General features: G+C 39.2%; 2 protein-coding genes across 2 annotated transcripts; one reads left to right on the forward strand and one right to left on the reverse strand.

Annotated features, from left to right (window-relative positions):
• Window positions 1-1372: 1372 nt before the first annotated feature.
• Window positions 1373-27737, reverse strand: LOC130470017 (uncharacterized). The gene is made up of 3 exons (XM_056839570.1): window positions 27455-27737; window positions 1624-2359; window positions 1373-1442 (listed from the first exon to the last, which is right to left on the reverse strand). Exons 1-3 carry the CDS (start codon window positions 27735-27737, stop codon window positions 1373-1375), a joined length of 1089 nt encoding a protein of 362 aa, XP_056695548.1.
• Window positions 27738-54973: 27236 nt separating this feature from the next.
• On the forward strand, window positions 54974-55360 carry LOC130470018 (velvet complex subunit 2-like). Its single transcript, XM_056839571.1, has one exon. The coding sequence runs from the start codon at window positions 54974-54976 to the stop codon at window positions 55358-55360; it is 387 nt and encodes a 128-aa protein (XP_056695549.1).
• The last annotated feature ends 16729 nt before the right edge of the window (window positions 55361-72089 follow it).

Consider the following 72089-nt stretch of genomic DNA (forward strand, 5'->3'; position numbering starts at 1 on the left):
TGAGACAGAGAAGAAAGAGATGTCCGCTAAGTTCGTGGCCGAACTGGAAGCGAAGGACAAACTTCTCAAGGAGGCGGATTCCAAGCTCAAGGAGAAGGAAGCCAAACTGAAGGAGGAGGAGGCAAAACTTGCTCGGTTCGTGGCGAACCGAGAGCTGGTCCAGAATGAGGCTAACAAAGTTCCTACGCTTCAGGTTCGGATTCGAGAGAAAGATGATCGTATTCGGAAGCTGGAGCAAGAGAGGGCTGAACTCTATACTGCTAACCAATGCAAGGAGAAGTACTGGAATGGTATCATGGGTGCTCGGCGGATGTTCGCTAAGCACATGCCTCATTTCCCTTGGAATGAGAAGGTTCCAGTTTGGATGAAGGCCAAGGATCATCTGGAGGAGTGCCAGGCCGACCGTGAAGAAGCCGAAGCTGAGCGCCAGAGAGCTCTTGAGGAAGCTCGGGCTCGAAAGGTGGCTTCCGAGGGTGACACAACTGTTGGTGGCTCCTCTAAAGCTGCTCTTCAGGGGACTGGAAGCTCCCAAGAGTTAGGGATTCGGAAAGTCGTCTTCTTTAGAGTCGGTTGGCTCCAGTTGAGGGCAACCGAACTTGCGCTTCATATTTCTCGCTCCTTTTTGGCTTCAGTTCTACGATGTACCTCCTAATTTTAGCTTTCTTTTTGCTTTCTCGTACTTCGGTAGGATGATATCATCTGTTGATGGCTGCCGATTTTTAGCTGTGTTTCATTTTGATTTCAATTTTTGAGGGTCCTCGGGTTTGTGCCGAGCTGACTGGTGTACTTTTATTTTTCCCCCGAATATTGAATGAAAAATGATCTTGTTTGCTATTCGACTGCTTTGTTTCATCTTTAGTACTTCGTGTCCGTAGATTTGCTAGGGGACTTGCTTCTTTATGAGTTCTTCAGATCCATGGATTTGCTAAGAAGCTCACTTTGGTTGAGTTCTTTAAATCCGTAGATCTGCTAAGAGGCTCGTTTTACCTTCGAGTTCTTCAAATCCGTAGATCTGCTAAGAGACTCATTTTGTTTTTGAGTTCTTTAAATTCGTAGATCTGCTAAGAGACTCATTTTATTTCCGAGTTCTTCAAATCCGTAGATTTGCTAAGAGATTCGTTTTATTTCCGGGCTCTTCAGATCCGTCGATCAGCTAAGAGGCTCGAATTGTTCTTCCGATTTCTCGTGGTTCGGAAACCTGGGCAAGAAATCGCTAGTCTGACTCTTAGTTATGACTTTGGCGATCCATGGATCTGAGCCGAAGTCTTTATAACTCGATTCGAGTGACTATTTGTTGCGAACAAGGCTCTTAGAGGTATCGCAAATCCGGGGATTCTGGACGATGCCTCGGGGCGTGGGTCATTTGATTTAGTCATTTCTTGTATTTTATCAAGGAATGGTTAAAATCAACTGTTTTATTCTCGGATTGATTAGATCCGAGGCTGCATGCATATAAAAAGGACAATGAATTTAAAAGATAGAGATAGGTTTAATGAAACACATGGTGCCAAAGGCTTTCCTTTTCTCATTAAACGACTTACTTGGATTACAGAGAAAGATCATACAAAATATTTCTTGAGAACATCGGCATTCCAATGGTTCTTCAAGATTGTTCCATCTAACTGTTTAAGCATAAAAGTGCCTGCCCTTTTTTCAGAATGGATGATGTATGGTCCTTCCCAGGTGGCTGAGAGTTTCCCATGGATCCTTCCTTTCTGAGTTGCGGCGGCGTTTCTGAGCACAAGGTGACCCACCTTCAGGGGTCTGGCATTGACTCTTCGGTTGTAATGTTTGCTGACTCTCTGTAAGTAAGCAGCGTTGAAAGTTCTGGCGTCGTTCCGAGCTTCATCTAGTAGATCGAGAGCTTCGGACAGAAGTTGGTCGTTGCTTTCTCCGTGGACTCCATCATACTTGTTGTATGCCTGGATCCTCAAACTTTCTGGTCCGATTTCTACAGGGATGACAACCTCGGAACCGTACACCAGATGGAAGGGTGTTTGCCCAGTGGCTTCCTTCTCAGTGGTCCGAAGGGACCATAATGTTCCAGGAAGCTCCTCTAGCCATTTGCTCTTCTCGTCCTCAACTCTCTTCTTGAGTGCATTGAGGATGAGTTTGTTTGCGGCTTCGGCTTGTCCGTTGCTTTGAGGGTGGAAAAGTGCTGAGTAAGCTAAGTGGATGCCGAATTGCTTGCACCACTTTTGCAACGGGGTGTTATCAAACTGTTTTCCATGGTCGAAGACCATCAGCCTTGGTATGTCGAACCTTGTGATGATGTTTTCCCAGATGAATTTACGGACTTGTGGTTCAATGATGGAAGAAACTGCTTCGGCTTCAATCCACTTGCTGAAATAGTCGACTCCTACAATCAGCCACTTCTTCTAGTTCACAGCCGAGGGGAAGGGACCAATGATGTCCAATCTCCATTGTGTAAATGGTAAGGGATAGAGCGTTGATTGTAAGGTCTGAGCTGGTTGGTGGATAGCCGGTGCGAATTTCTGGCATTTCTCACATTTCCTCGTCATCTGTTTTGCTTCGGAAACCATGGTGGGCCACCAATATCCGGCCCGAAGAGCCTTGTGTGCCAATGCCCTGCCTCCGATGTGATTTCCACATATTCCGAGGTGGATTTCCCTTAGGATATAGTCAGCGTCAGTTGGACCGACACATTTCAGCAATGGACCGACACATTCGATTATAATTTTCTACGAGCTTTAAATTTTAATTAAACTTGTATGTTTCCGGTTAGACTAGAAATACATTTTTATGTTTAAAATTAGTAAAGCATATAAGTTATTGGTTTAAGTGGGAGCATTTTTAGTCATAAACTCTTGATTAGGTCTACAATCCTTTAAGGTTAAAACAACTTGATTAGAATTAATAAGGACTGAATAATTGGTAGATTATTGGTGCCCTTGATTAATTACTACAAATATTAATGTGATGCATAACAATGTGTTTTACTAACCAGCTATGTGGGCCATTCATGATAATGAATGGGTGAATGGTATATATTGTATATGTACTGTTTTGCAGGTTAATGAAGTGACTAGTATGGCCCAAATAGGATAGAAAATATGGTATGCGTACCATTAATTTGAATGTAATATTGGTCTAAAGTACCAAATTTTATTGCTTTTAAATATGGTCTGCGTACCATCAAATAGTTGTAATTAGTTTAATTATAGCTGATCCTATTTGAAGAAAATGGCGCCTCCCATGGTGAAATTCAAGACGGAGTTTCCAATCCATTTTCAAGACGGACTTTGAAGTTGAAGCTTCAAGATGAAGTCGGGCCATACTAGATCACATTTATCTTATGCATGTTTTAAGTTATTTATTGCTCTTAAATATGTCTTAATTATGCATGAGATTGTGGCTTGATTATGTTGCATGATTAAGGATTTTAGTTCACTTAAAATCTAACCAACATAGTAAGAGCCTTAAGTTCCAAACTTAAAAATTGAGTTAAAAGGTGCCATGCCAAAATAACACTTACTTGGATAACCTTTACATCAATCTTAGTAATAGTTTTCCGCCATAGCGAGGTGTTACTTATTGATTCTAAAGGGGTAAGGTACACAAATAATTGTGGGTACACGTTAGTTTTGGTGAAACTCAACGATATAAGTAAGGAGTCCTTTTATGTCGTGGCAAAATCGATAGGTTTACCTAATAAGTTCTTAGACGTACCTATCAACCAAGAGTAGTTTCTAGACTATTAGCAAAAGGCTTTTGCTTACCTAAATGATTTTAGAATTGAGTCTAAATACATAATGTGCTTAATTCTTCAATGATTTTTAGGATCTTGGAATCATTTTATTCACACCTGCCGGAACACATAACTTGAATAAAATGCTTAATGAACATTAAATTATGCATGTATGCTAGAATTTAAGTTTATTGAAAGAAACTATGAATGATTATTTATTTGTTTATTCTTTTTCTATTGTAGTTTTACTATGGCAAACAACAATCAAAACATCATCATGGGTTCTGAGCTTATGGTCAAGCTGAACCTAACGAATTTTCTTGAATGGGAAGCTAAGCTTGTTGAAATAGTCAGATTCAATGGACTTGAGTATGTACTGTTACATCCCATGCCAAGCTACTATGCCAGAGACATGACCCCTGAAAGATTTGCCGCCTGGGATGCGGATCTCAAAAAGGTTATGAGTCTCATGCTGAACAATATCCCTGATTAATGGGCTAGAAGGTTTGTAGCTTACGAACCTTTTACGCTCATCAAGAATCTGAGGGATATCTGTCGTGGAAGCACGGAGGACAGAGACCTAAACGTCCATGAGTTGATTGAATCAATGTCTGGTCTAAAGGTTAGTTCTCCTAACAGGTGTTATAGGATGGAGGTCCAAGAAACACATGTTCAGCTCCTTCGCACTAAACAAAGGGTAGGCGTCCCACTGAGGTTCAATGTGGAGCTTATTCTTTCATATTTTGATCGCCTAAGTCTGCTAGGAACACCAATAAGCGAAAGGATGGCAGTCTCTATCTTGCTCAATTCACTGAACAGTGGGTTTGGTCGCTTCAAGCAACTATACCTAAGTGAGCCAAGAGAAGAAACAGTTGCAGAATTTGTTCACCTTGTGTGAGGGGGTCGAAAAAGCACGAGGCTAATGCGTGACCTTGTCCCTCGTGGGCGTGACGTTGTCAGATCAAGTGTAATTGGATTTCCTGTGAGTTTACACCCAATCGACTAGTAATATAGGAGTCGCCATTCAGTTTTTAACGACAATGAGAAAAACTGATAAAACCCGGTTATCGTGACATAAAGGGAGTGCAATTATGTTCGACCACGACGGCCATAGGTTCCCTTGTGATCCCTGGTGTGGGGATCGCTCAACGTACACCCGCAGGGCAGAGATTGAGAGTTCGGGGGACTGTAACTACCGAGAGGAGTGCTCATCGATAACTCCAGAGGCAGGTTATCCTTACTAGCTCAGCATAAATAATTGAAGGAACATGCGTTAAACTATTAAACTATTCTAAATTGATTTAGCAATATGCAACACATAACACTAAATCGATCGTGATTATCTTATTTAGATTGATTTAAGATACCTAGCATGATAATTCAATTGTCCAAGGTATTATCTTATTAGGCATGATAGATCAATCAAGTTAATAGTTTGACAATTTTATAAAAGGGTGATGAAAGTGATTAAATCATATGAGGGACACATTACAACGCACCCTTGAGAGGTACGTTACGGTTCTCAGAAAACTAACCACTTGGCTTTGCTATTTCTCCTTTTATTTAACGAATCTCGATTTTCCAAGCAATATTCCAGTATTTAGGCTTAATTCATCAGCTACAAGGGGCAGGATGCGTTCTGTTCGACTTTTGGGTCGATTGCGACAGAACGCCGGATCAATTTCGCAGCGTGAGGCTAGGCTTAAGGCTAGAGTCAATACTTAGGTTATGGAATTGTGTGTCCTCTTCACGTCGGTTTTGAGGTTGTATTTATAGGAAAAGGGTGTGTGGAAAGATAGATTTTAAGATACAAATCCAAAAAGAATCCGAAAATAAAACGGCCCCAGGCATTTTCAGCGCCTAGGGCTGGGCGCCAAAGATTTCAGCGCCCAGGGCTGGGCGTTGAAAATGTGATCTGGGCCGAGTACTTTGTCAGATGTGAACTCTTAGAACACGGAGCTTTCGAGACTTATCCGAGTCTTTTAGTGCGTATTAACTTATGACGGAATGCGTCTGGGCCCGTTACGAACTATAGGTCGTTAGGAATTTAATTAATACGTAACTCTTATTTTCGAATTATACTAGGAATGCAAATTCTATCTCTTTTAGGATTTATATTGGAGTGCAACACCTAATTCTGACAGGTTTCTATCTTTTATGACTTTGCCACTTTTAACAACTACCTTTTACGGCAGTTACCATTCTTAGCAGGTTTCTATAAATAGCAGTTTTGGCTGAAATGAAAAGGGTGATTGAGATTCGTTATTTTATAGGAGATGCGTTGCCAAGTGGAGATTTGTGTTCTCATCATCGAACCTTCCCTTTCGGGAATGGGGACAAAGTAGGTGTCTATAGTTAGCCCCCACTTTGACTGAGTCTCGAGAGGAGACGATGGTCAAAGTACTAGACGTAGTGCGTCATACAAGCCATGGTGTATGTGACCTGTTTTGCGAGGATCTCACGAGCCCCCGAGTGATAACATTTGACTTAAGGGTCATCACTTGAAGTGTTAACACATTCCTCACGTGTCATTGGAATTTGTTAACTGATAGTATAGAAACTCCCTCACTTTGTCTTTGGAAGTATCTAAGATGTTTTCGAAATCAAAGCTGTAAAGTGTAACTAGGCCTGGCCAAGCCCAATCACGAGGTAAAATGTTTAAAGATTCTCATTTTCAGGGTTAGCTAAACGAGAAAACCCCCTTGTTTTTATAGGACGTAAAACGAAGGAAAATCCAGCACATCGTTCTTTTTTGGAAAAACGGAAAACCGACCCTTTGATTTTTGGAAAAGGGAAACCATCTTTTGATTTTTGGAAAAAGATAAACCATCTTTTGATTTTTGGAAAAAGATAAACCATCCTTTGATTTTTGGAAAAAGATAAACCATCCTTTGATTTTTGGAAAAAGATAAACCATCTTTTGATTTTTGGAAAAAGATAAACCATCCTTTGATTTTTGGAAAAGGGTAAACTGGAAAAAGTTATCGATGCAGCGACTAAGGACCTGCGCGGTTAGTGGCGCAGACCCCGCCCGCTAAAGGTGGGCGAGCCTGTCTACTGAGGGTGGACGCCCCGTCCGATAGAACTGGACAAATCTGTTTTGATGTTTTTGAAAATAAGGACCTACGTGGTTTGTGACGTAGACCCCGCCGGCTGAAGATGGCGAGCCTGTTTTTATTTTTTTTGAAGATTTTATTTTCATGTCATTTTCGAAAACTGAGGACCTGCGCGGTTAGTGACGCAGACCCCGCCCGCTGAAGGTGAGCGAACCTGAATTCGTCTTTTCGATTTGGGACTCACGGGGTACGTGCCCCGATCTTGCCCGATTGAGGTGGGCAAGTCCCTATTTCATTTGTTCTTGTGATTTCTTTTGAGAATTTCTTTTTATTCATTTTTGTAAGAGCGAATTCTTTCGAGGGATGCTCGGATTTAGTTGCAACCTGAATGTGGGTCGACAACGTGCTTAGACGGACCCTTGTCTCGTGGTCATCATCTTTCATGGTTTTGAGCTAGTCTTTACGGCTCAATTCTGCCACTACCTGGGTCCTTGATTAGGGGACTATGTATAAGTATCAATGACGACTTTTGTCTTGAGGTCGTAATCCGGTTCTATCTTTTGAGTTTATCCAAACACGAGACTTCGTACAGCGTAGTCTGGGAATATTGCTTTAACTTTGCATACTCTCTTTTGAAACATATATTTTTTCGAGCCCCCAAGCACTCGTTCTTGACGGTCATTTCTTGTCAAAGAGGTTCCTTTTTGTAATGTCCTTGATCGTGTTTGGGATCGTGCTCGTAAGTGCGAGCGATCTTTGTAGTGATGTGCTACTCTTGACAAAGCCGTGAGGTGCGACTTTCAGTAAAGAAATCGGCAATTTTCGAGTCGAATGGAAACGACAAGGCCCTATAGAAGTCAGAGTTTTTTTTTTTGGGCCTGGGCTCATCTTCGGCGCCCAGGCCTGGGCGTTAGAAATAATTCACGCCCAGGTTGGGCGTTGAAAATGTTGCTTGGGCTGGTCTTTTGATGACACAATTGGCCTCTTGTTCGTTCGTTTATTTCACTTGGAAATTCTACGTATTCTCTTCTCTTTTTGTTTTTCTCTATTTTTGGAACGTAGAATTTAGAGATCACAATGAGTTGAGTGATCGTGATGATTTCTCGAGAAACCGTAGCCGATTGGTGGACTACGGTGTTTGTCGTTTTGGGGCGATTATTTAAAGGAACTGTTGTTCTTAAGGCGTACAGTTATTGCAATAGTTGGGCGAGTCTATAAGGCCCGAGGAACATACCTTGAGGCGTAAGACTTTAATCGCTCTTGTTGTTATTTTGAACGTATATTTTTTTTTCTTTTGAACGCGTTCGTGAATGTTCGATACTTAGGATGATGATACGTATGTGCGAACGAGCGTTCATAGAATGGCCGTTGCGTGCGGTCCATTAATCAGTTCGCTTGAATCAATTATTTTTATTGAGCAATGACTGATGTTGAATAGTTTGCTTAGAAGCTTGATAGGGTTCAGACCCATTCATGAAGTGGGCTCAAGCATCGTGCCCTTTTGATTGTTCAAACATTTGCTTTGAGACTTTTTTTTTATTTTGCTATGGTCGTTTCGTAGCTTGGGGCCCCCAAGCATGCATGTTGGGATGCTTTCTTTTGGCTTACGATTTTTGTAGGTCCTTTCGAGAATGATGCATTGGGGTTCCGCTCGTGTAGGTGCGAGCTATCCCTTCCGCGGTAGGTAATTTTTTGCTACCTTTAATCCTTAATGTAGAAGTCGTGTGGCTTGCATTTTGAATTTGGACGATAAGTAGTCTTTGCCTCTTTTACACATGATCTTGGTCGTGCCCGCATTAGTGCAATATGCCTTACTCTTTTTTTTAGACTTGTACCGTGGGATGGTTGAACTTATGGTGCGACGTAGGCTTGCGTGGCCCAACAGCGTGTCTTAGAACATTCCTCCAGGTGTTGGGATATCATTATTATTTTTTGCATTGGAGTACTTCATCACCCCTCGTTCAGGTGCTCGAACAAGTGTAGCACCTTCTGCGTGGGTGTGCACGACTTATTACTTCGTTCGATGCGAGGATTCATAGAAGTTTTTTTTTAATCCTTGATTTTTCTTTCGCTTTTGCTTTGGAACGACGTAGACTGTGTAACGGGCGCTTGTAGGGCGAGTGTTATGTGCAGTAGTTTGATCGGAGTTTTGGTGACTCGCGATTTTCAGTTACCCTTGTTAGTGGGGTGACTTTATATATTCTAAGTAGTGCTTAGAATTTGGGAGGGGTTGTAGCCATTCTAAGGTTCGTTTTACACGATTAAACCTTAGGATTGTGCCCCTATGACGTGTGTATAGCATTAGCGTCGAGAATTTGCGATAAAATCGTCATTTCGAGCATTTTTAGAGTGTTTTTCTCAAGCCCCCAATTGTAGCTACGGGATTGGCTTGGTGCTATAATGCTTGGCATACGTTTTTATGCATTCATGGTGACATGGATCATGAATAGTTTGAACCAGACTCGTTTAGCGCGAGGTACGTTCGAGTAGTGATTTGCTACTTCTCTTGTAAATGTCGTATTGTGCGACATTGCCATGGTCAAGGTAGTCACATGTTGAAGTGTGCCTTGACCAAAAGCTAGGTGCCTTTCTTTACCCATAATCATATTTAGAAATCTTTTTGACTCACTTGCAACATCGAGATAAATGCATACTTAGCTTAAACCAACGACACTTTAGTATGTTCGAAGAAGTCTTTGAAAATTATTTGAAATCCGAGGTGTCCTAAGTAAGTTGACTTATAGAAAGGTTCGTACAGGATTACATGAGTGAATCAAAATACTGTTACGATTTTCGGAATGCTGTCTAAGGATTTGCTGGAAGCGAGGGTGCAGGCGTCAAGATATTACTTGTGCCCGTGTGGCACATGCTTTAGGCTTTTAGGGCCATCTTTTCCAGAATTGCGGGAATATAAACCCTTTTCAAATTGACTTAAATTTACTTGGTGTATGTCTGTACAAAAGGTCAAGGTATACTTAGTTCTTTCCCTAGCTCTTTCATTTCAATTTTTAGCCCCCAGTTGCTATTATGTCTTCTCATTAATGATGCTTTCAGATTTCGATTTTAGATGCCCGTGTCATATGTCTGAGTAGGGTGAGCCTTGGTTAAGTGCCAAGTCCTATTGACAATGTCTGATTTTTTTTTCCAAAGGGGATTCGCAAGCATTTGAATTACCATGAACGGGTGCCCTGAGTTCGAAGGAACGATGGGGTGATACCGTAGAACAATCCTCTTTATTGCTAGCTTACTGCCTTTACTACTTGTTGGCGATTATGACTGTGTCTAGTGGTGAAAGAAGGTCTTTAAGTGAGTTAGTTCTCTTTAAGGAGGGTCAAGTCGAGTATTTTAGAGGTCATGGACGCTCGCGCTAGCCCCCATTCAATTGAGGCAAAGCGATCTTTTGAGTATTGGCTAAGTGCCTAGGAGTGTGAGTTCTCCTTCTGGCAAGGGTACGTGCCCTTATTATTTTCGATGTGTGCTCATTTTGGCATCTTGATGACTTGGATTCTTCTTTTGACTTAAATTTTTCTTTCGACTTGGATTGCAAGTAATTAAATTTCAATAAGGGACTCTATTTTTTATTCTTGTTATTCTATAGGCTTTAACATTTTTGTAAATTGGTTGGACCGAATCATGGATCGCCTACATATCCGCCTTAAATAGATTTAATTTGGAATCAGGTCTTGCGTAGTTCTTAGCCAGAAAATGGTTTCTTAGAATGCCGATTTTAAACAAGTACGTTCGAGGGGAATCGTAATGTTTGAAATAGGATGAAATAAGTGAAGTTCATTATTATTTTAATCTGCTGCTTTGCCGTAAGCCAAAAATTTGTTTTATTTTTTAAGTACATGTATTAGCACAAATCTTTTCATGTATTTTTTTTTGGTACGTATATCTGAATACGTGCTGTACCCCCCCAAGTGTTTCGTTATTTTTCCGTGTATGTGCGGATAAAATGACGAGCACTTCTGGACAAAATTTGGCAAGCAGAGAGATTCAGCACCCAGGCTGGGGCGTTAAAGATTCCGGCGCCCAGCTCTGGGCGTTGAAAGTGATTCCTTCTTTTCGTTTTGTGTCAAATATTTGCGAATCTTTTTTGTGCGCTAAATGCTCTTTTTATTTTTTAGACGAACTTTAAAGGTGCTTTCAAAGTTTCTTTTTTATTATTTATTTATTTCTTTATTTTTTTTTACGTTAAGCGTAGAATGTACTTTTCATTTGTCTTTTTTTTTATTCGTGACTTAAGACGGCTTGAAAGATGGGTTGAATAAGATAGGATAATTTGTATAGGTATTAGTCAAGCATGAGGATTGGAAAGGGTAGAAGATCGTAGAACTTTATGTAGTTTTGTGGTATGATTTGGATTGGTTGACTCAATTCTTTTCCTTCGTTTACTTGGGTAAATTTCGCACTTTGGGAGGTACGGGCTAAGTATTTCATGGCTCGCTCTTTTCTCTCTCCCTTTTCTCTTTCTCTTTTTTTCTCTTTTTTGCTTGGGATTTCTCCCCCTTTTATTTGGGCTAAAAGGTAGATGGTTGTGGTCTTTGAGTCACGAGGCGAGACTGAGTGAGCCTCGTTTGGTAGGCCTATAGTGGACCTTTAATTTTAGTAGGCCTAGGGTGGACCTTTAAATTGTCTTACTTTGCAAGCGTTTTTAGTCGTTTCTTAAAATGTGCAAATAACGTAGATTCAAAATGTTGTTTTTACTTTATTGAAATTTAACGAAAGAATTACATCGAAAATAATTTTTTGCTTCTTTTCAGATTCCAGTTTCCGGGATTTAATTGGAAGTTATGATTTAGACTCGAACTTTCATTAATTTTTCTGATTGTAACCCGTGTATGAATACAAGGAGGTGGCCTAGACTCAAAATAATGACGTGGCGTAAGCCTATGATACTTGACCAAGCGACTTTCAGACTTAGGCTAATTGGACCATAACTTTTGTTGGTTGACACTTTAGATTTTAACCCTTGGGTGTTCATTTGTCATGCGCCATTTTGCTTAATGTTGGCAAGGTAGTTAGTTGGGGAGATCGAATTTTCATTTTTGCAAGACTAGAATCATTAGTGCGGCTTCCCTCTTAGTGTGTATTGCTTTACCCCGATGGTAGCCTTATGGCATGCCGATTTGGGTATTTTCATGGTTCGTCATGTTGCATTAATGGAAAATCTTTTAGTCCGTACTTAGGAGTATTTCAAGGAGCGAGTGGCTCGAGAGGACTATGATAGTCGTGACCCAATGTGATCATAAGCCTTGAGGCCATTAATTCTTTTTTTGCCAATGGTATGGACACCTTAGGCTCACTTTGGGGGTTGTGCGACTATGGGGGAATGATTTTCAGAATGTGACTGTTTCCATTTTGCAAATACTTGAATTACATAATATATTCTTTTTATTGGTGAGAGAGAATATTGAGGCCGTAGATTCTTAGCAAGGGATGACAATTACATATGGGTGCTTATTGATTTCTTTTAAATGTTAGGAAGGGAGACTCAATATGGTTTAACCTTTTAACTTGCAGAACGACACCAAGCATCAGGACCGATTCTATGTATAAGACAACTAAGACTTAGGATTTAGATTGTACTTTGGCATAGCCTAGTCTAGACTCGGATTTTTTTTTTTTAATCGAACATTATTTTTCCTTGAAAACTTTATTTGAACATCTTTTTTTGAATACTTTGCCCATGTGACATTCAAGGTCATTTAATTAGCATGCTCGGTTTTGGTGCCGAACATTGTCGCCATAGGAGGCCTAATGACGACACAAGGAGTTGTCGTTCTTAGAATCGAGTGCCTTTTTTTCATACGTCCTCGTAGCAAATTTGTTACGAATTTTTTTATTGCTACGTATACTTTATGCGCGGGTACCGAGGCTGCTGTGCCTGACCAACAGGCCAGGCAGCAACTTCAGCGCCCAGCAGGGGCGTTGAAAATTATTGGCGCCCAGCCAGGGGCGCTGAAAATGCGTCCCTGACTGGTATTCGTATTTTGTTCGTCTATCCTTTTTTCGTATATACGACTTAATTTTGCGTGCTCGCCTAATAACGTCCTTTACGCGTTGTGCAGCGTTGTGGGATCCGTTACAGGCTGTCCTGGGCGTCGCTTATTTTTGTGGCAATCGCCCGGGGCTGTGGAACACGTATTTTGGTATAACTCTTTGGCTTATTGGTGTTTATGAATGTTTGGGAAATTTTTAGGGTCGTTGGTTTTCCGGTATTATTTGTCACACACAATCTCAACACAATCACATAATTCGCTACACAAACTAGCATTATAACATGAAGCAAAAAATAATATGTCACGTAGTTTATGATAGGCTTCTATGGGTAATATTTGCGCCGGCTTGGTACCGCTTCTATCGTAGATCCAACACATGCCCCGGTCGAGGTTGTGCATTCAACAGACGAATTTCGTCCCAAGAGGACAATCACGATGTAAGCCAAGGGGGCATGCACCAATGAGAGGGACCTAGTGGGCGAGCGATTGGGTTTGGGACGGGTGTACTACTAGCGAAAGTGCCGAGTGGAAAACATCTGAAGCGTATGCACCCCCCGAGTGGCGATGGGTATCCTTAGTCCCAACTCCCGAGATGAAACACACCAAGGGAGCCAAGATTCGTTATGCGGTTCTGTCCGTTCACATTAACATGTTGATTTTCAGGTCGTCCCAACTTGATAAGGAAATAAACGCGGAGTAGGGTCGTTTCACCCTTCGGCTATTTTGATTACCTACGAGCACGAGTATTTCATTAACGTTCCCCAGCGGGAGTCGCCACTGTGAGGGGGTTGAAAAAGCACGAGGCTAATGTGTGACCTCGTCCCTCGTGGGCGTGACGTTGTCAGATCAAGTGTAATTGGATTTCCTGTGAGTTTACATCCAATCGACTAGTAATATAGGAGTCGCCATTCAGTTTTTAACGACACTGAGAAAAACTGACAAAACCCGGTTATCGTGACATAAAGGGAGTGCAATTATGTTCGACCACGACGGCCATAGGTTCCCTTGTGATCCCTGGTAGGTTATCCTTACTAGCTCAGCATAAATAATTGAAGGAACATGCGTTAAACTATTAAACTATTCTGAATTTATTTTAGCAATATGCAACATAACACTAAATCGATCGTGATTATCTTATTTAGATTGATTTAAGGTACCTAGCATGATAATTCAATTGTCCAAGGTATTATCTTATTAGGCGTGATAGATCAATCAAGTTAATAGTTTGACAATTTTATAAAAGGGTGATGAAAGCGATTAAATCATATGAGGGACACATTACAACGCACCCTTGAGAGGTGCGTTACGGTTCTCAGAAAACTAACCACTTGGCTTTGCTATTTCTCCTTTTATTTAACGAATATCGGGTTTCCAAGCAATGTTCCAGTATTTAGGCTTAATTCATCAGCTACAAGGGGCAGGATGCGTTCTGTTCGACTTTTGGGTCGATTGCGACAGAACGCCGGATCAATTTCGCAGCGTGAGGCTAGGCTTAAGGCTAGAGTCAATACTCAGGTTATGGAATTGTGTGTCCTCTTCACGTCGGTTTGGAGGTTGTATTTATAGGATAAGGGTGTGTTGAAAGATAGATTTTAAGATACGAATCCAAAAAGAATCAGGAAATAAAACGGCCCCAGGCATTTTCAGCGCCCAAGGCTGGGCGCCAAAGATTTCAGCGCCTAGGGCTGGGCGTTGAAAATGTGATCTGGGCCAAGTTCTTTGTCAGATGTGGACTCTTAGAACATGGAGCTTTCGAGACTTATCCGAGTCTTTTAGTCCGTATTAACTTATGACGGAATGCGTGTGGGCCCGTTACGAACTCTAGGTTCGTTAGGAATTTAATTAATACGTAACTCTTATTTTCGAATTATACTAGGAATGCAAATTCTATCTCTTTTAGGATTTATGTTGGAGTGAAACACCTAATTCTGACAGGTTTCTATCTTTTATGACTTTGCCACTTTTAACAACTACCTTTTACGGCAGTTACCATTCCTAGCAGGTTTCTAAAAATAGCAGTTTTGGCTGAAATAAAAAGGGTGATTGAGATTTGTTATTTTATAGGAGATGCGTTGCCAAGTGGAGATTTGTGTTCTCATCATCGAACCTTCCCTTTCGGGAATGGGGACAAAAGTAGGTGTCTACACCTTGTCAGAAAGGCTGAGATAATACTCGACTGTGAAGCCAAAGATTTACTCAAGGCTAAAGGGAGACCCTTCAAGAAAGGTGGAAAGTCCAAGGGCAATGCTAAAACAAAGCAGGACAAGTCCACATCAAGCTGTCTTTATTGTGATCGAATAGGCAATTACAAGAGAGAATGTCCAAAGCTTAAGGAAGATTAGAAGAACGGAACAGTCGTTCCATCTTCAGGTATTTTCGTTATAGACTGTATACTTGCTAATTCAACTTCTTGGGTATTAGATACAGGTTGTGGCTCACACTTATGTTCCAATTCACAGGGATTAAGAAGAAGTAGAAGGTTAAGCAAGGGAGAAGTCGACCTACGAGTGGGAAATGGAGCAAGGATTGCCGCATTAGCTGTAGGAACTTATTATTTGTCGTTTTTCTCTGGTCTAGTTTTGGAACTGTAAGATTGTTTCCATGTTCCAAGTCTTACTAAAAACATTATTTCTGTTTCTTGGTTAGATGCTAAGGGATTTTCCTTTTTAATAAAAGACAATAGTTGTTCGTTTTATTTTAAAGAGATGTTTTATGGATCTGCTAGATTAGTCAATGGACTTTATTTACTAGATCACGACAAACAAGTTTATAACATAAATACCTAAAAGGCCAAAAAGGATGATTCAGATCTCACCTATATGTGGCATTGTCGATTAGGCCATATTAACTTGAAACGCATAGAAAGACTTCAAAAGGAAGGAATTCTAGAACCATTTGACTTAGAGGATTATGGTAAGTGCGAATCATGTTTACTTGGCAAAATGAAAAAGCAACCTTTCTCTAAAGTTGGAGAAAGAGCAACTGAACTATTGGCTTTAATCCATACAGATGTATATGGACCAATGTGTACAAATGCTAGAGGTGGTTTCAGCTACTTTATCACTTTCACTTTTGACTTCAGTAGATATGGTTATGTCTACCTAATGAAGCATAAGTCTGAATCCTTTGACAAATTCAAGGAATTTCATAGTGAAGTAGAGAATCAATTAGGCAAGAAGATTAAGGCACTGCGGTCTGACAGAGGCGGTGAATATCTGAGCTATGAATTTGATGACCATCTGAAAGAATGTGGAATTCTATCAGAATTGACTCCTCCTGGAACACCACAATGGAACGGTGTGTCAGAACGGAGGAATAGAACCTTTCTAGACATGGTTAGATCAATGATGGGTCAGGCCGAACTTCCAATAGAATTTTGGGGACATGCACTAAACATAGCTGCACTCACTATAAATAGAGCTCCGTCTAAAGCTGTTGAAAAGACTCCATATGAGTTATGGTTTGGAAAGCCTCCAAAAGTGTCTTTTCTTAAGATTTGGGGTTGTGAAGTATACGTCAAACGATTAATTTCAGACAAACTTCAACCAAAATATGACAAATGTATCCCTGTGGGCTATCCAAAGGAAACAAAGGGGTATTACTTCTACAATACATCTGAGAACAAGGTGTTTGTTGCTCGAGATGGTATCTTTTGGAAAGAGATCACATTTCTAAAAGGACAAGTGGGAGAAAAGTAGACCTCGAAGAAATTCGAGTCGAAGAACAAACTCTAGAGAATGCTCAAGATGACATTCAGGTTGAAACTCCGAGATCTTTAGAAGAATCTGGTGAGAATCAAGGACCATCTAGAAATGTAACCCCGCGTAGATCGCAGAGATATAAATCTCAACCGGAAAGATACTTAGGTATTTTGACGAACGAGAGCTATGAAATCTATTACTTGAAAGTGATGAACCTGCGACTTACAAACAAGCTATGACGAGCCCTAGCTCCAAGCAATGGCAAGAAGCCATGCAATCTAAATTAGACTCCATGTCTGAAAACCAAGTTTGGGATTTGGTCGATTTGCCAGATGGCTACCAAGCCATAGGAAGCAAATGGGTTTTCAAACTGAAAAAGGACAAGGATGGGAAACTTGAAGTTTTCAAAGCTAGATTGGTTGCAAAAGGTTACAGGCAAGTCCACGGTGTGGATTACGATGAAATCTTTTCACCAGTTGCAATGCTAAAGTCTATTCGGATAATGTTAGCAATCGCTGCTGTAATACCTCGTATTTTTATAATATTTATAAGTATATTTTATTATATTTATAAAGCATTTTACGATTAATTAGCATTTAAATAATATTTAAATGTATCTTATTTAAATGTATTTTAATTAATTAGAATCTTTATTATTTTAATTAATTACGAAACGAATTTAATTCTTGAGTCGGGAAATTAAATGGGTTGCAAATGATTTTTAAAGGCTTCGGGTTTTAAATGAAAAGTCCAATTTGTTTTATTAAACGAGCCCAATCAAAAGAATTTAATTCCAAACTCTTGGCTAGCCCAATCATTTAATTGCTAAGCCCAATCCTATTTTCCTAAGCCTAGCCCATTAAAAATAAGGAGCCTATAAATAGGACTCCTCATCATTAAATGAGCCCCTAAAATTCATAAACCCTATTTTTCTTTGCTTGCCCCTTACTCCAACTCCCTCTTCTCTCTCTCGTCTGCCCGCACGCACGCCCGCACAGCCTCGTGCTCGTGCCTTCGTGCTGCCGTGCCATCGCCCCTGCTCCTCGAGTGCTGCGTGCCTTGTGCCGTGTGCTCGCCCGTCGCCCACACACACACTCTCGCCCTCCCTTTCTCTCGCAGCCCGCCCAGCCAGAACACATCGATGCTGGTGCCGTGCTGCTGTGTTGTTGTTGCTTCGTGTGCACCGCACACCCCTGCTCTCGTCTCTCTCTTGTGCGCCCTCGCGCCAGCCCCTGTCGCCAGCCCTCGCGCCCTCGCGCCAGCCCCTGCACGCAGCCCTGCTCGTCGCCCCTCAATCCCGCGCGCGCACACACGCGGACGTGTGTGTGTGTGTGTTGTTCGTGTTCGTAATTCAATTCTTTTCGCCCAATCACCCTAATTCGTGATTGTTCCGTGCTATAGGCCGAATTGGTATAATTCTCTTCTTCCTTACCTATTCTATTTCAATTCCGTATTTTAAATTATAATATTATTATTGTTTTGAGTAATTAAAATGCTGGGAATCGGTTATGAATACCGTGCTTTGAGGATTTACGTGTTGTGATTCATTAGGGTTGTTTTAATTATTAAAGGATGAATTTTCAGATTTGTTTATTTAATAAAGAATTGATTTTTATGATGTTAAATTAGTTTTAATGGGATACTCAAGTTAGGGTTTTAATCTAGACCTAATGAGTCAATTGATTAGCATAATTAGGTGATGATTTTAATTATGATAATCAATTATATTTTCAGATTTGAATAAAGGCTTAAAGTGTTGATTTTTATTGATTTTAAAGGCGAAAAAAGTATGTTTTCGTACTAGGGATTGGTTTTGCAAATTGAGACGATTATATTATTGAAAAACGATTGAATTCTAAAGTTTAAATAAGGTTTTAGATTTTATAAAGTTGCTGGAAATTTGATGAACATGGAAATAATTTAAATTTCATTATTTTGATGATAGGAGGTGATTTCTAGTTGAGTGCTCGTTATTGCAAAGTGGCCCCTACGCTTAGGTATTCAAGGTACGTACAAGTCTAGGGCGACCACACCTTTTGTCAATGACATTACATGATTGTTGATGATGTGAATTATATTATGTGGATTCATATATGCTTTGGTGAACGATCATGTGGATTAATGTTATTGGAATTATTGAATTGTTGGTTGAACAAGCATGTTGAGATTATTATGAGTATGGAATTCATTGTCAATCATGTTGTTCAATATTTATGCATGTATGGTTTGTTTCACATGCAAGGGATGATTATTTAATTGTATGCTATTGTACGGGATGTCTAGCATACTTTGAGCCAATTATTCGTACCTCGTTGTACTATTTATTTTACCACATGTGAAGGGTTAGCTCATGTAAGCCACCGCACATGTAGGGTTCAGTTGGGAATATTTTGTATGAAATGAATTAGGATTTGTCGTGCAAGGGCACAACCCTCATGTTAATGTGCATGATGTGGAGTCTCACTTTGGTGAGGAGGAACATGGTAGTAATTTCTCAAGAGTCTTGCTTGGTTGATCATAAGTCTTAAAGCATCAAAATAAGATTGTTTGGTTGTTGTTTATTAATTGTATGAATGTACATTGTTGAGTCTTGAGTTCACCTTTAATAAAATATTAATAAACGTAAAGTGCAACCAGAACAAGCTTCAAAACTCTTGGAACGTATATACCTTGAGTATGAACAATGGGGGGAGTCTTGCCGGAAAGCTCGTACTCCTACTAATGATACAAGACGTTGTTTCATTTATATTATGCGCAGGAATTCCGTCGGTATGGCCCGACACCCAGTATGGCCCGATTTTATTATTTATTATTTGGTGTATGGTTGGCTCCCATCACCTTTTCCTTTATAGAACTTTCTTTTGGCCCGTTCGAAGCTTATTCTAATTAAATTGTGAGTCAAGAGTCAAGTCAAGAGTCGAGTCTTGTATTCATGATTGGTTGTTATTTATTATATGGCTTTTGCATGATGGTTAGTACTTAGTGAGTGATGCATGTTTTAGTTTCATTCACTCTATTCTTGTAAGTACTCAGCTTTTGCTGACTACGTGCTTTGTGTGTTTTGGTCATGGCCTTTGGCTTAATGACCCTATGATGATCTATCATTTGCACTTGCATTGATGGGGAGTAGAATAATATAGCAGGTTGGTTGATCGGAATCATGTGGCTTGGGATGATCGAGAGAGTTGCATGTTTTCGTACTTTGAAACTATTTAATTATACTTTAATTATGTTTGAAATGTTTGAACTATTTATGTTTTGGTTTTTGGGCCGTTATGGTTCCAAATTGTAGGAGGCTTCAATATTACATTAATTATGTTTTAAAAGTTAGTTGACATTAAATTCCGCTGCGTAATTCTGGTAATAGCCTTAACCGTTATCACGGTGGCGGTAATACTTTAGTAATTCCTTTATTTTAAGTTGGAAAATGATTTTATTTTAAGTGGGAGCAAAATTTCTTTTCTAGTATTATATGTCGACGACATATTACTTATCGGAAATGACATTCCTATGTTGAACTCTGTCAAGATTTGGCTTGGGAAATGTTTTCGATGAAGGATCTAGGAGAAGCACAGTACATACTGGGCATCAAGATTTACAGAGATAGATCTAAAAGGATGATTGGACTCAGTCAAAGCACTTATATCAATGAGGTTCTTAAAGGGTTCAATATGGAAGACTCCAAGCGAGGCTACCTACCCATGTCTCATGGAATGACTCTAAGCAAGACTCAGTGCCCAAAAACACTAGATGAGCGTAGACGAATGAGTGGGATTCCATATGCATCATTGATTGGTTAAATAATGTATTCTATGATATGTACACGCCCGGATGTTGCGTACGCACTCGGTGCTACGAGAAGATACCAGTCAGATCCAGGAGAGGCACATTGGAATGCTGCCAAGAATATTCTGAAGTACCTGAAAAGGCACAAAGATGATTTCCTGGTCTATGGTGGAGATGATGAATTAATGTTTAAAGGCTATACGGACGCAAGTTTCCAAACCGACAAAGATGATTACAGATCACAGTCTGGGTTTGTCTTCTGCCTCAACTGAGGTGCAGTAAGCTGGAAAAGTGCGAAGCAAAGCACCATTGCAGATTCTAGAACTGAAGCGGAGTACATTGCTGCACATGAAGCAGCAAAGGAAGCTATTTGGCTAAGGAAGTTCATAGGTGAACTTGGTGTAGTCCCCTCCATTAAAGGACCAATAGCTCTGTATTGTGATAATAATGGAGCTATTGCACAGGCAAAGGAGCCTAGACACCACTAGAGAGTAAAGCATGTACTTCGTAGATTTCACCTTCTACGAGAGTTCGTTGAAAGAAAAGAAGTCGAGATAAGCAAGATTGGAACTGATGACAACATCTCAGGTCCATTAACTAAACCTCTGCCGCAGGCGAAGCACAACTCGCACACTGCAGCTATGGGAATCAAGCATGTTGGAGAATGGCTTTGATGTCCTTATTTAATGTTTTAAAGTTTTAGAGTTTAATACTTTGTAAAACGTTATTGGTTAACCATTCATATAAATGAATAGAATTCATTTTTCCATTTAATTTGTGGTTTATTAAATGATGAGTCCCTTCAAATTGACGATATATTCAAGATAGATTGTCAGGACCAGTCCTGTGACTAAGAAATGTCTATCAAGTGAACTTGAATGTCAAAAAAGTTGAAAATGGTCCCTGGTCGGAGTTCTCTATAAATATGGACGCATAGAAAACGTTAGACGATTGGAATGCAAGATGACTAGTAGTTCTGTTTCTTGAACTATGTGTACATGGCAATGTGGCAATCATTTGCATAGATACTTACTTTGGGAAGACTAGTATCGGACAGACCTATGAAACTTTACTGTAAGAGATGAAAATTTGTCATAAGTAAATTTCATTAAAATTATTAGACATTAATCCTCAATACCTGATTGATTTGAGATTACTTGTTTGAGAACTGATTTCTTTGACATTGTCAACCGTCGCACCGTAAAAGGAGGCTATAAAGGCAACGCTCAGGTAATCACCTATCAAACGAAGTCTAATCTCAAGATCACAAGATTGGGATTGTCCTCCCATAAATCGGGATGAGATGCTGAAAGTTGTACAAGGCCACTCGGAGAGCTAAAAACTGTAAAATGCATGGCCGTGCTCAGATGAATCATAAGCTACGATTATCTGTTTATTTGATCAGTTGAACTCTGAAACCGAGAAACACCTCTGGACATAATAAGGATGACAACTCTTACCTTATGTTCAAGAGCAAGCATCAAGCGACAAAGAAATTAGGAAATGCACACTTGTCCCTAAGGACAAGTGGGAGACTGAAGGAAATAATGCCCTTGGTCCAAGTATGCATTTAATGCTAAGTCTAATAAATGTGGTTCAGTGTTAATTATACAAGTTAATAATTCAGTGAGATCAAGTGAACTGAATGCCTAGCTAGAGGTCGCTTCAGTTCAAGTGGAATTAAATATATTAATCCACATCTTACTCTTGACTGAACCCGTAGGGTCACACAAATAGTACGTGAACGGATCAAGTATTAAATGGAATTTATGTTATAAACTTGTTGGTCGTGATCTAATAAAGAAAGTCCATTGAATAATCTAGCAGATCCACAAAATATCTCTTTAAAATAAAACGAACAACTATTGTCTTTTATTAAAAAGGAAAATCCCTTAGCATCTAAGCAAGAAAGAGAAATGATGTTTTTAGTAAGACTTGGAACATGGAAACAGTCTTCCAGTTCCAAAACTAGCCCAGAGGGCAACGACAAATAATAAGTTCCTACAGCTAATGCAGCAATCCGTGCTCCATTTCCCACTCGTAGGTCGACTTCACCCTTGCTTAATCTTTTACCTTTTCTTAGTCCCTGTGAATTGGAACATAAGTGTGAGCCACAACCTGTATCTAATACCCAAGAAGTTGAATTTGCAAGTATACAGTCTATAACGAAAATACCTGAAGATGGAACGACTGTTCCGTTCTTCTGATCTTCCTTAAGCTTCAAGCAATCTCTCTTCCAATGCCCCTTCTTCTTGCAGTAGAAGCATTCAGATTCAGAAGTGGGTTGGCTCACCTTCTTTTTTTCAGATTTGGTGCCGCCTGGTTGCTTAGTCTGGCTGGCCTTGTTGCCACCTTTCTTAGCATTCCTCTTCTTACCAGATTTCTTGAACTTGCCCCCACGCACCATAAGCACATCTTGCTTATCACTTTTGAGCGTCTTTTCAGCGGTCTTCAGCATACCGTGAAGCTCAGTGAGCGTTTTATCCAGACTATTCATACTGTAGTTCAGCTTGGACTGATCATACCTGTTATGAAGAGAATGGAGGATGGTGTCTACAGCCATTTCCTAAGAGAATTGTTGATCCAACCGACTCATATTCTCAATGAGTCCAATCATTTTGAGAACATGTGGACTTACGAGCTCGCCTTTCTTAAGCTTGGTCTCAAGAATTTTCCTATGAGTCTCGAATCTTTCGACTCGAGCCAGATCTTGGAACATGTTCTTTAACTCACTGATGATCGTGAAAGCATCTGAGTTGATGAACTTTTTCTGTAGATTTGCACTCATGGTTGCAAGCATTAGACATTTCACATCCTTGTTGGCATCAATCCAACGATTGAGGGCTGCCTGAGTGACCCCGTCGCCCGCGGCTTCGGGCATCGCCTCTTCCAGGACATACTCCTTTTCTTCCTGCATAAGAACTATTTACAAGTTCCTTTGCCAGTCAAGGAAGTTCTTCCTGTTCAACTTCTCCTTTTCGAGAATTCATCGGATGTTGAATGAATTGTTGTTTGCCATAGTTAAAACTACAATTGAAAAAGAATAAACAAATAAATAATCATTCACAGTTTCTCTTAAGAAACTTTAAATTCTAGCAAACATGCATAATTTATCATTTATTAAGCCTTTTATTCAAGTTATGTGTTCCGGCAGGTGTGAATAAAATGATTCCAAGATCCTTAAATCATTGAAGAATTAAGCACATTATGTATTAAGACTCAATTCTAATATATTTTACATAAGCAAAGCCTTTGCTAATAGTCTAGAAACTACTCTTGGTTGATAGGTACGTCTAAGAGCTTATTAGGTAAACCTATCGCATTTGCCACGACATAAAAGGACTCCTTACTTATATCGTTGAGTTTCACCAAAACTAACATGTACTCACAATTATTTGTGTACCTTACCCCTTTAGAATCAATAAGTAAAACCTCGCTATGGCGGAAAACTATTACTAAGATTGATGTAAAGGTTATCCAAGTAAGTGTCATTTTGGCATGGCACCTTTTAACTCATTTTTAAAGTTTGGAACTTAAGGCTCTTACTATGTTGGTTAGATTTTAAGTGAACTAAACTCCTTAATCATGCAACATAATCAAGCCATAATCTCATGCATAATTAAGACATATTTAAAGCAATAAATAACTTAAAACATGCATAAGATATAAATGTGATCTAGTATGGCCCGACTTCATCTTGAAGCTTCAACTTCAAAGTACGTCTTGAAAATGGATTGGAAACTCCGTCTTGAATTTCACCATGGGAGGCGCCATTTTTCTTCAAATAGGATAAGCTATAATTAAACTAATTACAACTATTTGATGGTACGCAGACCATATTTAAAAGCAATAAAATTTGGTACTTTAGACCACTATTACATTCAAATTAATGGTACGCAGACCATGTTTTCTATCCAATTTGGGCCATACTAGTCACTTTTCAATAACCTACAAAACAGTACATATACAATATATACCATTCACCCATTCATTATCATGAATGGCCCACATAGCTGGTTAGTAGAACATGTTATGCATCACATAAATATTTGCAGCAATTAATCAAGGGCACCAATAATCTACCAATTATTCAGTCCTTATTAATTCTATTCAAGTTGTTTAACCTTAAGGGAATGTAGACCTAATCAAGAGTTTATGACTAAAATGCTCCCACTTAAACCAATAAATTCACATGCTTTACTAATTTTAAACATAAAAATGTATTTCCTAGTCTACAATTTTAATTAAAATTTTAATTAAAATTTAAAGCTCATATAAATTTATAATTGAATCCATTTAATTTATTTTCAGTTGAATTAATTGAATTTAAATTAATTCAAGGTTTTAATTTTAGTAAAATAATTAGTATAAATAAAATTTATAATAATTAGATTATTCAAAATTAAATTCCGAGAAAACAATTTAAATTACGAATTTTAAAATTAATTAAAATCGTTTTCGAACTAAAAATTTAAAATTAAAATCAAAACGCATCAATCGTAACAAGACGAGGCACTTGGGCTTCCGCCCAAGCCCCGTCGAGTGCACGAGGCAGCAGCGCCCCTCGACTGATCGTATGGCACCACACGAGTAGGCCACACGCAACGCAACAAGCTTAGGCCACGCTGCGCGTAGCCCGCCTCACTCGACGTGTCTGGTTGCTTCGCTGGGCGTGGCAGCACGCGCTGTGGGGCAGCACGCTCGCTGCCCACACGCGACTGCTCGCCTGGCTCACGCCAATGCCCATCGCCCACTCGCCCACGCTGTACACAACACTCGACACAAGGGTAGCGTGCTGCCTTGTGCTCGTGTGCCATGACCCTTGCTCGCTGCATTGTACCGCATGGGCGACGAGCTCCCTTGCTCGTCGTCACATGCCCGCACTATACAACACCCCTTAAGGGTAACACGTAGCGTCCTTTGCTTTGTGCGTGCAAGTTTTATGAGCGAATTTCATACGAATTAAAACTTTTATTTCAAAATTAATGACAAATTAATAAAGCATATTAAATCCATAATTTTAGGGCGAAAAAATCGAAAATTTATTAATTGATTAATTTCCGATTATCATGGATTCAAATCTAGGTCATAAAAATCTAAAATTTATCATAAATTAACAATTTTTATGGTGGTTATTAATCATGGATACCTAATTAAATCGTCAATTAATTATGAAAATCAAATCAAATTCTAAATTATTCGAATTTCAACAAATTAATTACAATTACAAATTAGGTTGTATAATTAACAAGCTTAGGCATTAAAATTTGTTTAACATATACAATAGGTCAATCAAAAATTCAAGATTTAACAACAAGAATCGCAAATATTCAATTTAACATCTTAAAATTACAAACTTTTGCGTTCGAAAAACTAAAACCTCCGAAAAGTCATAGTTAGGCTACGAATTTGGGAATTCTGGGTTCGGCCGAAAAAGATTATTTTTGTCAAAATTTTAGAATGCCTTTTACATGCAGAATTGACACAAAAATCACTCGATTTCGTTGAGTAACGAAGAAACTGCCGAAAAACTGCGTACATATAATTAAATAAACGCAATTTGCAATTAATTAACAATTACGAAAATTAATCACCCCTTTTAATTCTTTGCAAATTTGTAAAATTTAACCATGTTAAGCAATTATTATGGAAATAATTAGAGGCTCGTGATACCACTGTTAGGTTATGATACATATAAACGAATATAAATCATTCGGAAAAACCATAAACGCCAGGATTCCAAATTAATTGCCACATAACAATTAGCATAATTAGGATTCATACTCTTTGTAGCGTGCCCTCCCTTGCTGCGCCCGAACCGAACAAGAACAAGTCTTTAGGACTCCAAGTGTCGTCCCTCCGTAGAAAGTCCACAGCACGTCCGGATCCGCCTTAAGATTGACCAACTAGAATCGCCCTTAAGGTACTAAAATATTCGGCTATTATGGGCAAGTGTATGACTGAATTTTTGCTCAAATTCTTACCTTTGAAGACTTCAAACTCGTTATAAATTATGAGCCTAGATCTCATATTTATAGGCCATGGAATAAGCAATCGAATCCTACTAGGATACGAATTAATTAAATTAGAATCCTAGCAGAACTCTTTAATTAATTAATTTATCTTTTAGGATTAGGAAATTTAATCATCAAACGAATACTATACTCTTTAGGTTTCGTATGTGAACAAAAACACACACGCACGCACAGTAGCCCACGAGGGGCGCCTTGCGCTCGCGCGTGAAGCCCGAGCGATGCAGCCCACTCGGCCACGAAGGCCACGAGCTGCCTGCCCCTTTGGCGCTGGGCGTGTGTGGTGCGCTATTTTCCTTGCTGGACGCGGGCCTGGCTTCGTGCTGGGCGTTCGTCTAGCAAACTCGTCTGATGCTAATTCGTACAACGCGCTTCCGATTAATTTCCCGATTCCGGAATTCATTTCCGATACGAACAATATTTAACATTTCCGATTCCGGAATTAATTTCCGTCTCGAACAAATATTTAATATTTCCGTTTCCGGAATTATTTTCCGATTCCGATAATATTTCCGATTCTGACAATATTTCCGTTTCCGGCAATATTTCCGATTCCGGCAATATTTCCATTTCCGATAATATTTTCCGATACGTACCATGTTTCCGTTTCCGGAAACATCTACGACTTGGATAATATTTATATTTCCGATACAATCCATATTTCCGTTTCCGGCAATATCATCGTTTCCGAAGTATTCATTTCTTTGCCTTTGACGATCTCAGCTCCCACTGAAACCAAGATCCGTCGATTCAGAATATTGATTAGATAGAGTATTTAATGCCATTAAATACTTGATCCGTTTACGTACTATTTGTGTGACCCTACGGGTTCAGTCAAGAGTAAGCTGTGGATTAATATTATTAATCCACTTGAACTGAAGCGGCCTCTAGCTAGGCATACAGTTCACCTGATCTCACTGAATTATTAACTTGCATAATTAATATTGAACCGCATTTATTAGACTTACCATTAAATGCATACTTGGACCAAGGGCATTATTTCCTTCAATATATGATTTATAATCATAACCTAACAGCTTCCATTTCTCGTCATTCTTGTGGAGGCTGAAAATTTCCTTTCGGGGTAGAGCGAGTGGAGTGTAGTTAGTGTATTTGGGTTGAAGTTCACCCCTTCTCCCGTATTTCTTCGGGCTCGCGTCTCTTGTACCCACTTTCTCTTTCCCTTTTCTCGAGCTGCCCTCGGGCTTGCTCTGATTCATTTTTGTGTCTCTTGAATCCGAAGATCCTTTTAACCTTGCAGCCGCTTTGTTGAACTCCTCGGTTCTGATGAACGCATCTACCATTTGTTGCACGTCAGCTATTTTAGAAGGGTTTTTCATGGATAGTTTATCACGGAACTTCCCATCCTGGAGTGCGTGCTTCAAAGCGAAGATGGCCACGTCTGGCTGCAGATTTGGTATGTTGGTTGATTCCTTCATGAATCTGGCCATGAAGTATCTTAGACTCTCGTCTCTTTCTTGTTGGATAGAGGTCAATTATGCGGTGGTTCGTTCGGGGCGATTGTTGCTCACGACCTGTGTGCAGAACCTCTTCTTCAATTTCTTCCAGCTTCTGATCGATCCCTTCGGCAACGATCTCAACCACTCTCCCGCCACTCCAGTCAGCGTGGTTGGGAAGTACTTGCACCAACAAGCTTCGGAGTAGGGGCTCAGGAACATTTGCTGCTCGTAGGAGATGACGTGATCCCTCGGATCCGTGGTCCCGTTGTATGTCAGGTGCGCTGGCAGCCTAACCATTGGGATTTCTTTCATGATCAGCTCGTCCGAGAATGGGGAGGACGTTGGGGTCATGATTCTTTTCCCGAGTCTAGCCCCGATGCCTTCGCTTGCCGGGGTTCTGTTGTTAGAACGCTCGGGTGTACGTCGGGGGCTAGGGGTTCGATCATACCTCCTGTCTCTTCTCCTCGATCGGCTGCTAACCTCGGGTTGCTCGCTGGATCTATTGGATTCACCTACCCTTAGCCTCGAATGGACCGAAGGCCTTAACCTTGAGTGGACCAAGGGCCTCAACCTGCTGAGTACCGAGCTTCGGATCCGAGTGTTGGGAGCGGTTGATTCGCTTTGGAGAGCCGTTGGAGTAGGTGTTGACCTTGCAAACCAATCTGGTTGCTGTTGTGCCCTCTTTTAGGTATCCCACATGCTTTCCATCCACCTCGACGTTAGGTGAGTTCTTGTCACGGGAGGAAGCTCTCGTTCGGGTCTGGAGACCTCTTCACTGGGTGGCTCGTTCAACCGTCGCTTAGTCCTCCTCTCCTCTCTGCGGTCCTTTGCGGGGCCTTGCTCTTTTTTGTTGAAGAGGAAGTTTTGCACGATGGTCATGGCCGCATTGAGTTCTTCCCTGGATGGAATTAGAGGTCTTGCGGTCGTGGCGGTCGTAGCTCTGCTGGGTTGTGACCTCGCCACCGATTGAGGATGCGCCTCCGCATCAGATTCCGAATCTGAGTGTACTATCATTCTGTCATCATTGTTGTTGACATTATCGTTAACCATTTTCAAGGAAAAGATGGTTTGTGTTTTCAAGGCTTTGAAGTGTTCTTCCCCACAGATGGCGCCAAATTGTTCCGGTGTTGAAACGGTGGAAACAATGGGCTTCGCTTGAAGGCCCTTTCGAGTGTGTTGAAGATCTTGCTAGCTTGAATGAGTTGTGTCCAAATTCACCTGCACAATAGCAAAGTTACTAGCCTCGGGGGTGTTTCCGAGGAAAGCCCCTCCGATGCCTAAGTAAGAACGATGCTCGGATTCTAGAGAGAAGTTCTCTAGAGAGTAGTCTTAAGGCGATAAATTGGATGTACCTTGAGGTGTGTGCCTTGGCGGCCTATTTATAGTGTTTGTGTAATAAATGTGCTCATAGGTCATTTATTACTGTTGGGCCTTGGGCCTTGTTGGTGGCTGACAAGCCATGTTGAGTGGACAGTGGGTTTGGTGTTGTTGTGTTGAGCCATTGGGCTTTGGACTTAGTGGCCCAATTGATATTCAATTGGAAGCCCAAACACTAGTGATGTCCTGCATACTCGCGACCTGCAAGCACCATCCCACACATCAACACATCCCACCCTTATGTAGCAGCTCTCCTACCTCACGTCAATAATCAACCACGCCAACAACCCACAAGCAACCCCTATTGTCCTTCCCTCCGCATCGAACATTGATCAATGCCATCATCTTTGCCCACTTAAACTGCATTAAACGCAACCATTAACATCCCAAAAAGCAGAGAAAAAAATAGAGGAATGCGGATTCGGACGAACCTAAAATTTAGAAAAGTTCCTGCAAGTATGAGGTTCGGTCGAACCTGAATGGTGTTCACCCAAACCAGAACGAAGTCCGCCCGAACCTCCATTGAGTTTGAACGAACATTTGAACGCGGATTTTTTATACGGATTAATGAAGCTCAACGGTTGTGATTCGATCAATGGTTTGGTGGTTGTGATTGGTGATGATGAAATTTACAAGCCACGATTCGTTGATTGATGATGATCAAACGGTTGTGATGATAGATGATGATTATAGATGATGATGATGATGGAGGGTAATGAGGAGTTGGGTGAAGGAGTGCGAAGGAGTGAGTACTGAAGGTTGAAACGAAGAAGACCAAATTACGGATCTGGTTTGATGGGCCTGGGAGTTGAAAATGAAGGGCCTGGTTGTTTTTCATTTTTTGGAATTCTTTTTTTCTTTTTTATTTTTGTGTTAACTTTACTTTATTTCTTTTTATTTTTGTTTTTAGTTGAGGAGTATAGATACTCTTTCTTTTCTCATTAAAGATCATGTAAATATTTAGTTTTCTCTCAATTTTTTATTAGGGTTTATGCTTAGTTGTTTTTTAGAGAGATAAAGTGAGGAAAATCAATGAAAAATTGGGGGTTTTGATATGCAAGTGTGACAATTTGTTTTGAACAACCAACAATCAATCAATGAGCATTTCTATCTCTCTCTTTATTTATTTCTTCATTTTTGCTTTATTTATTTATTGTTTTAATTAGTTTAATTATTTTTGCTAAGTTTAATGATTCCATGTTTAAATTAGTTGTTAGGGGGCGTTTGGTTGGGGGTTTTCAGGAAAGGGAAAGGGAATCAACACCTCTCATTCCCTTTGTTGTTGTTTGTTTGTCCATTTCAATCATTCCCTTTACCCCTCCCATTCCCCAATTTTCCTCTACCATGATTCCCCACCCCCCCTAGGGTATCAACCTTTCCCCCCAAATCCTTTTCAACTCATCTTCCTTGATCAACGTTGACCAACTTATACATCACACCACCACCCAACTACAACACCACAACCGTCACCCTTGCAACAACCACCACCCGGAAACCAACCACCACCACCTGAAACAAACCACCACCACCATTAATACCTCTGAACCAAATCACCACCACCCACAACACCTCGAAATCAACCACCACCACCATTAACAACTCCGAAACAAATCAATCCCCACCTGAAATCACCACCACCAACCACAGCAGAACGGCGACAAGAGGAGGGAGAAGGAGACGAAGGAGAGCGAAGGGAGAAGGCGAGGAAGGAGAGAGAGGAGAAGCAGTTTCGGCGGTGGGGGAGGAGAGGAAGAAAAGGAAAGGCCGCAGAAGGAGGGAGAAGGAGAGGGAGGATACGGAGGCGGCGGTGGGGGAGGAGAGGAAGAAAAGGAAAGGCCGCAGGAGGAGGGAGAAGGAGAGGGAGGATACGACGGCGGCGGCGGGAGGAGTTGGCGGCGTCGGCGGCGGTGGGAGGAGAGGCAATTTCGGCGGCGGGAGGAGAAGAAGTTCTGGCGGTGGGGGAGGAGGGAGGAGAGGAAGGAAGGAGAAGGGAAGGGAAGGGAATGAAAATATCACCAAACAACTTACCAAATCAAAGGAATTTTCATTCCTTTCTCCCTCTTTCCCTTTGTTGATTCCATTCCCTTTACCCTGTTCGAACCAAACGCCCCCTTATTGTTGTTTAGAATCATGTTTTTAGTTGTTAATTTCTATAAATTTCATATTTTTATGTTGATGGAGTAGTTTGTTGGTTAGGGTTTGGTGAAAACTCAACATTGATTGGTTTGGGTGTTTGTGATGGAAATTAGGGATTTTCATGATTAAATTATTAAATGTTTAGGCATTTCCAATACATGTTGCATTTAACTTGATCAATTAAGTGTTCCATGATTTCTTGGAGTAGTCTAGTTGGGTTGGAAAGGGATTAAAGACCTAAACTTGACTATGTTGTTGAATTGGGTTTTCGATTTACCCCAGGTACGATAGGGTAAAACGGGAGTTCATCCTTGATGCTTAGGGATATTGCTCGCGCATCGGGAGATAGCTGGAGCTATTTGTGAATTCAACGCTTATTCATGTAGTGCTTGTGAATCTTCCCCGATTTCAATTCCTTTATGTCCATTCCATGATTTGTTGTTGTTTGACCCATTCCCTAAACTCATTTACTTTTGATTTCTAAGTTTAGTTGATTTATTTTTAGTTGGTTAGTTGACTTTCCAACTCGTTTCGACCTAGCTTGTTGTTCGATTAGCATAAATTAGCGCACCTTAGTCCTTGTGGATTCCGACCCTTGCTTACCACTTTACTTGTGTTTAGTGGTTAGTTTAGGTAATTTGTTTGATTAGGAGGGACTAGTAACGACCTAGTTTTTACCTCGATCAATAGGTGGTCACCCTAGTCATGTACGTACCTGGAATACCTAAGTACGGGGGCCACTTCGCGAATCAAGACTCAAGGCTAGAAATCACCTCCTATAATCAAAATAGGAAAACTTAATTATTATCCGTGTTTACTAAATTTCCAGAAACTTTTATAGATTCTAAAACCCTTGTTTTAGTTAGGAAATAATCTTTATTTATTAAATTAATAGTCTCAAATAGTCAACTCAAGCCCTAGAGTAAAACATTGACTTTTTGACCTTAAAATCATTAAAAATCAACACTTTAAATCCTCTTGATAAATCTGAAAATTTAAGTTGAATCCCATAATTTAGTTTGACATTAAATTATGTGAATTGGTTGCCTACTAGGTCGAGATTAATACCCTAACAACAATTGAGCATAAAAATCATGTTTTGGTCATAAAAATCGACACTTTAAATAATTATCAAATCTGAAAATAATAGTTCATGTAATTAAAATCATCCTTATGACATTAAATATGAAAATCATCACAATACGGTATTTACAAACGTTCCCAACAATATAATAATTAAAGATCAATAACAATACTATAATAATTAAAAACCAATAATAATAAAACAATAATTTGGATACGAAAATGAAAAAGGGATAAAAATATACGGAGTATACGGAATACAAACCACACACGAACACAAAAGGGGTGTGCCGTGTGCGGTACAGCAGCAGCGAATGCACGAGCGCGGGCAAGGCTCACATGTGCGCAGCGAGGGGCGAGGGACAAAGCAAGGCCTCGACTGGGGCTTGCTCGTTGACGCAACAACGCAACACAACACAACACATCATCAGCGCTGTGTGTTGTGTGCGACGAGTGCGAGAGAGAGGCGAGCGAAAAGAGTGTGAGGGTGTGAGGCCGTGAGCGAGAGGCAGCATCGACACGAGGGGAAGGCGACGCTCGCGTGCTGTGCGAGAGGCACGAGCACATGCAGTGAGGGAAAGAGAGAGGGACGAGGGCACGAGCATCGCGAGGCACACGCGAGCGGGGTGCTCGGTGTGAGAGTGCGGGCTGAGGGGCGACGGGCAAGGAGAGCAGGACGAGAGGGAGCAAAGAGAGGAGAGAGAACGTTAATGAAATTATGTGGGGGATTTTCAATGAAAGGGTTTGTATTTATAGTTACCTAGTCCCTAGTGGGCTAGGTTTTAGGAACTTAATTGGGCTTGGAGTTTGGGCTAGCTTATAATTGAACGCTTTAATTTTAGTTGGGTTTGCCAACGGAATTGGGTTGAAATCAATTCAAACTTTCTGAAACTGGCTCAATAAAATCCTGGTATTAAATAATGAATTTACTTAAAACATTCCTGGTTTTATAAAAATATTAATTATTTATTTGAATAAAAATACATTTAAATTAGCATTAAATGCAATTTAATTTCGGAAAATCCCAAAAATGCTTTATAAATATAATAAAATATATTTATAAATTCAGAAAAATACGAGGTATTACAGCGATGGCGACGAGGCATCGATGGATTCCCTCGTGTCATGTTCGCAAACCAAGCAAGCAAGCAGCGGTATCCAGCGATGGCGTCGAGCCATAGGCGCTGGCAAGGGCCTGGCTGTGCGATGGCCACGTCCATGCGTGCGGTCGGCTCTTGCGACGCTGCAAGAATTTTCATGAATATTAAAGTTATTTTGAGAATTTGAGTTTTATATAAATGTTTATAAAACATAGTTCAGGCACACTAAGCTCATCTAGTTGAATTTAATAATTAAGAATAAATAATGATTTCAATTTGAGGACTACATAATTAAATCATACCATGGATCTAATTAATGTTTAGAAACAAATAATATGAAATACTTTTTAGTGTGATAGGGAATACACAAGCTAATTAAATCATGAGTTACGTTAAAGATGAAAATAGAATGGTCTTAAAATGGGAGTTCTGTTTTTTCATAAGGTGTCTAATGGAAATAAAGTATTTGTCTAATGGGTCTGAATCAAGGTATCAGTTGTGTGAAGTGTCTATGTTTATGGGAATTAAAATTCAAGAAGCCAATAAATTGGGTTAAAGGCAATAGTTTCGAGATATGGAGAATTGAGAGAAATTAAATTGAGTTGAAGTGTAATGAGAAAGAAGCTAATATATGATTGAGGGAATAGAAATGAAATCTAAGAACGAATATATATAATTGGTAATAAAATACTTATGTAGGGGAAAGTAGCTTTTATGTGTTGCGTGGTGCTCACATTCATCAATGATGAACAACATTTGTATCGGCATGGTGCTCAGAGCGTGGTGCCCTTAGGACGCGTCCTGAAAGTCTTGCAAGCATATGGTAAAGAGGAGGGCGACGACCCCACCGTTTAGAGACAGTTGGCCGTGGTGACCCCTCTCTATTCGTGTTCACTTTCCCCAAATGAAAAACTATTATGCTGAGATTGAATTGCACATTTTCGCATTGGAATAAAGTTGGTCTATCGAGTTGGTTTCAAGAACGACTTGTTTATTGAATCATATTTCGAGCAAATAATGCAAATCATACGATGAGAAACAAGTGTGATTTATTGCTATTCAATTCATTGTAATTTATTTAAGTGTTGGAAACATTAAATATCACGTGAGCATTACTTGTACTTTAGAAACAATCGTTGTTAAAGGAACCTTTTGTCTTGGGACTCTTTATGAAGATTTGGTATAGTGTTTTATAAGTATTTGCTAGCGGTTTAGTGAGGTCATGGAATATAAGTAAGTATTGTTATTGTTTATTGTTTTCCCTTCAGGATTATAAAAGAATGACAATTTATTCGTACAGGTTATTTGATGACAAAAAGGTTTATTAATTTTTATTCAAGATTGAATCTCATTGATTTAATTTGTTTTAAGTTTCCTTATTACTTGGTTTTGATAAAGTTAGCATCTAACAAAAAAAAACTAAAACTATTTGAGCCACCTATCATACCGTATTTAAGGTTGGATAATGTATACTCTGATTTTCGTTGATTTGTTCTATGAACTTGTCCTGGTGGGGGCAGAGTTAAAATGATTGCAGGTAGCGGATGTCAAGTCTAAGTTCAAGTTGGTGATGCTAAGAGTTTTCCAGAGGTCTTATGTGAGTACAAAGGCGGGACTATGAATTCTCCAAAGTGTAATTAAGTTATTTCTGCGTTTATTAAAAAGGTTGTATTATTTATTTCGAGAGATTTTAGTTTAAATTGTGGTTTCTAAAACCTTGATTGAGTTTGTAATTAAGTTAAGTGTTGTTCGGTTTAGTTTGTTCAATTTAGGACTAAGTGTGTCTAGTAAGCATCTCATTAAGGGCGGGCTATTACATATTAACTAACATCAAAATATAGGATAAAAAACAATAAAAATGAATAAATCGAAATCACAATATCGGATAAAAGACAAGGCAAATTTGCTAAAAAGGACCTTTATAACCCAAATTTTGCGAGAAATGAACTTATATACTCCCCCTGTCCCAGATTAGTTGTTACACTTTCCTTTTTCGTCCGTCCCAGATTAGTTGTTACACTTCTAAATTAGGAATGACCCCACAATTATTTTATTGTCTCTCTCTTCCCACTATTTTTTTTTTGTCCTCACACCCTCTCTCATTCAATTAAAAAAATACCCCACTAACTCCTATCACATCTACTTTTTCAATAAAATAAAAATTGATAACCAAACAACCACTTATCACCTAAAACTTTGTGCAAAGGTAAGTGTAACAACTAATCTGGGACGGAGGGAGTAATTTTTTTTGTGAAATCACACCTTAATGTAAATTTTTTTTGCGAGAAAGGACCTTATATAATTTTTTTTTGTGAAATCACACCTTAATGTAATTTGCTTTTTGCGAAAGACAACCAAAAGTAAGTTTCCGGCATTGACTGAGCTTTTCCGGCCATTAACTTGCACGTGAGAAGCACGTGTGGCTTTATTTTACTAACCACACCCAATTTTCCTCCAAAATTCTAAGCTTTAAAACCTAAAGTTGCAAAAAGAAATCGAAATAAAATCTAGTTTGAAAATCCAGGACTCGGGAAAATCAGTGTCTTTAGCCAACTTAAGCCACATGTGCTGCTCACGTGCAAGTCAATGGCCGGAAAGGCTCAGTCAATGCCGGAAACTTCTCTTAGGTCCTTTCTCGCAAAAAAATTACATTAAGATGTGATTTCACAAAAAAATTATATAAGGTCCTTTCTCGCAAAATTTGAGTTATAAAAGGTCCTTTTTGGCAAATTCGCAAAAAACAATTAAAATCAAAAATATCAAAAATAAAAGATTTAAAAATAAAACTTATATTCTACCATCAATGTACTTCGAATTCCAGTATTAGATTCAAGTAGGGTTTCAGGATCTTCCATAATTGGAAGCTCCATCGAAACAGAGGAATGAGAAAATAGGAGAGAAAAAAAATTGTAATGAAAACCCTAAAAACGTAACTTGAAGAAGAAATAACAAAAAAAATAAAGTAAGTTAGGAAAAGAAGGGGAAATTAGGAAGGGGGTGAAAAAAATGTAAAAACGTCGTTGTTTTGGGGGGGGGGGGTATACAACCAGCGTTGGTTGTACCCCATCACACGACGTCGTTTGAGGGGGGCACAACCAGCTTGGCTATACTCGAGTGCAGCCAAAAATTTGCGGTTATTTTAGGACCCGAGTTAATCGAGGAAATTATAAATAAAGTAAAGATCATTCAAGAGAGGATTCGTGCGGCCCAGGATCGTCAGAAATCGTACGGCCGACTTGTAAAGAAGGGAAGACCAGTACGAAGTTGGTGAAAAAATTCTTTAAAAGTTTCGCCAATGAAAGTCCTAATGAGATTCGGTAAAAAAGGAAAGTTGATCCCAAAATTTATAGGCCCATAGGAGATTTTGAAGAAACTTGGCCAGGTAGCCTCCTACGAGGAAAAACCAATCAAGATTTGGATAGAAAGGTCCGAAGATGTTAATATCGTCAAGGTCCTATAAAGTTGAGAAGTTAGCAAAGGTGTACATCAAGAATGTGGTTCAACTCCATGATGTTCCGAAGTACAAGAAATAAAGATGTTAACAATCAAACTTTGATTAACAAACGAGGCGAATACTCGGCATATATTATGCACTAGAAATGAAGGAAGTATGCTTACAAAGTACATAATATACCAGAGTAAGAATATGAGTGAGTAAATAACGAACCAACCGAGTAGTTTAACAAAGTAGGAAGCAAAATACAAGAAACACGGTAAAAAAACTCAAACTAAAATTAGATGGAGAGAAAAGAGGATGAGGTAGCCATTTGATTAGCTTGTTCCATCCTACCATAACCACTAATTATGAGACGATAAGCGCCAGGATTAACTGCCCCACTCTGTTTCTCCCTAAGTTTTAACAGCGCCAATGCATATTCCATATTTCCAGCTGTACATAAAGACATGAAGAGATGGTAAAAGGCTTGAAACTCAGGAGATGGGCCTGCCATTAACATCCTTAAGGCCAATGCAATTGCATTTTCTAAGTCGTCTTTTCTACACAAACCAATAATGACAGATGAGAAGGCACAAGTTGCGTTTTCACGAGCTTCACAGGATGGTAAATCAGCTAGCATATCCAAACCTAAGCATAAAGTTTCATCGTGCTTTGACAGACAATGTATCAGTTGATGGACAAACTTTGGAGGAGTTTTCTCTTTAGCAGCTTCATAAATTGCATGACCCAGTTTAGGCTTATCCAATTTGCAGTACAGGTCTATTATCCAACAAACACTCTCATCAATCATCATCAACACTGTCCCTTTTCATTCCGTCCTGTAAATACTTAACCATTTCCTGGCAAATTTGTAATTCCCAGGCTTCAGATTTGCATCCCCACGCACAAAATACAACATTTGAATAAGTATTCAAATCTGGGTAGCACAAAAAATCCGGAAACTTATTAAGTATCTCAATTCCAGACTTGTGATCTCCGTAATATCCGAATGCGTTTATCAATTTGTTGAGGATTCTAGTAGTAACAATACCGTGCCTGTTGCTCTCCTCCTCGCCGAGGTTTTCAACCAATTTGTTGCGCAATTTAGTAACAACACCGCCGCTGTCGCTGCAGCTGTGGCTGGTCAAAGTACTAAAGTTGCTTTTAACAAGATTCCATGAAAGATCCAACCATCGTTTATCATATTTACCGTGCCACACCTGTAGACACCTACTTTTGTCCTCATTCCCGAAAGGGAAGGTTCGATGATGAAAACATAAATCTCCACTTGACAACGCATCTCCTATCAAAATAACGAATCTCAATCGCCCTTCTCGTTTCACCCGAAACCTGTTATTTATGGAAACCTGCTAAAAATAGTAACTGCCGTAAAGGGTAGCTTCTAAAAGTGGCAAGTCATAAAAGATAGAAACCTGTCAGAATTAGGTGTTGCACTCCAACATAAATCCTAAATGAGATAGAAAACTGCGAGAATCCTATTCCTAATATGATTCGGAAATAAGAGTTACGTATTAATTAAAATCCTAACGAGCCTAGAGTTCGTAACGGGCCCAGACGCATTCCGTCATGAAATTGATACGCACTAAAAGACTCGATTAAATCTCAAACACTATGGATTTCAGGAATCCGAATCTGACTAAGAAAACAGCCCAGACCCTATTTTCAACGTTTCGGCGCCCAGGTCTGGGCGCTGGAATTACCTGGGTACGTATTTTTTCCTAATTCTTTGTGGATTAGAACTCTGCAATTCTATCTTTCCACGAACTCTTTCCTATAAATACAGCCCCAAATTCGACGTGAAAAGAACACACAATTCATATTCTGAGTATTGACTCCAACCCCTAGCCTAAGCCTCACGCTGCGAAATTGTTCACGCGTTCTGTCACAATCGATCCATAAATCGAACAGAACGTATCCTGTTCCATAATTTGAGATTCGTTAAATAAAAAGGAGAAATAGCAAAGTCAAAGTGGTTAGTTTTATTAGAACCGTGACGCACCTCTCAAGGGTGCGTCGTAATGTGTCCCTTTTCGATGATTTAATTGCTTTCCTCGCCCTTTTTATGAACTGTTAAACTAACTAAATCTGATTGTTCTACCACCCCTAACAAATATAATATTTTTGGGAAATTGGATTATCATGCTAGGTCCCTTAATGCTATTTAAATCAGATAATCGCGATCGATCTAGTATTATATGTTGCATATTGTTAAAATCAACTCAGATTAGTTTAATAGTTAACGCATGTCCCTTCAATTATTTATGCTAAGCTAGTAAGGATATCCTGCCTCTGGAGTTATCGACGAGCGAGTACTCCTCTCGGTAGTTACAGTCCCCTGAACCCTCAATCTCTACCCCGCGGGTGTATGTTGAGAGATCCCCACCACCAGGGATCACAAGGGAACCTACGGCCGTCGTGGTCAAACATAATTGCACTCCCTTTATGTCACGATAACCGGGTTTTGTCAGTTTTTCTCATTGTCGTTAAAAACTGAATGGCGACTCCTATATTACTAGTCAATTGGGTGTAAACTCACAGGAAATCCAATTACACTTGATTGAATAAAAAGAATCGTCACACCCACGAGGGACGAGGTCACGCATTAGCCTCGTGCTTTTTCGACCCCCTCACAGTGGCGACTCCACTGGGGATAGTGAAGGAAATACTCGTGCTTGTAGGTAATCAAAATAGCCGAAGGGTGAAACGATCCTACCCCGCGTTTATTTCCCCATCAAGTTGGGACGACCTGAAAATCAGCATATTAATGTGAACGGGCAGAACAGCATAACGAATCTCGGCTCCCTCGGGAGTTGGGACTAAGGATACCTTTTTTCGCCAATAGGGGGGTGCATACGCCGCACATGTTTCCCACTCGGTACTTGTGCAGGTAGTACACCTATCCCGAACCCAATCGCTCGCTCATTAGGTCCCTCTCGCCTGCATGCCCCCTTGGCTTGCACTTGCGGGTTGGCCTCTTGGGCGAAATTCGTCTGTTGAAGACACTACCTCGAACGGGGCATGTGTTGGATCTACGATAGAAGCGGTACCAAACCAGGCGCAAATAACTACCCATAGAAGCCTATCATAAACTACATGACATGTTATTATCGCCTCATGATGAATGTTAGTTATGTGTAGCGAAATATGTGATTGTGTGTGACAAACTATCCTAGAAAACTAACGACCTTAAAAATTGCCCAAACATTCATAGACTAATTTGCCAAAGAGTTATACCGAAATACGTGTTCCGCAAACCCGAATGATCGCCACAAAAATAAGCGACGCTCGGGATGGCCTGTAACGAATCCCACAAAACGCTGCACAACGCGTAAAGGACGTTATTAGGCAAGCACGCAAATCGAAGTCGCATAAACAAAAGTAGACGCAAACAGAAAACGAGAACCAGCCAGGGACGAATTTTCAACGCCCCTGGCTGGGCGCCATAATTTCTCACGCCCACCCCTGGGTGCTGAAGTTGCTGCTTGGCCTTCTGGTTAGGCGCAGCAGCCTCGGTGCCCGCGCAAAAGGACAATACGTAGCACAAAAAATGTTCGTAAAAAAAAATTGCTACGAAGGCGTAAGAAAAGCACTCGATTTCAAAAGCAACTCGTAAAAAATTAATAACTCTTTGCGTCGTTGTTAGGCCTCCTACGACGACAATGTTCGGCACCAAAACCGAACACGCTAATAACTATGAACGTCACACGGGCAAGTGTTTCGAAAATTCAAAGAATGACCAAAAAAAACCAAAAAGTGTACCAATAAAAGAAAGAGCAAAAAACCAATAAAGAGAGTCAAAGCCTAGACTAAGTAATGCTTGAAACTTTGGGAACCTAAACTTTAGCTTATCTTATGCCTAGGACTGGTCCTGCCACTTGGTGCCGATCAGGGAATCAACGGTTAGTGCGTCTCGAAGATACACCGCCAACATCAGGTTTAGTGACTCCAAGCTCCGTCCGTCGTCCCTCATTTCAAGGATCTCCGCTTCCCGAACCTCGATTCGCACCTTCAAACATGTCCATCGATGATTTGCGAGACCAGATGGTCCAAATGACCCAGCTTATGGGCCAATTGAAAATGGAAAATGAAGCTTTAGCGGCTGCACAAGCCAAAAATGACCTCGATAACGAAAAGAGGATTGAAAAAATGGTCCTACAGCAAACCATGGGGAGCAAATACTTCTCCCTCGATCCTGAACCTTTTCCTGGCAAACTACCAGAAAAGTTCAGTTCATCTGACATACCAAAGTTCAAGGCCACGGACAATCCCCGTGATCATCTACTGAGCTTTGTGAATGCCATGAACTTGAAAGGCGTGGACAAGTCCATGTATTTACCTGCCTTTCCTTTGTCCTTGGAACCTGTGCCGCTCAAATGGTACTATCACCAGGACCCTAAGCTCTTCCCCACTTGGGAAGACTTTGTCAACGTCTTTATCAAGCAATACTCGTCGAACATGGATTTCCAAGTCACCATGCGCAAGCTGGAAGTTCTCTTCCAAAAGAAAAATGAGGGTTTCACAACCTACTTTGCTAGATGGAGGGACCAGGTGGCCCAGCTAATCAATAGGCCTCCCGAAACATAATTGGTCCAAAAATTCATTGACAACCTGGACCCGGCTTACAGACAACACCTTAGGTACCTGGGACTTGACACTTTCAAAAGAGTTTATGATGTGGGAATAAAGATCGAGGATGACCTCGCTAAAACCATACAAAGCAAACCCACATATAAAAACAACACCTATAATCGGGGTAACACATCCCAAGCCCAAGAAGTCCATGCTGTAGAAGAGACTCCCGCCCGAAGAAGCCCTGGAAGATGGGTCCGAGACCGAAAGTTTGCCCCACTCGGGTCGACTTTGGTACAAGCCTTTGAAAGATTAACCAATCAAGGAAAGTTGAGACCTATAGGCCCCACCCGTGACCCTCCTGTCAAAAGAAAATATTGGGTCCAAGGTACTTACTGCAAATTTCATCAAGGAAATGGGCATGACACCGAAAACTGCTGGAACCTAAAGAATACCATCCAGGACATGATAGAGGATGAAGTGATACCCTAACGTTGGCAAACCCAACAACAACAAGAGCCCACTCGGCTCTTGTCACATCTCTCTCGACCAACCAGAAAATGAGAACTTCGACCCTACGGTGTACATTACACCTCAAGGTGCACCACTCGCTGTGGTCCCTATGGATCGAATCGAGAGAGAAATGTGCGGTGTGTGGGATGATGATGCTGAAGATATCTACCTATCTCAAGTGTCGGGCCAAGACCTCTTTACTGAAACTTGGCCCGGGTATGCTCTCATCGACACCACCACTAGAGAACCCGAAGTCGACAACCTCACCAGATCAGGAAGAATATACCAGCCTGACATTCGCCCACCTCCTATGGACGATATCCCAGTCAGACAAGCTCCTGAGAATGGACGGCACACCACCGTCGCAGAAGTCATTGAAAATCCTCTTTTGAAACAATTGAAAAGAACCAAGGCCGAAATTACCATCTGGGATCTCATGTGTACCTCAAAAGAACATCGCGAAAAGCTTATTCGCTCACTTGACCTCATCTCAGTGCCTACATATATCACACCTGACTCATTGGTTAACCACGTCACGAGAGATGCTGGAGAAAAGGCCATAGTTTTCACTGACAAAGATTTACCCAGAGAGGGGGGTGCCCATAACAAAGCCCTCTATCTAGTAGTTGGATGCAAAGGGCAAAACATCCCCCTAGCGCTCGTAGATAACGGTTCGGCGGTTAACGTTTGCCCGTTGCGAACCGCCCATTGCTTGGGACTAGGAAGCGATGACTTCCAAACCTCCACACAAGGGGTACGAGCCTATGATAACTCCCGAAGGCCTGTGTTGGGAAAAATCAACCTTACCATACAAACCGGGCCTGTGGCACGCACCACGGAGTTTCAAATAATCGACATCAAGGCCACTTTCAACCTCCTATTGGGGCGACCTTGGCTCCATGACTTAGGACGTGTGGCTTCTACCCTGCACCAAATGGTTAAACTTAACCATAACGGGGTAATACTAGAAATCCGTGCCCCTCCCCTCGACATCAGTTGTACTATGGTTGGAACGGCCGAAACTGCAGATGACCTTTGTGGGTTTCAAATGGAAGAAGCAATCCAGTTCATTGAAGACTATGATCCAGCATTCCTAGACCCGCATGCATCCCGGGTCATCCCTAGAATACTGCTAGCTCAAGGTTATTTCCCAGGAACCCCATTGGGCATAAGGAAGAAGGAATGCACATTCCACCCTTTACCCAACAAATCTACTCCCTTTGGCTTAGGCTATGAACCAACGGAGGAAGATATTGCTGACCGCCTGTCTGGGCTACGCCTTAACAAAGCCAAACAAACCACCCTCCTTCCCCCGTATCAAAGAACCCTTAACGGGATGTTCGTTCGGGAAGGAGAAGAACACCCATGCTGCGATTTCCCTGAACCCTTCGTTCAGGATGGCTTGCTAAAACCCGGATTTGAAATTTTCCATGACTGCCACACCTTGGATGAGGCACCCCACCTCACCAAGACTAAAACAGCTGAAATATTGGACAACCAGGCTCTATGGACATTGTTTAACGAATCGAGGCCTATGGAGAACGAGACTGTGATGACTACCCTAGCTTTACAAGATGAAGGTTTCGATCCAACCCGGTTAATCTCTCCTGCATCAACACTAGAAGAGATCGAGAACGGATGGGTGAAGACATATCAGTGGGTCAATGCAAAAGGAATAGAATTCAAGATGAGTACCGGTGAAGGACCGAAGTTTTATGAGACTAAACCCCAGGCTTGAGCCACATAGAGCACCATTAGTAAAAAGCGCCTAGTAGTTCTTTAGATTGATAGAAAAAAATAATAGAGACTTTAGATGGTCCTAAGGCCCCTTAGAATATAGGTCAGTTTTATTTCAGTCTGTTTTCCTTACTTTCCGAATCAATAAAGGCGTAATATTTCTCCTAAAATTTTATTCTAACACTAAATAAGCACCAAAAGTACTTGCAAAATACAAAAATAAAGAGGCGGCCCACTCTAGGCCCAACAAACAAAGCCCACTCGGTTTTGAAATAGTGTCATGGGAGCCAATTCCCGAAACCCACAAAATAAACCGCACCATCCCATTCATATTCCCAAAACATACAAGTCAACCAGTGTAACCATAAAAATCAACCCATACAACCCAAAGAAGTCAAAGAAATCAAAATCCAAAACGAAAGCAAATGTTACTTAAAAGGGGAATTAATAAAATATAACCCCCACCAATCCTTCAAAAACGACACGCACCTCAACCCACCTCAAAAGCCTACACAAAGATCTTCATAACTTCCGCACCCTAACTCCATTTTTAAAACTGTTTCGATTCACGAATAGAAAAAATTAATCCGGACAAAAATGCATTTCACGCTAACAGTAAAAAAAGCCTCCAAAATAGCCTCAAAATTGACTTTAAATACGAGCAAAAATCAAGGCACAAAAAAGAAATAAATGCAAGAACATGTGAAGCAAAGCGTCAAAAACGACCGCCAGGAATCATTTTCAGCGTCCAGGGCTGGGCGCCGAAATTTCTGACGCCCCAGCCTGGGCGTTGAAACTCTCTGCCTGCCAAAAATTTTCTTTTCAGAAGTGCTCGTCATTTTATCCGCACACAACGGAAAAATAACGAACACTTGGGGGGTACAGTACGTATCCAAATAGGCTTACCAAAAATATAGCCATACAAATTAGTCGAATTTCATTTTTACGCGACCTATGGCAAAAAACGGCAGATGAAAATAATGATAATACTTCACTCATTTGACCGATTAAGTAATATGCTTCCACCTCAGGGCATATCTATCGAAATCCGGCATACTACAACTTATTCTAAAGCTAGAACTACGCGCGACCTGATTCTGACAAGATATGTAGGCAATCCTTACCAAGGATTCGGTCCAATAAAAAAAACATATATTCTTTGTGCAAAGTGTTAGACACATAAAAACATAAAAAAGGAGGAGAAACAAAAAATGAAAATGAAAAAATAAAAATACGCCTTTATTGAAAAATAATAGGAAGGAAAACAAAGTGCTAAGGATAAAAAACAAACACAACTGAAATAAATAAAGGGCACCTACACCCTAGGAAGAACTACACTACTCTAGTTCTTCCGGATCATCAAATAAAGTCTTGTAGAGGGCAATGTTCGCAGGATCCACCCCCACAGTCTTCTGCGCTGCCCCAATATCAATCTCCATAAGAACCGGCTCCTGGACACTAACTTCCAAAGATGCCAAGGCTTCAGAAACATTCTCAGTTATAGCCCGCTCAGCCTCAAGGGCACAGACAATTGTGGGAGAAGGATTATTATCATCAACTAGACTAGCCACTATTTCTACAGGCGGCTGAGCCTTCCTAACCCATACATTGTTCCGGCGACGATCTCCGCGAGAGCTTGCATTCCTTTTAACAACAGCAGGCCCCTTCATGTTAGGCGTCTTTTTAGGCCTGAAACTGGAACGGGGAGGAACTTCCTTTCGCTTTCGATCAGGACGAGCTTTCACAGTCTTAATCCTATAGGTACGAGGTTTGTCAGAATCAGGACCCTCATACTTAACACGAATACGAGGTATCAAAAGCTCAGCCGGCTCCCCATTTCGAGCCTCGGTCCTCACATCTTTATCATCGGAGCTCATCCACAACTTGTAGTTTTCAGAAAGACCCACAAAGCCATTTGTAGCTACGGCCCAACACGGGAGACCATCATAATACTTAGCCCACGCTAGAACCCGTGCTTGTGAAAAGGCCGCTACCTTAGGTGGTACCGTATCAGAAAAGGGGATAGTCTGCCTTAAACCATATTGACGCATGACTTGGTAAGGGAAAATATAAATGGGACGAGATAGCCCCAACAAAGAAACATAAACCGATACATCAGAACCCCCTGTCATAGTAGTCAAACCCCACCATGGTACCACCCACTTAATAGAACAAATGCCATAAGTAAAAAAGGAGGTCCATTCGGCCTCGTCCTGGCCTTGGTGCAAGTATTTTCGGTTACCCAAGGCTATAGGGCGATAATGTTTAGGATCGGCAGGAGCTTCCAAAAGTCTAAGCCGTTCCACGAGCCAAATCTGCAAAAAGTGGGCACGGTCAAAAAATAATAAAAGAAAACGGTTCCTGGTGCGCAGCTTCAACGCCCAGGACCAGGCGCCGAAAATTCCAGCGCCCAGCCTTGGGCGCTTAAACTCATTGTGTACGCAAAAAAAAAACGTGTATACGTGCGCAAGGAAAAATCGATTACCTGCAGTAATAGGGGGCTTCCCTTAAAATGTTCAGATTTGGCATCCTTCTTCAGCTCATCCGCACTTAGCAAAGTCTCGGCAACAACCAACGGCATAATAGAATAGCAACTTTCCATCTGGCTAATCAAGGGGATCAACCTTATGTCACCGAACGCGCCATTGTTATTTGACAGCAAATAGTGATTCAACAAGCAAAATACAAGGGCTCGAATATTCAATTTCTGTTCGGTCATATTCTTACTAGGCCTAAAGTGATGTTTTACAAGTTTTGCCAAGTTAACCTCGTCATCTACAACAATTTCAGCAAACATGTTATAATCTAGTCCTAGGAAAGCCCCTATGGTTGTTTTACCCTCTTCAATAGTGCCAGGGGTAGCAGGAGTAGCATTAGTAGGATAACCAAGGATCGCAGCAAATTCATCTGGCAAAGGACATATTTCGTTGCCCCGAAAGGCAAAAACATGATGATTGGAGTCCCAAAAGCTTAGGGCAGCATGCAGAAAGTTATAATCAATGTTAATTTGTTGTAAGCCTAAAAGTGCCTCTAAGTGGTATTCTTTTAACAAAGCCTTTTCTGTGGGAGTAAGGGCCCGTAGCCAACGCCTAACAGTCCGTTGGAGTGAGAAAGTAGGGATCGACATGGCAAAAACAATGAGTAATTAAAACACAGCAAAAAAGAGAGAAAGAAATTGAGAGTGGTGGAAAATAGGGACGTATCTAGCCCTTATATATAGCTGAATGCACCCAGTGACATCCTGATCCCATTCAGAAACGTGTTAGAAAATCCGAAAGTCAAATATCACCAAGAAAAGACTTCCAGCGCCCATGGTTGGGCGCCGAAATGTTTAACGCCTAGCCTTGGGCGCCGGAAATGCAGCCTAAGGCCCAGATTTCACAAAATACGGAACAGGAAAGGACTTAAAACCGTGTTGCTAAACACGAGGCCCTATTGCAAGTAGGATCAAGCCCAAAAGCACCTTTAGCTCCCAAATAAGCAAAAATAAACATTAAAACTTGGTCGAAACTTAGACTTGTCTCAGGAAATGCTTATGTACACTTTTCAAATCAAAATAAATATCATGGTCATTCTTCGAAACACCAAAAAATGTGTGTCGTTAAGTCGTTGGTTTCCCAAATAAAAAATGTTTGTCTGTCAAAGGATTAATCCGGGCCAAGCTAAAACCGGATATCGCCTGAAAACTGAAGTCGCACTCCACGGCTTCGCTAAAGTAGCACACTACTATAAAAGGTCGCTCGCACATACGAGCATGACCCCAAACATGATTACAAGATGCGAAAAACGACCGACAAGCCCCAGTGCTTGGGGGCTCGCGAGAAAATATACTCCAACAAGGAACGCACAATCAAAATCACATTCCCGGACTACGCCATACACCATCTCATGTTTGGATATCTCAAAAAAAAACAAGTTCGACCTCAGAGAAAGGTCGTTATTGACACTTGTGCATGGTCCTCTGATCAAAGACCAAGCAGTGGCAAAAATCGAGCCGTAAAGACTAGCTCAAAACCACGAAAGCAGACGGTCGCAAGACAAAGGTCCGTCTAAACCCGTTGTCAACCCACGTTCAGGTTACAACTAAATCCGAGCATCCCTCGAAAGAATTCGCTCTTGCAAGAATGAATAAAAGAAATTCTCAAAAAAAAAAGAAATCACGAAGAAAAAAGCAGGAAACTTGCCCATCTTAGTGGGCATGATCGCGTCACGAACCACGCGAGTCCCAAATTGAAAAACGAATTCAGGGGCGTCCACCCTCAGCGGACAGGGCTCGCCCACCCTCAGAGGGCGGGGTCTGCGTCACTAGCCGCGCAGGTCCTTAGTTTTCGAAAAATAGAATCTTCAAAAACAAAATGAAATAGGCTCGCCATCTTCAGCCGGCGGGGTCTACGGCGCAAACCACGTAGGTCCTTATTTTCAAAAAATAAACACAAACAAATTTCAAAACAGATTCGTCCACTTCTATCGGACGGGGTGTCCACCCTTAGCGGACAGGCTCGCCATCTTTAGCCGGCGGGGTCTGCGTCACTAACCGCGCAGGTCCTTAGTCGCTGCAGCGATAACTTTCTTTGGTTTTCCGTTTTTCCCAAAAACGATGTGAGTAGCCTTTGGTTTTCCGTTTTTCCCAAAAACGATGTGAGTAGCCTTTGGTTTTCGGTTTTTCCCAAAAACGATGTGAGTAGCTTTTGGTTTTCTGTTTTTTCAAAAAGAGCGATGTGAGTAGTTTTTCCTTTTTCCATAAAAAATTCAAAGATTGGTTTTCCGTTTTTTCCAAAAAAGAACGATGTGCTGGATTTTCCTTCGTTTTACGTCCCATAAAAACAAGGGGGTTTTCTCGTTTAGCTAACCCTAAAAATGAGAATCTTTAAAAAAAACATGTTTACCTCGTGATTGGGCTTGGCCAGGCCCGATTACACTTTATAGCTTTGATTTCGAAAACATCTGTAGCTACTCCCAATGACAAAGTGAGGGAGTTTCTACGCCTCTGTAGCTACTCCCAATGACAAAGTGAGGGAGTTTCTACGCCTCTTTAGATACTTCCAATGACAAAGTGAGGGAGTATTCTATACCATCCGTTGACAAATCCCAATGACACGTGAGGGATATGTCGACATTTCAAGTGATGACCCTTAAGTCAAATGTTATCACTCGGGGGCTCGTGAGACCCTCGCAAAACAGGTCACATACACCATGGCTTGTGTGACGCACTCCGTCTAATACTTTGACCATCGTCTCATCCCGAGACTCAGTCAAAGTGGGGGCTAACTGTAGACACCTAATTTTGTCCCCATTCCCGAAAGGGAAGGTTCGATGATGAAAACATAAATCTCCACTTGACAACGCATCTCCTATAAAAATAACGAATCTCAATCACCCTTCTCGTTTCACCCGAAACCTGCTATTTATGGAAACCTACTAAAAATAGTAACTGTCGTAAAGGGTAGCTTCTAAAAGTGGCAAGTCATAAAAGATAGAAACCTGTCAGAATTAGGTGTTGCACTCCAACATAAATCCTAAATGAGATAGAAAACTACGAGAATCCTATTCCTAATATGATTCGGAAATAAGAGTTACGTATTAATTAAAATCCTAACGAGCCTAGAGTTTGTAACGGGCCCAGACGCATTCCGTCATGAAATTGATACGCACTAAAAGACTCGATTAAATCTCAAACACTACGGATTTCAGGAATCCGAATCTGACTAAGAAAACAGCCCAGACCCTATTTCCAACGCCTGGCTCTGGGCGCCGAAATCTTCGGCGCCCAGGTCTGGGCGCTGGAATTACCTGGGTACGTGTTTTTTCCTAATTCTTTGTGGATTAGAACTCTGCAATTCTATCTTTCCACGAACTCTTCCCTATAAATACAGCCCCAAATTCGACGTGAAAAGAACACACAATTCATATTCTGAGTATTGACTCCAACCCCTAGCCTAAGCCTCACGCTGCGAAATTGTTCACGCGTTCTGTCGCAATCGATCCATAAATCGAACATAACGTATCCTGTCCCATAATTTGAGATTCGTTAAATAAAAAGGAGAAATAGCAAAGTCAAAGTGGTTAGTTTTCTGAGAACCGTGACGCACCTCTCAAGGGTGCGTCGTAATGTGTCCCTTTTCGATGATTTAATTGCCTTCCTCGCCCTTTTTATGAACTGTTAAACTAACTAAATCTGATTGTTCTACCACGCCTAACAAATATAATATTTTTGGGAAATTGGATTATCATGCTAGGTCCCTTAATGCTATTTAAATCAGATAATCGCGATCGATCTAGTATTATATGTTGCATATTGTTAAAATCAACTCAAATTAGTTTAATAGTTAACGCATGTCCCCTCAATCATTTATGCTGAGCTAGTAAGGATATCCTGCCTCTGGAGTTATCGACGAGCAAGTACTCCTCTCGGTAGTTACAGTCCCCCGAACCCTCAATCTCTACCCTGCGGGTGTATGTTGAGAGATCCCCACCACCAAGGATCACAAGGGAACCTACGGCCGTCGTGGTCAAACATAATTGCACTCCCTTTATGTCACGATAACCGGGTTTTGTCAGTTTTTCTCATTGTCGTTAAAAACTGAATGGCGACTCCTATATTACTAGTCAATTGGGTGTAAACTCACAGGAAATCCAATTACACTTGATTGAATAAAAAGAATCGTCACACCCACGAGGGACGAGGTCACGCATTAGCCTCGTGCTTTTTCGACCCCCTCACAACACCATACACAGATTTGGTCTTGTTAAAACAGGTCTTGTTAACATATAGGTAATGCCATCTAACAATAAATCACTGATCTCGAAATCATCTCTAGAAATAGCCCATTCGAAATACTTAAACTGATCAAAGTGAGAAAGCTCTTCAGGTGGATTTGTGATCATCCAACAAAAAAAATAAATATTAAGAAGCACATCCCAATTATCACGAGATCCAAGGATTGAATCTACAGGAACAGAATTATCTGTAAACAACGACAATAAGTTTTCAAATTCAACCCCAGAACCAACTTCTTCTTCAATTGTAAATTTATCATTATCAGTATCAAATCTACAACCAACTTCTTCTTCAATTGTAAATTTATCATTAACATTATCAGTATCAGATCTACAAGCAACTTCTTCCATTTTTAATTCATCATTATCAGTATCAGATCTACATGCAGTGTCGTCCATGGACATGGACATAAATTTGTGACTATGAGTGGGTATTTTTATTTGTATTTTGGGATGATGATGATGCTGCCTTGGTGAAACAAGTGAATGATAGTATGATGATGAATTCATGGATCTATGGTTTGCCTGAAACGGAGGTTCTTCCAAATAAAACAATAATCTGGGTTTTGGTTTTGAACTTCTGTTCACCAGGGAACATCTTGATGCTATGCTTCGCCACATCTCTCTTTCCCTGTCTCCCAGTTCGGCCGTTTCTGAGACAAAACTATGTAATTGTATAACACGAAGGTTTAGGGTCTGTGAATAACGGGTTAGCCCGTTTCAATAACGTTGGATAGATCCGAAAGTTTAGTGAGTATGGATAACGATTATTCTCGACACCAGTCTGTACCCGCATCGTATCAATTACACATTTTAGGTTCAATCGGTCTTGCGCGTAACAGGTGTACGTTAATATTAACGTACACCAAAAATTTCACACGTGCGAAATTTTCAGCACAGCTGCTGGACGATTTCACGCAATTTCACCTGCCAAATAATAAGAGTGAGAAAATTAAAAAGAAAGGAAAAACTCTAGAGGAGAGAGAAAGAGGGAAGACGCAAATGAAGATCAAATTTGCAATGAGAACCATGACACCACTAGCTAATTAATGTAATTCAATCTCGCCGCCGCAAATCACTACTAGAATATGTTGCGATTAAATAAAAAATTAGAACAAACTTATCTGATTTGATGAATTGAATGAAGAACAATTGTTGCGTCGTGGACACCCATTGTCCTAAAAGATGATTCCGCACTACCTCTCGGTGCAGTAGAACAGAATGCGGTCGCCCTCTAGGATTAGCGCAACTCCGACTTTATGTGCACTCACAAAACCGGATGGAGTCAGAACATATGCCCGAAACCGAAGATAGTTTTTGTGTGAGAGAGAGAATTGTGGTTTGATATTTCTGGAAAAATGTTTGAATTATTTTCTGTGTTTGTAAAGAATCCAAAATTCTGATTAAGTAATCAGAATTAAGGGAAGGTAACAGCCAGAAACGGTCAGAAGAAACCCGTCACTTAAAGCACGCAACTAAATATATAACAAATAATTAATAATTAATAATTAATAATTAATAATAAATAATGAATAATAAATAATTAATGATAAATGATTAATTACTAATAAATAATAAATAAATTGTAATCTCAAATTAATTACAAAATAAATAAAAAAATATTAACTAATAACTAAATAATAAGTAATTAATAAATTAAGAATAATTAATAACTAATCACTAATAACTAAATAAATATATAATAAATAATAATATGTCATTAATTACTAAATAATTAATAATTAATAATCCGCAATTAATTACTAAAAATAATAATAAATGATATACGTAGTAGTAATTAATAATAAATAATTAGTTCTATATAAATATAAATATAAATAATAAGTAATATAGTAATATTAATAATAATAATAATAATAACAATTATTATTATTATTATTATTATTATTATTATTATTATTATTACTGTTATTATTATTATTATTAATATTATTATTATTCAGTTGAATGGAATTGAATTTAACTTAACTTAACTTAACTGAATTGAATTGAACTGAACTGAACTAAACTGAACTGAACTGGACTGAACTGAATGCTCCTGAACTAAACTGAACTGAACTGAATTGAACTGAATGCTCCTGAACTGAACTGAACTGCGAAATAAGTCCTGAAACTGAAATTAAGCCAAAAAGAAAAGGGCCTAATAGGACTATTTATAAGCCCAATTACTTACGCGTCTTGCTTGCTGGGAGAGAGGAAGTGTTGTGGGGTTTTTCCGCGAGACTAGACTTGGAGGTTTCCGGTAGTCAATGTTTAAGCAAGAGTCTATTTTTAGAAAGAGAGAGAGTAGAGAGAAGGCAGAGCAGTAATTGTTCTTGATTGTATTTATTGTGACCCCTTTTTTTAGGGAAATGGGGCTATATATAGTACTAGGTTATTGTAGGAGTGACCTAACATTCCTTTTACATGATTGGCTAAGGTATGAGAGGAGGACACGTGTCCTTTCCTCTTACAGTTTCCTGGCCCTTTTAGGCATAAGTGGGCTGTTTGGGCCTTTGTGCCCATCATAGGATACTTGCTACATATGCCCCTTAGGTATAGATACAATACATACATTTATACGTACATAAATACAAATACATATACCTTGCAGATACGTAGACTGATACTTATACTCCGGAATAGACATCGTATGGTTTTTGCTTACGGGGCGTAATACTTGCCACGTGTCACATCTTCATTGGTACACGATGGCACGGTAATTTTGCCCACAACATTTGCCCCTCAAGAAGGGCATTTCTGGAAACAATCTTTCGGATATCGCTTCTTGACCTTTGATTTGCAGGTACATATTCGGGACAAGTGTTGAGATAGTGACAAGTGTCACTTTTTCTCTTTTTTTCCCTTCTCTATATATAGGGGGGGCAAATTTCATTTTTTACATTTCATTTTCACAGAGCTCAAGGCAGGCGATTTCCGGCGAGATTCCACCACCAGCAGGCGATTTCCGGCCACCACAAAACTCAATCTGTTCTTCACCAGACTCAACCTGTTCTTCTCCAAACTCATCCTGTTCTTCTTCAAACTCATCCAGCTCTTCACCAATTCTCTTCTCAGATCTTCAAAGGTTAGCTCTTTATTTCTTTTACTTGTTTTCTTATCATGTGTCCGTCACTTTTGGTTTGGTTAAGGGGCGGCACCCTAGTATTGGGTAAGTGTTCGTTGGGTTCTTTGGAACGTTAAGCCGCCCTTCCTGGATCTGGGCGGACGCCCAAATCCCCTTTTCTCTTCTTTGTCAGTCACCCCTAAGCCGTGCTTTGTTCACTATGCAGAAGGCATGGCCAGAACTAAGCAGACGGCAGATCCGACTCGCCTGCGCCTGCGAGAGGGGGCGGCTACACCTCCCCTAGAGAGGTATTCCTCTACTGACCCAGCAGTGGGCGAAGAATATTCTGATTTATTTCAAGAGATCAATGAATATACCGAGGAGGGGGAACAAACAACAAGCTCATCAGAGCGTACAGCGAGTCGGGCATTTGAGGAGCCAAGTGTAGCTTCGGCGCCTTCGGTTGTTGAGGAGCAGGTGGTTGCTCCAGCTGTGGTTAGGCCAAGGGGCCGGGAAGAAGCTCAGCTTCTTCCTTCGGAGATTCATCCAGATCTTGGCTGGATGAAGTGGCTAGAGAAAAATGGGGCTGATATGAGGGACAGCCTATGCGTCGGTGAAGGGTACCAGATGCGGGTGCCGGCTGGCTTGGATTCGACAGTCAGTCTGCTAGCCGAGGGAGAATTTCCCATATATGCCGCCGCTATCAAGCTTGGCATGAGGTTCCCTCCGCATCCCTTCGTTGTGGAGGTTTTGGATGGGTTTAATATTGGGGTGGCCCAACCGACCCCAAATTTCTGGGCGGACGTGTTCGACTATATTGCCAAATACGCGCTGAACCACGTGCGGCCGTCTTTCAACGCCTTTCTGCATTTGGTCTCTATTTCCTGTTCCCCCAATGCCGCCGAAGGATGGTTTAATCTGAGCAGCCGAGGCTCGTACCAGACTGTGGTGGGAAAGCTCAGCAAATGGCATAAGTGGAGGAAGAGGTGGGTCGTGTTCCATACTGACGACCAGGAGATGTATTATAGGATGAGCCGCTGGAGTCCCACGGCCAACTATATGGAACATGACGAGCCCCTCCCACCCCTTACCGCAAACGAGCTGGACCATATAATGGTGTTTTTTAAGGCCAACACTCATCATCTTACTGCGGATAAGACCTTCCATGTGCCGGCTGAGTGGTTTCCGCACATACGTCAACTAAGGGATGAAGCTTTTTTAGCTATCGTGGGTCTTAAAAATTCTAAAAAGGTCGTCGACCTCCGACGACTAAAAAACCTTAGATAAATATATACCGTTAGATTATGTTGATTAGATCCTAGCCATCCATTATTTTTTTTTTATTAAGTCTTGTTTGGTTACAAAGTTAAGGGGTATTTAATTTATTTTTAAAAAACCGAAATTAATCTTAATGACATCATCGCCGGTCACTACCCTCATCGCCGGCAAACACCATCAACGCCGGCCACCATTACCGTCGGCCACCACCATCAACGCCGGCCACCATTACGCCGGCCACCACCATCAACGCCGGCCACCATTACCGCCGGCCACCATCACTGCCGGTCACTACCCTCATCGCCGGCAACCACCACCCGGCAACCACCACCCGACAAACACCATCACCGCCGGCCACCATTACCGCCGGCCACCATCACTGCCGGCCACCATTATCCGGCAACCGACCACCATTATAATCGCCGGCAACCACCAACATCATCCCGGCCACTACCATTACCGCCGGCCACCATCACTGCCGGCCACCATCATCCACATCGCCGGCCATCTAATTTTATAATTAATTAAATATAAATCTTTTTTAATTTTATAATTAATTAAATAATAATATTTTTTAATTTTAAATAAATAACATTTTAGTTTTTAAAAATATTATTGTTATTTATCCGATATTAGCTAATTTTGACATATATTTAAAAAAGTTATCAAATATAATTTTATAATCTTTACCGAATGTTTTTTAATTAAATTTGATTTTATTTGATACGGTATTAGATAATTATTACCGAAAGTTTTTTTTAAAAAAACAGATTTTATTTGATACGATATTATATAATTATTACCGAAATTAAAATAGATTCTGATATTATAGAATAATATTTATTTTTTAGATATTCTTTAATTGATTTAGTAGATTTCGTTATTGATTTTCCAAAAAAAAAAAAAAGATCAGATTTTATTTGATTACCAAAATAAAAATGGATTTGATATTTTTTTAGGGATAAAAATAGATTCTGATATTATAGATATTCTTTAATTGATTTAGTAACTTAAGTTTCCTAAATTGATGTCTTAGATTTCGTTATTGATACTAAATCTGAATTACAAGACACCGTATATCTGAATTATATTAGTTAATAATTTTTACCGAAATTGTTAACAAATAAAATCTGAATTATTACCGATTTTTTTTAAAAAAATTGCCGAAATAAATAAATCAGATTTTATTTTATTACCAAAATAAAAATAGATTTTGATACCATAAATCTAAATTATATTAGTTAATAATTGTTACCGAAATTGTTAATAAATAAAATCTGAATTGTTACCGAAATTTTTTAAAAAAATACCGAAATAAAAAGTATCAGATTATATTTTATTACCAAAGTAAAAATAGATTTTGATACCGTATATCTGAATTATATTAGTTAATAATTGTTACCGAAATTGTTTGAAAATAAAATATGATTTGTTACCGAAATAATTTTACACAAAGTTAACGAAATAAAAAATATCAGATTTGATTTGATTACCGAAATAAAAATAGATTTTGATATTTTTTTTAGGGATAAAATAAATTCTGATATTATAGAATAATATTTATTTTTTAGATATTCTTTAATTGATTTAGTATCTTAATTTTCCTAAATTGATGCCTTAGATTTCGTTAATAATTGTTATTAAAAAAAAAATCAGATTTTATTTGATTGTTACCGAAATGTTTTTTAAAAAAATCTAATCTTATATTATTTGATTATATATATTGTTACCGATCTTTTTACAAAAAAATCTTATCTTATATTAAAAACAAATCTTATCTTATATTGTTACCGTAATTTTTTAAAAAGAATCTTATCTTATATTAAAAAAAATCTTACGGACCAACTAATATTAATCAAATATTTCCTTATCTAGTGCGACCCTTTCATTATTAATACCCACGGACCAACTAATATTAATCAAATATTTTTACGGGAACGTATTATATATTGTAAAGGTTGCAAGTTTTACGATTCAATAATCAAATAGTGTATACATTAACCCACTTATTAAAGGTGGGTAGGATTTCAAAAAGGTGAAAAATAGCATAAACATTAAACCTTTATGTGTAAGCCCCTTGAAACAAATATTAGGCACACCCAACCAATTAGGTTATGTGAAAAAGTGTTTGAACATCAAAAAAAATTAGAAGTAAAATTATTTCCAATAATAGTATGTTTTTTTTTGTACAAAAGAGAGGCTAGTCTCATACAACATGAAAGAAACTAAGCATACAATAATGTATGTGGTCACATAATCCATGAATTTCGGAAAACATATTTTTCCAATGTTCTAGTCACTCGTATACAAATTTGGAAAGAGCCAAAGGCCGAAAACGATATGAATATTCAAATAAAGTGACAAACATGCCATTTCTTTTTAACAAGTACTATTGTGTACATTGTTGTTGGTAAGAAAACATATATACTTGTAAAATATATTATTTAATGGATTAAAATCTCTATATTGTAAACACAAATTTGTTTCCTAAGATTATTACCATGTACTACTCCATTTCATAAAGATTTTTATAGTAACTATTTGCACAAATATTAAGACAAAAGTAGTAAAGTTTGATGAATTTAATAAAATATGGATAAAGCTAGTAAGGTAAATGGTTAAAAAGATGGGTGGGTGTAAGAAATAAATTCTGATCATGACAAGATCAGAACTGGTCTGTACATGATCACTTCTGAGCTGGACATGATCTGTACAGTTTAGTTCTGATCTGGACATAATCTGTACAGACCAATTCTGATCTGAACATTATTAGGTTATGATACATATGACATTACATAGATCATGCGGAAACAACCATTAACCCAGGACAACATATTATTTACACATAATCATATAGCATAATTTAGATGCATACTCTTTGTTGCGTGCCCTCCCTAGCTGCGCCCGAACCGAACAAGAACAAGTCTTTAGGACTCCAAGTGTCGTCCCTCCGTAGATAGTCCACAGCACGTCCGGATCCGCCTTAAGATTGACCAACTAGAATCGCCCTTAAGGTACTAGAAAATTTCGGTACTTTATGAGCAAGATGTGTGTTTTAATTTTCTCTCAAAAAACTCACTTTTGAATACTTTGAAACTTTTTATAAATTGTGAGCCCTAGCCTCATATTTATAGGGGTATGGAAAGGGAATCGAAATCCTATTCAGATACAAATTAATTAAACCTAGAATCCTACAAGAACTCTAATTTAATTAATTTATCAAATAGAATTAGGAATTTAATCATTAACCGAACTCTGCATGTTTTAGGAAACGTGCACGAACACAAACACTTGCACACACACGCACGGCAGCCACGATGGGCCCCATTCGTGCGCGCGAGCAGCAGCCCACGCAGCGCCCGCGCGCGCTGCGCGCTGCGCAGCCTGCTGGGCCTGGCCTTGCGCTGGGCGTGGCGTGGCTGTTTGTGCGGCGCGCTTGGCTTGCTGGGCGATGGCCTGGCTTCGTGCTGGGCCTCGTCCGGCAGGCCTCGTCCGATGCTTATTCGTACGATGCGCTTCCGATTAAATTTTCCGATTCCGGAATTCATTTCCGATACGAACAATATTTAATATTTCCGATTCCGGAATTAATTTCCGTTTCGAACAAATATTTAATATTTCCGTTTCAGGAATTATTTTCCGATTCCGGTAATATTTCCGATTCTGACAATATTTCCGTTTCCGGCAATATTTCCGATTCTGGCAATATTTCCATTTCCGATAATATTTTCCGATACGTACCATGTTTCCGTTTCCGGCAACATCTACGACTTGGATAATATTTATATTTCCGATACGATCCATATTTCCGTTTCCGGCAATATCATCGTTTCCGGAGTATTCATTTCTTGCCTGTGACGATCTTAGCTCCCACTGAAACCAAGATCCGTCGGTTCCGAATATTCATAGATGGAGTATTTAATGCCATTAAATACTTGATCCGTTTACGTACTATTTGTGTGACCCTACGGGTTCAGTCAAGAGTAAGCTGTGGATTAATATCATTAATTCCACTTGAACTGAAGCGGCCTCTAGCTAGGCATTCAGCTCACTTGATCTCACTGAATTATTAACTTGTTAATTAATACTGAACCGCATTTATTAGACTTAACATAGAATGCATACTTGGACCAAGGGCATTATTTCCTTCAGTCTCCCACTTGTCCTTAGGGACAAGTGTGCATTTCCTAATTCCTTTGTCGCTCGATGCTTGCTCTTGAACATAAGGTAAGAGTTGTCATCCTTATTACGTCCAGAGGTGTTCCTCGGTTTCAGAGTTCAACTGATCAAATAAACAGATAATCATAGCCTATGATTCATCCGAGCACGGCCATGCATTTCACAGTTTCTAGCTCTCCGAGTGGCCTTGTACAACTTTTAAGCATCTCATCCCGATTTATGGGAGGACAATCCCAATCTTGCGATCTTGAGATTAGACTTCGTTTGATAGGTGATTACCTGAGCGTTGCCTTTATAGCCTCCTTTTACGGTGCGACGGTTGGTCAACGTCAAAGCAACCAGTTCTCAAACAAGTAATCCCAAATCACTCAGGTATTGAGGATTTAGTGTCTAATAATTTAATGAAATTTACTTATGACAGATTTTCATCTCTTACAGTAAAGTTTCATAGGTCTTGTCCGATACTAGTCTTCCCAAAGTAAGTATCTATGCAAATGATTATAACATTGCCATGTCCACATAGTTCAAGAAACAGAACTACTAGTCATCTTGCATTCTAATCGTCTAACGTTTTCTATGCGTCCAATTTTATAGAAAACTCCGACCAGGGACCATTTTCAACCTTTGACATTCAAGTTCACTTGATAGACATTTCTTAGTCACAGGACTGGTCCTGACAGTCTATCTTGAATATATCGTCAAATTTGAAGGGACTCATCATTTAATACTAAACCAAGATTAAATGGAATATGAAAATACATTTCATATATGATAAATGTTCAACCCCAATGTTTTATAACCATGGGCCTCAAACCCATCTTCTAAAACAATTCATGGAATTCAAAGCTATGCTTGATTTCCAGTGCTACAATGTGAGTGTTGCTTCTCACTTGTTGCATAGGTTTAGTTATCATGCTTTGCCAATCTTAATATCCTTTTCATCGAATGTTCTTCGAGATATGATGATAAGATCTTTTCGAGTTTGTTTATTATGTGATCTAGTCTTTCTTACTTCGATGGTGGTTTTACTCACTTTGCAATGAAGAACCATCAAGTTAGCAGACGTTTTTCTTGCTTCAAGAGTGGTTCTACGCATTTTTCAATGAAGAACCATCAAGCCAGCAGATAGGTGATCTACCCAAGTTCAGTGAAGAACTTTAAACAACCCTGTTTTATTGCTCTTTAGGCAATAATTACTTTTACTTCAACTGTATAGGTTGCTAGTGATGCTTTGTTTGGATTTACCTATCCAAGCAGTTCATAGATATGTGGAAGACTCTCCAACTATATCTTAGAACATAGAAATTATTATTTTAATTTCCCACGCAACAACTCATGGTCTCCAATCCATGTTGCCATTTCAAAACACGATGCTCTATAGCTCGTCCTTGTCAATGGTTAACTCCAAAGGGTCTTGCTTGATCCTTTGCCAGTGTTTATGCGTGTAGCATCAATATTTAGCATATCTTTATTTCCTTGAATCAAGAACTATTCCTATGTACCTTTTCAAGTACCATAAGTATTCTTGATCTCAATCTAGTTGATCTTCACTTAGATCAATAGAGATTGGTATATGTTCGTCATGCCTAAAGTCATACGATACGTTTTTGGCGATCCTCATATTATATCATACATGATAAATTCTTTTGCAGAATAATTCCCAATTGAATTCTATTCATGTAACTTTAGCTTATCTAGTTTCAGTAGATACTAAATTTAGCTAAATTCTTTGACATATAATATAGGTTAAGAATCTCATTTAGACTCTTTGATGTTTAACTTAGTAAATGCTTATACATAGTTCAAACATCCTTTACTTAGATTTATTCACATGGGTCGAATATCTCCAATGGAGACTTTCGTGTTTGATTTAGTAAATGCCATTACTTAATCCAAAACAATATCATAAGATCTTTGTAAATAGATCTTAATACCCAGTATGTACTAAGTTTCGCCATGGTCCATCATTGATGAATAATCTCAAATCTAAGTCATTAGCATTTGAATTTTATTTCACAATAGAGAGATATGTGTGTGATACACATAGGACCAAATAAGTTTTTATGTACTCCCACTAAACTTCTTATATATCTATAAGAATCATGTACATTTTATGAGACTAAAATACTTATTAGCTTCACTAAAATACATTTCTAATTCCCAATTGCTTGCTTAAATCTGTACTTTAGATTTCATAAGCTAGCTTTCTTTTTCAAGCATTCATTTGGATCCACAAATCCTATGACATACCATGTACATAGTTTATTCCAACATTTGATTGAGGAATACGTTTTGTCATCCAATTGCTATATGTACCAATATGCAATCATTGCTTGAATTATAGACTTGAGCATTACGATTATGCATGAGGTTTCAACACAATTCACACCATGAATTTGCTTGTAACCTTTAGCAACTAATCTAGCTTTGTGTGTGAACACAATTCCATGTTTGATGGTTTTTATCCTTAAAACAAACTTGCAACCAATAGGTGTGAACCTATTCTTGCAAATCAACAAAATTTCAATTTTGTCATCAAAACATTGAGTATGTTTTATGGCCTCTAACCATTTAAAACATTTGAGTCTATATATGGCCTCTAACCATTTTAGGGAATCTAGGTTTCGTCATAGCTTTCTTACAAGTCACAAACTCATTAATCTACAGGATAATAGTTTGACTGCAAGTTGTAGGTTTCTTCACTATTTAATAGAAGAATCTCATAGTTTCATTGACCTGATCTCTATGTTTCTTCACTATCTAATAGAAGAATCTCATAGTTTCAGTGACTTGAATTCTATGCCTACTTGGGTATAGAACATCAAACAAATAGAATATCAATAGCCACTTGAAAGTCCTTTGAATATTCTGTTCTCTTTGAAGCATTTGTAAAGTCTTCTAAGAGATGTCTATTCTTTAAAACCACTTCTAAAGTCCTTAAAGAATAAGTTCGGATTTTCTGAAGCACTTCGAAAAGCCTCCGGAATGTCCGTTTATGTTTGTTGTTAGCCTCGAAAACTTTCGAGGTCTATTTTCTCCCACTTGTCATTTTGGAAACGAATCTCCAAAAGGACATCATTTCGAGCAAACAAACATTATGTTCTCAAAAATTCGTGGTAGAAACAATACCCTTGTGTCTCATTTGAATAAATCACAATTAAACATATATCTATACTTGGGCCTTAGTTTGTTGAATAACAAACACTAAGCTCCCACTGAGTTTAGGAACTCTTTAGATATATTATGAAAAGATATTCTGAAATTACTTTTCAATAGCTTTGACGAATTTGGTTTAGTTTGGTGGTAGTTGAGCATTTTGTTTTAGAAATTATAGGAAAAGTCTTTATGATTCATCATTAATCGAATCAAGTACTAATTGACTTCGATTATTCTAACTAAGATATGCCATATCTTATGGACCTAGATTGTGAAATTACACCACACAATCATTGATGATCATATTTGGTCTCAAGTAATCATCAACATGATCTAACCTAGATCTTTATGATTTCTTGCCAAGTGGATTTTATACTTCTGAATCTTTGAACTAGCCAAACAGATTCAACTTATATCACATTTGAGTAAATAAACCTATATTCACTCAAATCCATGTGAAATAATAAAGTCATAAAACCTTTCTTTAGCTTTGAACTCTATCGTCTAGGCGTTCTAACAATAGTTCATATTCTTTGTTACTTTCAACAAGTAAGACTAGCTTGTCTTAAGTTGATCTAGAAATCAACCAACTTTCAAAAGTCCATTTAAAATAGAGCTTGTGAATGTTAACTTGTTGATATGGTCTAAGCAACAATGCCAAAGATTAGTGGAACTCAAATCAAGGGTTTGATTTGAACCTAGTAAACTTCTTTAAAGAGTTGTTTGTTTTAATCAAGCATATTGACTCAACCTGTAATTGACCATTTCATTCAAATAAACAAATAAACTGTTTTTGTTTTTCTTGAATGTGAGTCTTTCTGTGTTTGAAGCAGAAAATTTAGGTATGCTGATTATGGAACAAAATAGCCATTAAGTTCCAGCCTTTGAAAGGACTTAAAACAAACTTAGATGACCCTACAATTAATGTAGCATTGCTATGCTTCATTTCCCACTTGTAGGTCATTAGTGTATCCTAGCTTCCAGTGTTTGAGTTATTACCGAAGTAAGAATCTCAAGCGGTATATGATACCAAGGAAGTTTGATTGCTAGGTCACTTCTCTTTAAACATAAACTTATAGGTAGAAACGGAATCGTAAATTCCTTTCATTTGTTCCTCGTTTTCCTATTTCTTGTACCCTTTCTTATAGTCTTAAGAATTGAATTCTTCAGTGTTGACTTTTATACTTTGTTAGACATGTCCAATGTCACCCCAACAAGGTTCTTAACATTTAATTTATGTTGAATATTAAGTTTCAACTAGATGATCTTACCAGAAGCTTCTAAAGTTCTCTAAGCATCGATCTATTCGAATGTCTAGTGACTAGACTCATTCGAGAATTAAATGGACAAAGATATTAGGTTGTTAACCATTGGTAAAGCTGAGCGTTTAAGCTCAATGCTTTATGATCTCAAAACTACAGTGTATTTTGAATTCACAAGCACCAATTGGTTTGCCATTCGATTTTGATATTCGAAAACAACCATAAAAGTCGATATAAGAAACGTACATTTTAAATTGCTCACTTTCTCTCTATTCCGTGAATCGTTCTTGGATTCACTACCAATCGAGGAAATTTACTGTTACCTTTCTAAAAGGATTTATTGCAGTGCAAGATATTTAATTATAAACAATAATTAAAACATACATTGAAGCATGCAAAGTCTAAACATTTATCATGAATAATAACTTGAAATTAAAGCAACCATGCAATTCAAACAAGTTATTAGCATTTTATTCGAATTTATTGTTCCGGCAGGTGTGAATAAAATGATTCCAAGATCCTAAAATCATTGAAGAACTAAGCACAGTTTGTCGACTTAATCCTAGAACATCTTAGGTAAGCAAAAGCCTTTTGCTAATAGTCTAGAAACTATTCTTGGTTGATAGGTACGTCTAAGAACTTATTAGGTAAACCTATCGATTTTGCCACGACATAAAAGGACTCCTTACTTATATCGTTGAGTTTCACCAAAACTAACATGTACTCACAATTATTTGTGTACCTTGCCCCTTTAGGACCAATAAGTAACACCTCGCTGAGCGAAAACTATTACTAGATTGATGTAAAGGATATCCAAGCAAGTGTATATTTTGGCATGGCACCTTTTAACTCAATTTTTAAGTTTGGAACTTAAGGCTCTTACTATGTTGGTTAGATTTTAAGTGAACTAAAATCCTTAATCATGCAACATAATCAAGCTTTTGATCTCATGCATTTTAAGACATATTTAAAAGCAATAAATAACTTAAAACATGCATAAGATATTTGTGATCTAGTATGGCCCGACTTCATCTTGAAGCTTTAACTTCAAAGTCCGTCTTGAAAATCTCCGTGGGAGGCACCATTTTCTTCAAATAGGATAAGCTATAACTAATTACAACTATTTGATGGTACGCAGACCATATTTGAATTGAAAAATAACTTTGGTACTTTAGACCAATTACATTCAAATTAATGGTACGCAGACCATATTTTCTATCCTATTTGGGCCATACTAGTCACTTCATAACCTGCAAAACAGTACATATACAATATATACCATTCACCCATTCATTATCATGAATGGCCCACATAGCTGGTTAGTAAAACACATTATGCATCACGTAAACATTTGCAGCAATTAATCAAGGGCACCAATAATCTACCAATTATTCAGTCCTTATTAATTCTAATCAAGTTGTTTTAACCTTAAGGATTTGTAGACCTAATCAAGAGTTTATGACTAAAAAACGCTCCCACTTAAACCAATAAATTTATATGCTTTACTAATTTTAAACATAAAAATGTATTTCTAGTCTAACCGGAAACATACAAATTTAATTAAAATTTAAAGCTCATATAAATTTATAATTGAATCCAAAAATTTAATTTAATTTCAGTCGTATTTAAATTAATTCATGATTTTAATTTTAGTAAAATAATTAGAATAAATAAAATTTATTATAATTACAATATTCAAAATTAAAATCCAAGAAAATAATTTAAATTATTAATTTTAAAATTAATTAAAATTACGTGAACTGAAATTTTCAAATTAAACATTCAAAACGATCTTTAATCGTAACGCAAACACCCTACGCGTTGCACGCCCATGGGCCGCACGCACACAGCCATTGCTGGCCATGTGCGCGCAGCCCATGCGCTCGTCGCATAGCTGCTGCATCCCCATCGCAAGCCTCCGCACGCATTGGTGCTCGCTGCGCGCGCCAGCGTTCATCGCACGCGAGCTATCGCTCGCAGTGCGCGCGCGACATCGCTCGCTGGGCGCGCGAGCCATCGCTCGCTGGGCGCGCGACATCGCTCGCTGGGCGGGCGACATCGCTCGCTGTGCGCGCGACATCGCTCGCTGGGCGGGCGACATCGCTCGCTGTGCGCGTGAGCAATGCTAGGCGCAGCGCTCGTGGCACGCGAGCTTGCGCTCGCTGCGCGCGAGGCTGTGCGCTCTTGTGCGAGGCAGCGCGCGTTGTGGCGCAGCTCGCTTGCTGCCCACACGCGACTGCCTTGGCTCGCCCTTCGCCCATGCCCATTCGTCCATTGCTCGTGGCACACGACACAAGGCAGGGCTGCTGCCTTGTGCTCGTGCACTACGCCCTTGCTCATTGCATTCGTGCCGCACGGGCGACGAGCTCCCTTGCTCGTCGTCGCATGCCCGCATTATACAACACCCCTTAAGGGTAACACGAAGCGTCCATTGCTTCGTGCGTGCAAGTTTTATGAACGAATCGCATAAAAATTTAAAATTTATATTTAAAATTAATGACAAATTAATAAATAATATTAATTTCATAATTTTAGGGCGAAAAATCGAAAATTTATTATCCAATTGATTTCCGATTGTTATGGATTCAAGTCTAGGTCATAAAAATTTAAAATTTATCATAAATTTACAATTTTTTTGGTGGTTTTTAATCATAGGTTTCTAATTAAATTACAATTAATTATGAAAATCAAATTAATTCTAAATTATTCTAATTTTCAACAAATTAATCATAATTACAAATTAGATTGCATAATTAACAAGACTAGGCATTCAAACTTGTTAAACATATGCAGTAGGTCAATCAAAAATTCAAGATTTATCAACAAGAATCGCAAATATTTAATTTAACATCTTAAATTTACGAAATTTTGCATTCGAAAAACTAAAACCTTCGAAAAGTCATAGTTAGGCTTTGAATTTGAGAATTCTGGGTTCGGCAGAAAAATACTTTTTTTGTCAAAATTTTAGAATGCCTTTTACATGCGGAATTGACACAAAAATCACTCAATTCGGATGAGTAACGAAGAAACTGCCGAAAAACTGCGTACGTATAATTAAATAAACGCAATTTGCAATTAATTAACAATTACGAAAATTAATCACCCCTTTTAATTCTTGCAAATTTGTAATATTTAACCATGTTCATGCAATTTAGATTATGAAAATAATAAGGGGCTCGTGATACCACTATTAGGTTATGATACATATGACATTACATAGATCATGCGGAAACAACCATTAACCCAGGACAACATATTATTTACACATAATCATATAGCATAATTTAGATGCATACTCTTTGTTGCGTGCCCTCCCTAGCTGCGCCCGAACCGAACAAGAACAAGTCTTTAGGACTCCAAGTGTCGTCCCTCCGTAGATAGTCCACAGCACGTCCGGATCCGCCTTAAGATTGACCAACTAGAATCGCCCTTAAGGTACTAGAAAATTTCGGTACTTTATGAGCAAGATGTGTGTTTTAATTTTCTCTCAAAAAACTCACTTTTGAATACTTTGAAACTTTTTATAAATTGTGAGCCCTAGCCTCATATTTATAGGGGTATGGAAAGGGAATCGAAATCCTATTCAGATACAAATTAATTAAACCTAGAATCCTACAAGAACTCTAATTTAATTAATTTATCAAATAGAATTAGGAATTTAATCATTAACCGAACTCTGCATGTTTTAGGAAACGTGCACGAACACAAACACTTGCACACACACGCACGGCAGCCACGATGGGCCCCATGCGTGCGCGCGAGCAGCAGCCCACGCAGCGCCCGCGCGCGCTGCGCGCTGCGCAGCCTGCTGGGCCTGGCCTTGCGCTGGGCCTGGCGTGGCTGTTTGTGCGGCGCGCTTGGCTTGCTGGGCGATGGCCTGGCTTCGTGCTGGGCCTCGTCCGGCAGGCCTCGTCCGATGCTTATTCGTACGATGCGCTTCCGATTAAATTTTCCGATTCCGGAATTCATTTCCGATACGAACAATATTTAATATTTCCGATTCCGGAATTAATTTCCGTTTCGAACAAATATTTAATATTTCCGTTTCCGGAATTATTTTCCGATTCCGGTAATATTTCCGATTCTGACAATATTTCCGTTTCCGGCAATATTTCCGATTCTGGCAATATTTCCATTTCCGATAATATTTTCCGATACGTACCATGTTTCCGTTTCCGGCAACATCTACGACTTGGATAATATTTATATTTCCGATACGATCCATATTTCCGTTTCCGGCAATATCATCGTTTCCGGAGTATTCATTTCTTGCCTGTGACGATCTTAGCTCCCACTGAAACCAAGATCCGTCGGTTCCGAATATTCATAGATGGAGTATTTAATGCCATTAAATACTTGATCCGTTTACGTACTATTTGTGTGACCCTACGGGTTCAGTCAAGAGTAAGCTGTGGATTAATATCATTAATTCCACTAGAACTGAAGCGGCCTCTAGCTAGGCATTCAGCTCACTTGATCTCACTGAATTATTAACTTGTTAATTAATACTGAACCGCATTTATTAGACTTAACATAGAATGCATACTTGGACCAAGGGCATTATTTCCTTCAGTCTCCCACTTGTCCTTAGGGACAAGTGTGCATTTCCTAATTCCTTTGTCGCTCGATGCTTTCTCTTGAACATAAGGTAAGAGTTGTCATCCTTATTACGTCCAGAGGTGTTCCTCGGTTTCAGAGTTCAACTGATCAAATAAACAGATAATCATAGCCTATGATTCATCCGAGCACGGCCATGCATTTCACAGTTTCTAGCTCTCCGAGTGGCCTTGTACAACTTTTAAGCATCTCATCCCGATTTATGGGAGGACAATCCCAATCTTGCGATCTTGAGATTAGACTTCGTTTGATAGGTGATTACCTGAGCGTTGCCTTTATAGCCTCCTTTTACGGTGCGACGGTTGGTCAACGTCAAAGCAACCAGTTCTCAAACAAGTAATCCCAAATCACTCAGGTATTGAGGATTTAGTGTCTAATAATTTAATGAAATTTACTTATGACAGATTTTCATCTCTTACAGTAAAGTTTCATAGGTCTTGTCCGATACTAGTCTTCCCAAAGTAAGTATCTATGCAAATGATTATAACATTGCCATGTCCACATAGTTCAAGAAACAGAACTACTAGTCATCTTGCATTCTAATCGTCTAACGTTTTCTATGCGTCCAATTTTATAGAAAACTCCGACCAGGGACCATTTTCAACCTTTGACATTCAAGTTCACTTGATAGACATTTCTTAGTCACAGGACTGGTCCTGACAGTCTATCTTGAATATATCGTCAAATTTGAAGGGACTCATCATTTAATACTAAACCAAGATTAAATGGAATATGAAAATACATTTCATATATGATAAATGTTCAACCCCAATGTTTTATAACCATGGGCCTCAAACCCATCTTCTAAAACAATTCATGGAATTCAAAGCTATGCTTGATTTCCAGTGCTACAATGTGAGTGTTGCTTCTCACTTGTTGCATAGGTTTAGTTATCATGCTTTGCCAATCTTAATATCCTTTTCATCGAATGTTCTTCGAGATATGATGATAAGATCTTTTCGAGTTTGTTTATTATGTGATCTAGTCTTTCTTACTTCGATGGTGGTTTTACTCACTTTGCAATGAAGAACCATCAAGTTAGCAGACGTTTTTCTTGCTTCAAGAGTGGTTCTACGCATTTTTCAATGAAGAACCATCAAGCCAGCAGATAGGTGATCTACCCAAGTTCAGTGAAGAACTTTAAACAACCCTGTTTTATTGCTCTTTAGGCAATAATTACTTTTACTTCAACTGTATAGGTTGCTAGTGATGCTTTGTTTGGATTTACCTATCCAAGCAGTTCATAGATATGTGGAAGACTCTCCAACTATATCTTAGAACATAGAAATTATTATTTTAATTTCCCACGCAACAACTCATGGTCTCCAATCCATGTTGCCATTTCAAAACACGATGCTCTATAGCTCGTCCTTGTCAATGGTTAACTCCAAAGGGTCTTGCTTGATCCTTTGCCAGTGTTTATGCGTGTAGCATCAATATTTAGCATATCTTTATTTCCTTGAATCAAGAACTATTCCTATGTACCTTTTCAAGTACCATAAGTATTCTTGATCTCAATCTAGTTGATCTTCACTTAGATCAATAGAGATTGGTATATGTTCGTCATGCCTAAAGTCATACGATACGTTTTTGGCGATCCTCATATTATATCATACATGATAAATTCTTTTGCAGAATAATTCCCAATTGAATTCTATTCATGTAACTTTAGCTTATCTAGTTTCAGTAGATACTAAATTTAGCTAAATTCTTTGACATATAATATAGGTTAAGAATCTCATTTAGACTCTTTGATGTTTAACTTAGTAAATGCTTATACATAGTTCAAACATCCTTTACTTAGATTTATTCACATGGGTCGAATATCTCCAATGGAGACTTTCGTGTTTGATTTAGTAAATGCCATTACTTAATCCAAAACAATATCATAAGATCTTTGTAAATAGATCTTAATACCCAGTATGTACTAAGTTTCGCCATGGTCCATCATTGATGAATAATCTCAAATCTAAGTCATTAGCATTTGAATTTTATTTCACAATAGAGAGATATGTGTGTGATACACATAGGACCAAATAAGTTTTTATGTACTCCCACTAAACTTCTTATATATCTATAAGAATCATGTACATTTTATGAGACTAAAATACTTATTAGTTCACTAAAATACATTTCTAATTCCCAATTGCTTGCTTAAATCTGTACTTTAGATTTCATAAGCTAGCTTTCTTTTTCAAGCATTCATTTGGATCCACAAATCCTATGACATACCATGTACATAGTTTATTCCAACATTTGATTGAGGAATACGTTTTGTCATCCAATTGCTATATGTACCAATATGCAATCATTGCTTGAATTATAGACTTGAGCATTACGATTATGCATGAGGTTTCAACACAATTCACACCATGAATTTGCTTGTAACCTTTAGCAACTAATTTAGCTTTGTGTGTGAACACAATTCCATGTTTGATGGTTTTTATCCTTAAAACAAACTTGCAACCAATAGGTGTGAACCTATTCTTGCAAATCAACAAAATTTCAATTTTGTCATCAAAACATTGAGTATGTTTTATGGCCTCTAACCATTTAAAACATTTGAGTCTATATATGGCCTCTAACCATTTTAGGGAATCTAGGTTTCGTCATAGCTTTCTTACAAGTCACAAACTCATTAATCTACAGGATAATAGTTTGACTGCAAGTTGTAGGTTTCTTCACTATTTAATAGAAGAATCTCATAGTTTCATTGACCTGATCTCTATGTTTCTTCACTATCTAATAGAAGAATCTCATAGTTTCAGTGACTTGAATTCTATGCCTACTTGGGTATAGAACATCAAACAAATAGAATATCAATAGCCACTTGAAAGTCCTTTGAATATTCTGTTCTCTTTGAAGCATTTGTAAAGTCTTCTAAGAGATGTCTATTCTTTAAAACCACTTCTAAAGTCCTTAAAGAATAAGTTCGGATTTTCTGAAGCACTTCGAAAAGCCTCCGGAATGTCCGTTTATGTTTGTTGTTCGCCTCGAAAACTTTCGAGGTCTATTTTCTCCCACTTGTCATTTTGGAAACGAATCTCCAAAAGGACATCATTTCGAGCAAACAAACATTATGTTCTCAAAAATTCGTGGTAGAAACAATACCCTTGTGTCTCATTTGAATAAATCACAATTAAACATATATCTATACTTGGGCCTTAGTTTGTTGAATAACAAACACTAAGCTCCCACTGAGTTTAGGAACTCTTTAGATATATTATGAAAAGATATTCTGAAATTACTTTTCAATAGCTTTGACGAATTTGGTTTAGTTTGGTGGTAGTTGAGCATTTTGTTTTAGAAATTATAGGAAAAGTCTTTATGATTCATCATTAATCGAATCAAGTACTAATTGACTTCGATTATTCTAACTAAGATATGCCATATCTTATGGACCTAGATTGTGAAATTACACCACACAATCATTGATGATCATATTTGGTCTCAAGTAATCATCAACATGATCTAACCTAGATCTTTATGATTTCTTGCCAAGTGGATTTTATACTTCTGAATCTTTGAACTAGCCAAACAGATTCAACTTATATCACATTTGAGTAAATAAACCTATATTCACTCAAATCCATGTGAAATAATAAAGTCATAAAACCTTTCTTTAGCTTTGAACTCTATCGTCTAGGCGTTCTAACAATAGTTCATATTCTTTGTTACTTTCAACAAGTAAGACTAGCTTGTCTTAAGTTGATCTAGAAATCAACCAACTTTCAAAAGTCCATTTAAAATAGAGCTTGTGAATGTTAACTTGTTGATATGGTCTAAGCAACAATGCCAAAGATTAGTGGAACTCAAATCAAGGGTTTGATTTGAACCTAGTAAACTTCTTTAAAGAGTTGTTTGTTTTAATCAAGCATATTGACTCAACCTGTAATTGACCATTTCATTCAAATAAACAAATAAACTGTTTTTGTTTTTCTTGAATGTGAGTCTTTCTGTGTTTGAAGCAGAAAATTTAGGTATGCTGATTATGGAACAAAATAGCCATTAAGTTCCAGCCTTTGAAAGGACTTA

The sequence above is a fragment of the Spinacia oleracea genome, chromosome 3 (assembly GCF_020520425.1).
Source record: "Spinacia oleracea cultivar Varoflay chromosome 3, BTI_SOV_V1, whole genome shotgun sequence".
Classification (NCBI taxonomy): Eukaryota; Viridiplantae; Streptophyta; class Magnoliopsida; order Caryophyllales; family Amaranthaceae; genus Spinacia; species Spinacia oleracea.

Bases quoted from the DNA above. Each gene is read 5' to 3' on its own strand.
- LOC130470017 (XM_056839570.1), bottom strand. From the start codon at position 27,737: ATGGCCAGATTCATGAAGGAATCAACCAACATACCAAATCTGCAGCCA. The intron at 2,360-27,454 runs GTACAAGAGACG...GGCTGATTGTAG, and splicing joins AAAAGGGAAAGAGAAAGTGG to GAGTCGACTATTTCAGCAAG. The intron at 1,443-1,623 runs GTTAGATGGAAC...ATATGCATGCAG, and splicing joins GGCACTTTTATGCTTAAACA to CCTCGGATCTAATCAATCCG.
- LOC130470018 (XM_056839571.1), top strand. From the start codon at position 54,974: ATGACATCATCGCCGGTCACTACCCTCATCGCCGGCAAACACCATCAA.